The sequence below is a fragment of the Podarcis erhardii genome (genome assembly GCF_964252035.2).
Source record: "Podarcis erhardii genome assembly, chromosome: 9".
NCBI lineage: Eukaryota > Metazoa > Chordata > Lepidosauria > Squamata > Lacertidae > Podarcis > Podarcis erhardii.
In genome coordinates, this window is record NC_138512.1 from 40767950 (window position 1) to 40840038 (window position 72089).

The 72089-nt window shown below is 42.0% G+C and overlaps 1 long non-coding RNA gene across 2 annotated transcripts; it reads left to right on the forward strand.

The window, feature by feature from the left end:
- The first annotated feature begins 29725 nt into the window (after positions 1-29725).
- Positions 29726-37246, forward strand: LOC309349512. Of its 2 annotated transcripts, none has more exons than XR_014159990.1 (3): positions 29726-29814; positions 32650-32814; positions 36330-37246. It is a non-coding gene; the product is annotated as an uncharacterized lncRNA (long non-coding RNA). The 2 variants fall into 2 exon arrangements; XR_014159991.1 differs by lacking the exon at positions 36330-37246 and adding an exon at positions 33642-33745.
- The last annotated feature ends 34843 nt before the right edge of the window (positions 37247-72089 follow it).

Sequence of the window (72089 nt, forward strand, 5' to 3'; positions counted from 1 at the left end):
CTTCAGCGGAGCCCATGCTATGCAGACAGCAGATACAAGAGCTGATCCCTGCTGTCCATTTTTCCCATGGATCTTTCATAGCAGGACTAGGAAAGACCACAGCCCAAGATTCTTGTGAGCTGCTGCCTGTTGCTAGTATTAACAGGCAGCCTGTTAGTAGGCAGACTGAGTCATTGTGTGTTTCTACCAATATAAGGCAGCTTAGTATGCAGTTATACACAGTCCTGGCTTCACTTTAACAAAATATTTTTAAGATGATGCCTCCTGCTCACCCAGCCATTACTTTCAAATACTGCTTTATGTATTCATACTTTTTCCAATTTTCCTGTGGCATGTATACGTTCTTCTAAACCTTAAGTGAGCTACATACCACCATCGAATATGAAGGTGCCATACAACCAGTGGCTATTTAATAGCTATTGTTTAGATAAGGATTGGGGAAGGGGAAGGAAGTCAGAGTTGCATGACATCTGGAGGTTCTCAAGTTCCCCATCCCTGGACACTAGATGCAAGAAGCACTATAAATATTTGCTCAACTAGAAGACCACCCAGCCTTTCCCCTGTCTTCCAAAAGAATACAGGTATCAGTATTCTTTAACAGAAAGCACGTTTCCCAGAATGTTTCCCAGTGTGTCTAGCTGTTGCATGAGTTCTGATTTTATTGCTGTGGGTGAGGTGGAGGTTGTTTTCCCATACTTATGTTTCCATGGAAGCCACCCCATGGTGTAAAATACAACAGAACCTCTAATACAGATCCTGCTTCTGCAAGGCTTGTTTAAAAGACTTTTAGCTTAGCTTCATTGCCACCCTGGCTAGGGCATGTATAGAAAATGATCTCCCACTGACTAAGCATGGCATCTATGCAGTCAAAATGCCTACTTCTGCAGAAAGAAGCTAGACTTCTTCAAGATAATTTCAATTATGCTTTGACTTTCTTTCCAGCAAATTTCTTTTTCAACAGGTCACTGGAATGTAATGTGCCTCTTTTATCTCTGACGTGGGTGTCTACATTCATACTGACATTTTGTCATTTGTTGGCTGGTATTTCAGCAACCATAGTACTTGTATGGAATATGTTGACAGTTTGAAGGAGGCAAAACAGCTGGAATGTAGCAGTAGCTCCAAAATAGGGCTCTTATCAGTTTGTTCATCTGGGATATTCATTTCAGTGGTGTGCAGAGATACAGCTTTCATATTTATAAGTAACCACTGAGATGTCTGGATGATTTTATCATGAGCCCTAAAGCCTGTTGTTCCTTCACACACACCCTGTTCCCCAAATACATTTTACAAACCTATTAAGCCACATATTATCCGTTAAGTTTCATTGTTGGAAAATGCACTTTAATGGACTGCTAGCTATATAATATATAAAATATGCCTCGGAGTGATGATCCATGACATGTTCTTGCTATTCTGCCTACTTTAAACTTGCAAGAGTTGCTCTTTTCTCTCAAAAGCAAAGCACAGCTGTCTACGGTCCCATTACCAAAGCATTTTGTCGCATATATTATGCATGATTGAGTGGTTTTCGGGGCTATGATGTAGCTATATTTCATTCATGGATTGTCATTCTGATCAAGAGTAGCATTGCGGACCCCTATTCAAGTTCCAGCAGAGTAATGTGATGCCAAAGCTTGGGAAGGGAGAAACAAGAGCTACAGCCTACAGTGAAATACTAAATGTGTTTGAACTAAAAGACCTTATTATTCTGGCATATACAATGTACGTATGCCTCTCATTTTTCTTTATTTCCATTTGTTCTCTGTAGCACTTCTTCCTTCACCTATAGTCTTGTTTTCCAGTTCATCACCTCCCCTCTGCCATTCCCATTTCCCCCCACTATTCATTCTTAATAGAAAAAGTGGTCATAAATAGGGTTGCCTGTATGGCGTGATTCCTCAGGAGCCCAGAATAGCTGCACAATAAATTATTGGCTTTATGTCATCCAGTTTCCTAAGAATATTCACTTTCATTTGGCCCACACCTCTGTGGCCTGAGAAGGTCCTAGTGCTGTTCTTTGGCTCCGACAGCTCCAGTCCTGAAATCCCAGCTGACATATGCTTGCTATCAGATGCATTCCCTGTTAACTCGGTCAAAACTTTAACCAAAGCAGCTTTGGTCACTGAGGGTGCTTAGTTCTGTAGTTCTGTTTAAGTCTAGTGTTGTTGCTTGTTGAAGCCTTCTCTGGTGCTTCAACTTTAACCTCATTCGGAGCTATCCAGGGTGCTACCTGCTTTACTGGACTTGCCAGAATCTGACCTCTGCATTGTCCGACCATTCTCTCAGAACCTGACCTTTGTTCCCCTGCATTTGCCATACATTTGCTTAGATGGGCGGAGTGACTCAGTGGGTTGGTTCTTTTCAGATCAGATTTTGTCTCCTTAATATATGAATGGTTTATAAGCTAGTTACCACAGATTTTTGATAATTGTCTTGTCACCATTTTCCCATCAATGATACCACATCATGAGTGAATTTATTAATAATCATTGTGAACTTGGTTTCTAATATTATTATTTTCATAGAAATGTAGAGCTGGAATGCAGGAATCTCTTGTCCAATATGGGGCTCAAACCAGCAATCTTGAGAGTCTCATGGTCTACTGACTGACCTATAATTCTGTTACTTTCATTTAACATACATTGGATTAAGGTTGTGAAAGAGAAATGACTGCAATGTTACCTGTGCACAATATTTAAAAGGTCCTATCAAAAAGGAAATTTGGTATACAGTAAGAGGAAATAATCAACCAGGGAGAGGTATCTTGAAACAGGGATTGGCTCGGGGGGCGGGGAAGGGCAGTTGCAACATATGGAATTGTCCTCCCTTATGTCATATGTCAACTTATGTTCACTCCTGGAAGTTCATTCAAAACCATTTTTATAGCTTCTCGGAACAAGAAATGCAGAATTCTAGCAGTAACCTCCCTGGTAACTCGATGGCAGAGAAGAATGCAGCAACGACCAGCAACTGTGGCTTTGAGTTCTGGACTATACTGATGCAACCTTGACAAAGCCAAGCCTAACTAACATATGGAGAAATGGGTCATAGTTCAGTGATGCAGAGCACATGCTTTGTGTGGAAAGCTCCAGGATCAATTTTTCATGTCTTCAGTTTAAAAGATCTCAGGTAACAAATGGGGCAGGAAGTCAGCCTGATTGATAGATTGCTGTCTGTCAAATACCGGGCCAGATGGGGCACAATGATAGATTCATATTAATGGTAGCATTGCAGCATGACAATGATGGTTCTTGCATATATTCTAATCAATTTCTTTTTATCTACTGGAATACTTCTTTGCATGCCTGCACTTCCCCTACTTAATGGAGTAGTTGATTTTAGTGTTGATTAAATTATAGGTCACCTTCAACAACAGTTTCCAATGCAGTTTTCACACACATAGTCAAAAATACAATAGTTTGGATCACAATATATGTTTCCAGTCCCCTGCTTCATCTCACTGTGATGCTCAAAAACCTTTCCAGTGGGTCCCTCCTTCAATGTGGGATGAGGAAGAGGAACCACCCCAAATCACTGGAATCATAAGGTAAAATTCAGTGAAGACAAGTTTTCTAGGCCCTCCTTCCCTGCTGCACACACCATGCCCCAACCAATGCTGTTTGGGAGGCTTTTCACAAGAAAGGGGGGGGAGGGGCTGAAGAGAGGATGCACTTATGATATTGATAGTCAATCAAAAACAATGATACAGAAAATTCAAGAATCAAAAGGACTTTTCCTGGTGCCAAAAGAATGGCAATGTGAAGATTTCCTGGAGTGGGAATTCAAAGAAGAGGTACCACAACTGAGAAGCCACTCTGGCCATCACCTATCTTGCATCAGCTGATGGGATACTTGGAGGACAGTCATAGAATCATAGAATCATAGAGTTGGAAGAGACCACAAGGACCATCGAGTCCAACCCCCTGCCAAGCAGGAAACACCATCAGAGCACTCCTGACTCTGAAGATGATCTCATTGTAAAGACAGGTTGGTACTAATTCTTTAAGGTACTCTAGTCCCAAGTGTAGAGCTTTAAAGGTTAGCACCTGCACTTAAGAAGCTTTTTAAGGCGCTGGTGTAGTTTTGATCTTTCCCGTGTTTTGATGTGGCAAGCTATTTGACTGGGTCCAAGAAAGTAAGCAGAGGAAAAGTGTGGTTGTAAAATAGTAACAAGTAGTGTTTCGGTCTGGTAAGCTAGGAATATGGGCAGATAAAATGTAAAACTGTTGCTTATGACCAAAAACTCTGCTGGGTAATGTAATTGAGCAAACGATGGGGAACTATGAGAGATGTTCTAGGCCTAGGCTTAGGTAGGTGTTATAGATCTCTGCAGCATGCAGGTCACAGAGTTATCAGGACCAAGAGATATATGCAGTCCCTTCCAGCCTGCTTAACACCATACAACTTATATTGACCTCTGACAATCAGAGAGGAATGAGGACATTACTGCAGCTTCCCTTTGCCAAAACAGTCTTGTTTCGCTCTGTTAGAACACATCAGGTGCTGATGGAAAGTAAGTTAATTGGGGGTGGGGGATTCTCTTCAAGTATCTGTTGCCATTAGTTCTAACTGGCGCTGCTACAGATGCCAACATGTGAAGCTTGGGTAACAGGCTTCTATAGGAACCAGTGCAAACAAAAAAAGAGGGACCCAAAATACTAGGAAAAGGAGCAAAAGGTATGGAATGAGATATGTGCTTTTTCTTGCTTTCCCTATCTGAACCACCCCTAACTTAAGTGATAAGTTTTATAGTACTGCAGTATCATATTCCCTGATAAAGACATAATTAGCTGGCTCATTGTTGCAGCTGGACTGTGAGATGAACATGATAAAGAAAAGACCTGATTCCAAAGGCCAGCCATTTACTGACTTCCATTTTCTAGGAAAAGCAGCAAATCATAAGAGGTACAGTGGTACCTCGGGTTAAGTACTTAATTCGTTCCGGAGGTCTGTTCTTAACCTGAAAGTTAACCTGAGGTACCACTTTAGCTAATGGGGCCTCCCGCTGTCGCCGCGCCACTGGAGCACGATTTCTGTTCTCATCCTGAAGCAAAGTTCTTAACCCGAGGTACTATTTCTGGGTTAGAGGAGTCTGTAACCTAATGTGTATGTAACCTGAAGCGTATGTAACCCGAGGTACCACTGTATATTTATTTGTCTGTCACATGGACATGATCTGGTTCCCCCTCCATTTTTGTCCTTAGTACTGATGCCTCATTCATACTCCATTTCTGGCTAAATTACCGTATTTTTCGCTCTATAAGACGCACCAGACCACAAGACGCACCTAGTTTTTGGAGGAGGAAAACAAGAAAAAAAAAACATTCTGAATCTCAGAAGCCAGAACAGCAAGAAGGATCGCTGCTCAGTGAAAGCAGCAATCCCTCTTACTGTTCTGGCTTCTGGGATAGCTGCGCAGCCTGCATTCGCTCCATAAGATGCACACACATTTCCCCTTACTTTTTAGGAGGGAAAAAGTGAGCAAAAAATACGGTAGTTCTTATAGAGCAAAAAATACGGTAGTTCTTCCTGAAACCACTCATTTATATGAGAAAATTTTCCTACAATGGGACTTCCCTAGCTGGATTTCTGAAAGTATCTATGCATGTAAGCTGTTGTTTACCATAGTAAAGGTAGAAACGTTCTCAGAGCTGTTTGAAAAACATAAAACAGTAAAATAAATTTTAAAAATAGAATTAACTAAAATGAAAGCATTAAAATAACATTCTAAATAAAAACAAAAATCTCAGTAATAGTGGTTAAAATCACAACTCTAAAACAGAAAGGCAACCTAACCTATAGTATCTGTGTGTTGAATGCCAAGTTTCCTGATTTTTTTTTTTTTTTAATTATCAGTTCATTATTTTCCTCTGAAATGAAATCTATTGCTTTCATGTTCTGTTGGCCCATGTGCTGGCTGAAGTTATTTTTATTTACACCACTTCTGTATCGCTTAATATAGAAATATACATCTAAGCTGTGTTCTGTGAACTGAAACAACCAAAATACACAGTAAGTAAACCCATTAATACAAGTTACTAATAATTACTGATATAAGTTATTTCTCCTGACACACTTCCCCACTTAACGCATCTTAGCCTACTGGCTCTCGGGGCCCCAACAAACTCAAAGGTCAACACAAGGAAGAGAGTTCCTGGAACCTGCTGATATCACCCAAGTCAGTCACTCTAGGCTTGCTTTTATGGGCAGACATTGAGGTGGGTGGAGCTTCCTTAGGCTGGTGACAGCTGTCAAGTAGTCCAAAGTACCTGGACAAAACCAGCTTGCTGAAGGCTCTTCTGCCTACTACTGTAAGCAGACATTTGGGTTTTGTAGGAAAAACTTTGGGTTTCCCCCAAATGCCTAGAGCAATAAAAGGATAGCAGTAAGGTCACTGAGGTAATAGCAGCTGATTCACACAATTTTTATTAACCTTAGAAGATATTTAGTATACAAGGTTAGGATGATTATTAGTTTTTTAAAACTACTTGACTATAGATCACCAAAATCTCAGCAGTGTGGCTGAAGCCCTATGCAGTTTTCTCTCGTTTTTGGAATATTTCCCAGGCATACTCTACTTTCTTTTTATATCCTGCAAAAGTAAAAAGTCCTCTTCCCAAGGCTATGCAGAAGCCAGCAAAGGCAAAAGGCTGAGCAAGATATTTGTTCTGGATATGTAAAACTCCCCTCTCCTACTCCAGGAAGGTATAAATATTCATCTTTTTCATAGCACTGAACAAACAATAACGCTGAGATAAATAAATGCTATTAAAGCTTGAGGGTGTGACTGGGCCAAGGTCACACAATGTAAACATCTCAAAGGTAAATACAGTGGTACCTTGGGTTACAGACGCTTCAGGTTACAGACGCTTCAGGTTGCAGACTCCGCTAATCCAGAAATAGTACCTTGGGTTAAGAACTTTGCTTCAGGATGAGAACAGAAATTGCGTGGTGGTGGCACGGCAGCAGCTGGAGGCCCCATTAGCTAAAGTGGTACCTCAGGTTAAGAACAGTTTCAGGTTAAGAACGGACCTCCAGAATGAATTAAGTTCTTAACCTGAGGTACCACTGTATGTGACTTGGAAGTCACTTCCCTTGAAACATTGTGTCCAGAAATGTGAATTTAAACCTGGTCAGGAAATCAAGTGGGTAGTTCTTATTCCTCAGCAACATTATTTGACATTTACTGTAGTTTGGTGTTTCTCCCACATCCATTGATGCAATAAAAGTAGAGTTACTCATCAATTAAAAGTCCTTGAGAGACTGTAGCTCTGTGGAGGCTGGTCTATTACGGCAAATGTGGCACTGCTTCATCAACCTTAGTTTGCCTTCAGCTGATCCCTCCTGCCTGCCTTCTTGCTTAAACCCAGTCCAGAAAGTGCAACTCACTGGCTGTCAGGTTACTCCTCTTTAGATCCAGTATTGCCATTATAAAATTCAATATTGAGGATGGGGGCAAAACTAGAATAGCGATCCTTGGGTATTTTAGAAGTTAGAATGCAAAGCTGCATTAGAATGGTTAATGGCAGAAACTATGAACTTGGTTTGAATCTCAGCTCTTCCATGGGTGGCTTTGGGAAACAACACTGCTTCAATTGCTCAACAACATAATAATATAAGGATAATAATACTGGCCCATCCTACAGGGTATTTGTCAGAGATAGAGCATGTAAGGAAAAGCACCAAACATTTTAATTATTATTAAATTTGTAGTAGGCTCATGACACAGCAAGCAAAATGCATTGCAATTAAAGCAGTGCAATTTCCCATTACATGTTGCAAATTCCTTTGTTTTTACTTCTTCACTCATCTTTCTTCCCATTTAAAAATGTTTGTTTTACGATAGAAAGCTAAAACTACTGTGCGCACTGAGCTCAAAGGGAAGATGAAAGTGGGTGGGATGTCACAAAGTAAAAGACAGGATAAAAAACAAATTTTCTCAAATACATCTAGGGTTAAACTTCTAGGGAAAGGGTGTGACTGTTAGAGCAGCTCATCAACAACATGCTGCCTGGAGCGACTGTGGAGCTTTCACTAAACATTTCTAAAAAAACAACATTTAGAGTAGGAGGTTGAATCCTTTCCAAACATATGATTCAGTAAACACTCAAAAAATCTCCAGGTAGCAGCCCTCTTCCATGAATCAAGTTAGCCATCTGCAGTTCAAATATTAGTTTCCATCATAAATGCAGGACACAAATGTACGGTTTGGCTTCATGTGACTTTAAAGGAACAATGTCTCTAATAAAACAGTCCAGCTACTTAAGGGGCTGCATGCAGCACCTCCACAACCCTGTTCATCCACTTGTACAAGTTCCATTGTACTCAAGGAAAAGGGAAGAGCTTTGGCCCCATAGTGACAGTGACAGCTGCCTGATCAGTGCTAGGATTAGGTAGGGCTTCTGTGACAATGCGGAGGGACAAACTGTCTCCTTGTGCCAGTACTGACACGTGCGCCTACCTGTCGAGAAAATCCTGCGCTCTACATAAGGTGGAATGAATGCAAACTCAGAACGCACCAGCCACTTATACAGATTGCTATGTTGCTGGTAAATCACCCAGAATGGTTGGCTGATGGGAGCTCAGGGTTAAGAGATAATTGGAGAGATCTCTTCTGAAGGAGGCCTAGTTAGGTCTGTGCATGTGTGTTTAGTGGAGAGATGGCTGAAAGGGAACACCTGCATCTCCCTAACACTTCAGATGAGACCTGCTCTTTATGAGGTTAGACTCCCTATGAAGGTGTGGGTACGCAACTTGGGGGTAAACCTATTGCTGTCACTCAGGTGTCCTCGGAGGGATGGAGTGCCTTCCATCAGCTTCAGCTGATGGCCCAGTGATGCCCCTATCCAGACAGGGATAGCCTAACTTCTGTTGCTTATCCTCTGGTAACCTCCAGGTTAGATTACTGCAATGTGTGGACTGTCTCTGAAGGCACTTTGGAAACTTCCGCTGATACAGAATTCAGCAGCCAGGTTGCTCATTGGGCCAAGATGGTTTGAACATATAATACCAATCCTGGCCCAACTGCCCTGGCTGCCATGTGCCCAATTCAAATTGCTGGTTTTTACCTATAAAGCCTTAAAAGACTCAGGATCGCAATAACTCAAGGACTGCCTTTCCCCATATGAACCAACCCAGACCCTGAGATGATCATCTGAGGCCCTTCTTCATGTACCTCCTCTGCAAGAAGTCTGGAGAGTGGTAACACGAGACCGGGCCTTTTCTGTGGTGGTTCTCCATTTGTGGAATGCTCTCGCCAGAGAAACTCGCCTGGTGGCTTCACTACACATCTTTAGGTGCCAGGTGAAAACACTCGTCTTCTCCCAGTCTTTTGGTTAATTAAACTCTCTATGGCCTATTGAACTTGTGGGGGGGATTGTTTTGTTTGTCATTATGTTAATGTATTTTTGTTTATCATCCTGTATACCCTGTGATCCTTGGATGAAGGGTAGTATATAAATTTTTAATAATAATAATACCTTATCCCCTTTCCCAAAGGCAATGTTCCTCCCTCACAATAGTGTGGGGATAGAAGGATAACAATTGGGTCCTGAAAAGTGCTATTTCAGATTCATAATCATCCTTAATACTTTTTAAGCTTTTGAATGAAATGGCCAAAGAGCCCAGCTGATTCTTAGGATGAGCCACAGACTCACCCACCCCTACTTCCTACATTCTAGAAATCCTACATGGTGGTTATAGTCTCCTGACCCAAACACTCTGTAGCGACTCTGTGGTTAAATTACCTACTTCCATGTTTAGTGTCACGTATATGCAAAACTCACTTGGTCAAGTCTGAATGAAATCAATAACACACAGTTGTGGCTCTGTGATCTGTTAATTACAAATGTTTCCACTGACTTAACTGATAAAGGATCAGGCACGGTATTACAAATATAACAAAAGCAGTTTGCCGTGGTTTCCAGGATTACTGACATATAGTGCAGCTGGGATAGCACTGAGCTGTCAGTGTGCATTAGAAATAATATTTAAAAACCTGTCTAAGACAATCCAGTGCACACTGTTTATCAATGCTTAATACACAGCGACAGTTTATGCAGTAATAGTTCCTCACCCAATATATGCTACATATATATTACCCTAAAGTCAGATATATTTTAGCTGCTCTACTGACGTTGTACAGCCAATCCAACGAAGACTTGCATGAACATGCAAAGCCATGAATCGATTTACATATAATGCTATTAAAATAGTGTAATGGGATTCAAATAGACAGCAAATTAATGTTTAGAGCGCCACAAACTGACAAAAGAACAAAATGGCGAATTAGGCACAAAACCCCAGCTGAAGAGAGGAAGGACGGAACAGAAAATATAAAACATTGCCATTTTAACAATATTTGTTCCATTCCTAATTCCATTTTAGCAAATGGTAAACAATTATAGTTGCTTTTATAATTATTATAGATCTAGGTATCTTGGTTTGATGTTTTGTAAACTCTTTTACCTGCATACATTTTAGTCAGATATTGTGGGGTGTAATGGTGAAGCTTTCATAAACATTAGAATGGGTTTGCTTAACATTTTGTTCTGTTGCTCATTATTATGATCTCTACTTCTGCAAAGGCCAATTTTTATGAGGATAAATTAGCAGGGAGAAATGGTAAATATACTAGTCCATTCTCCTGGTTTGAACAGGTGTGGCAGCAGATCTGGCTTGCCATTTCTCCTTCATAAAGTCTGTTTGGTGGTTGGGGAATTGATTAGAATTAAATGGAATGCAAATTCAGGATCCAATAAACATGTGGCACATGCTCTGAGCTACTGTCTGCTTGTATCCATAGCACCCAAGATGTAAAAAAAATTCCCAAAGGCAGAACCTATCCTTCAGGTTCATGGTTCTGTTCACAGAAACAACTTAAGACAAAACTATCTGGGAGGTTCTCTGCCGCATTCTCTGCACTGCTCATTTCATGTGTGCAAAACTATCCTCTGATTCATATTACACAATATGCTTTATTGTTACATAGCACAATGCAGATGAGATGCATGGAGTTTCTTTCATCTTTGCCCCTTCTAAATATTCTGCTCTCTAATTCGCGCCCGAGTCCCTTCATTTATGCCCTTCAATCCAATATACATTTTCTGCATCAGTGAAGCACCTTCATTTAATGAGTTTTGGTGCGACTAGGAATAATAGTTATGCCTTTTCACTATGCTTGCTAGCTTTGTTCGGTGAGGAAGAAACAGACCTACTTAACCATAAAAACATGTCCACCCCAAATTGTTTTTGACATATTCGGAGGGAAATTCGAGCCTTAAATTAGCACTCAGTATAGACATTGTTGTGGGCAGATGCTGTTGGTCCTGCTGTTCAATTTGTGCCCCCATGCATTGCATGTGAGGTTTTTTGTTTTGTTTTAAAGGACACTTATGTATTTCAATTGCTAATAGGGGTCTGCAACATGTGTCTGTTGAAATCATATTGTGTAGATCTTCTCTATATGGAAGAAAAAACAGGATGCTGTAAATGGGAGCACACAGAAACCCAGTGGTAATACCAGACTAAATAAGTCCAGTATATTTAAATATTACAGCCGGTGGTGGCTGGTACCCATTGGGATTGGTTGGGTGGGAGGTAGGGAGACCAACAGTAGGTGGAGCTAATGACAAGCAGAGCTATCCCTTGACTGGCTGTAAGTAACACAGAAGGCAGGTGGGGGTTGGCTGAGGGCAGAGTGTGGTTGGTGGGGAAGTGCCCCATTTGCCTCAATGAACCAGCCTCCATTGGTCCCTTGGTTACTTTGGCCATAGAGTTGCTATCTTGAAATGAACAGCCCATATAGTCTGTTCCGGCTTGGCTGATACAAGCCACCGACACTAGCACAACTTGCAAGTAATGTCAGGCATGCTACTGGAGGATGTGTGGGTGAAAGAGTGCTTGATAACAAGGCTCCATCTAGTAACAGCACTGCAGTGTAGATGGTGGTTTGTTGCAAGGATTTCCACTGAAGACTATTCTGTTTCTGCAAACTTATTAACATAGCAGATCATGCTTTTAAATCTGCACCATGTATGGTTATGCTTTGCAGGCTAAGAGCTGATGCACTTTAGCATGGTATGTTAGAATACAGAGTGTCTTTTGAGATTAGTGAGAGCAATTGACTGCCTAAAGTACTTTGTCCCACAGTCCCTTAGATATTTTCTGGCATCCAGCTGACATGCATTGAAGAATGAACACTTGGAATCTAAATATGTGATCTGGAAAAATCGCTAATTAATCAACAGGAGACCATCTAGTTGCGGCTTATACTTCACGATGCTTAAAGACCCAATTTGTCCTTGGAGTTTAGATCTGATGCTAAAGGACTTCATGGCCCTTTATTCAAGTTTCTAATTCTCCTGTTTATTGCAAATGGTTTACGATCCAATGAAGTAAAAGCTAAAAGCAAAGAGTGCATTAAACACTTAATTTTCCTTTTGGGACTCCCTCTAGTTTATATTTCTAAAAGGACAACACCAATAAACATTCGTCTCTTGTTCTACCAACACAATTCCCCACTTGCCATTTTTTTCTGATGGGAGAAGAACCATCAAATTTGCTGAGCAAAGCCACATTGCATTTTGTATTCTGTGAAACAGATTTTGGAGGGAATGTTGCATATTTTATTGAAAAATCAGCTTCTAGGAAAGTGTTATATAAAACACAAAATTGAGCAAAAGCTTAGGAAATTCAGTGGTCAGGCACACTAAATGTAAGAGGGCCTGGCCAGATCCGGCCAAAGGTCTATCTGTGTTCTTGTTCTCATAATGGCTGACCAGATATCCTTGGGAGACCACAAGCAGGACATGAGTGCAATAACACTCTCCCACTGGTGATTTCCAGAAATTGGTATTCAGAGGCATAGTGGACTGTGCATGAGGGGGGTTTGTCCATAGTGAAATGGAAAGTGGTATAAAATCCACAGTGGTCCTGGATAGGAAGCACAGCATGTTGCACTCGTCTATTAAGGCCATCCAAAATAGGGGAAGATGAGCTTACTACACAGGGTTATTTTACCATTCAAAGCCCCTCTTCAGTATGAAAGTTTTAACTAGGAAAATAATATTTGAACTCTGAAAGCCAGGTGTTCCTTAAACCTCATACTAATCGGTATAAAGCCATTGCTCTCTAGGAAGATTTTATTTCAAAGCAGTTCTTCAATGCAGAGAAACGTGGTCAAAACGTGTGTGTGTGTAAGATGGTTGATGTAGGAGCAAGGCAGGATACAAACAAGGCAGGCATTTGATGGAACACTCGGTAACATTTTGCATCACATTCTGAATATGGCTGTTTGTACTGCAGGTACCTTGGTTGTTTCCTGCTGATGTGTATATGGAGACCCTTCCTGCCTTCGTTGGAGCTACCCCCTTTCCTTCATTAGTAGCTAGCGTAGGTCTATCTGCATCAAAGGATGTGCTTGTAGTACTGCCCCCTACACTCGTGTAAATACAGCAAACTGCTTGGTATGAGTTTTGTGTGTGTGGATTCAGGGCATTTACTCTCTGTTATGTTAGTCACATACTCACTAAATTTCCACATATTGAGAGCATCAACCCCTATGAATTATAAAGAAAGTCTTTCTCTGGACCTCCCACCTCCATTATATGGTTATGCATATTACTTTACTTGCTTCAAACTGTAGCAACCAAACTATGCTGTCTTTGGAAGCTCTTCTGTTCATTCTGCTTAGTGGGTCCCTTAACAAAATCCTGCCCTGATAGCACAGCTGCATTTAACATACAATCCTCACCAGAGATGGCTAAACCTTTGCTTTTCAGGTGTTGTTTGTCCAGCTCCCATCACCAACAGAGATAGAATTTTAGGAGTTGTTGTTGTTGTTGTTGTTGTTGTTGTTGTTGTTAATTGAATTTATATACCACCCTCAGGGAGGTTCCGGGGGTCTTAGGGCAGTTTAGGAGAGACCACCAGGGTCATCCAGTCCAACCCCCTGCCATGCAGGAATCTTTTGCCCAATGTGCAGCTTGAACCCACAACCCTGAGGTTAAGAGCCTCATGATCTACTGACTGATCTGTCCCAGCTGTAAATTGTAGTCCAAGAACTTTCCAAAGGGTCACAGACCAGCCCCATTAGCTAAAGTGGTACCTCAGGTTAAGAACAGTTTCAGGTTAAGAACGGACCTCCGGAACGAATTAAGTTCGTAACCAGAGGTGCCACTGTATAGCTAAGATTCCAAGGCCCTCGGCGCTACCAGGCTCCTTTTTCAGAGGAGCACCAATAAGCACCTACTTAGCTCTCAGGCGCCGCTCTGTGCCTCCCAACTATGCTGGCATTCAGGAACTTTCCAAGGAGCTGTTCTTCACAACAAGCCTAATAGGTGTGCACAGTGGGACCAAATGGCTTTCTGTACCACTCTCTCCAGAGCTGCGCTAGCTCAATAAATCAATAGAGGAGAGATGCTAAGGGAATACCTGTAGTTTAAAAAAAACAGGGAAGTGGGTTTAACCCCCTTAACGCAAAGGAAACGACGGTGCCACAGTTGGAATCATCTTAAGTATGCATTGACAATGCAGCCTGCTATGAGATACCAGGCACGCCACAATGGGTGCACTGCTGTGCTTGGTTCAGTAATGCGACGAAACAGGCCAGTAAGAAAATGGCTATGAATGATGGAGAGAAATGTTCAGTGACTGCAGAGTAGGTTGCTTCCAAAGTGCAGGAAAAAGAAAAAAAAGCTTTCCTTCTTACTCCCACGTTTTGAAAAGGTTACAAATCAGCAGTGTATAAAAGGAGTACAAGGTACCAGAAGTCCTTCCCCATAGGGAATCAAGTAGATCCTATGCAGCACAGGAAGACAGCAAGCTGCACAACACTTGGGGATGTCAGAGAGTTCCGATAAAAGCAGAAAGAGGAGTGGAAATTACCAGTGTTTGTTTATTATTCCCATGTCCCATGTCCAGAATTCACCAAATCCAGTCAGCATTCATTGTTGTTGTTGGTTTCTGTCTGCAAACAATACGCAATTGATTATGCCCCCCACCTCATTTGCATTGCATTTCCTTTGCACTGAAATGAACAAGGTGGGACAAAGTAAGGGCGACATAACTTACATACTTTACACAAATTACGTTAAGTTATATAATTTTGTCACAGCAGACAGTGAGACACATAGACACATAATGTAGTTCTTGGTGGAAGAAAAACTGCAGTGGAATGGCAACAATACTGTATGCAAAGGATGCAAAACAGGAAACAGTGCCTTCTTACATCTCTAGTGACACTGTAAGAAAACTGATACTAACTAGCATTAGTTATCATGGGGGGGGGGGAGCAGGCTTTCCTAGGTGAATAGCAGAGAGAACTGGTAAAGGTAAAGGGAACCCTGACCATTAGGGCCAGTCGCAGATGACTCTGGGGTTGCGGCACTCATCTCGCTTTATTGGCCGAGGGAGCCAGCGTACAGCTTCCGGGTCATGTGGCCAGCATGACTAAGCCGCTTCTGGCAAACCAGAGCAGCACATGGAAACACCATTTACCTTCCTGCCGGAGCGGAACCTATTTATCTACTTGCACTTTGACGTGCTTTCAAACTGCTTGGTTGGCAGGAGCAGGGACAGAGCAACGCGAGCTCACCCAGTCACGGGGATTCGAACCGCCGACCTTCTGATCGGCAAGTCCTGGCTCGGTGGTTTAACCCACAGCGCCACCCGGGTCCCACCCAAGAGAACTGGATGTTACTATAAAAATCTGTTAGTGAGTGAATTAGATAGCTAAATAGCTAGCTAGTTTCATTCATTCATTTACAGTGGTGCCTCGCAAGACGAAAAGAATCCGTTCCGCGATTCTCTTCGTCTAGCGGTTTTTTCGTCTTGCGAAGCAAGCCCATTAGCGTCTTAGCGGATTAGCGCTATTAGCGGCTTTTAGCGGCTTATCGGCTTAGCGGATAAGCGGCTTAGAAAAAGGGGGGGAGGGAAAAAACCCCGCAGGAACTCACAAGACATTTTCATCTTGCGAAGCAAGCCCATAGGAAATTTGTTTTGCGAAGCACCTCCAAAACGGAAAACCCTTTCGTCTAGCGGGTTTTCCGTCTTGCGAAGCATTCGTCTTGCGGAGCACCACTGTATATTCCACCTCTTTCTCCAATGAGATCAAGATGGTTGTCCTCCTCCTCACTTAATCCGCCCCCCCCCCCCATGTATGGACTATTATCCATGCAAGCCAAGAGCGGATAGATGCTGCTCTGATGCAGGTTTGGTCACTTCAGCTTTTTGGCCAAAGCATGAACTATCATCCAAATGTGCCAATATCTGGAAGAATATTCAGATAATTTTCCAGTGAAATGATGCCCTGCCTACAGTGACTTCTATGCCTTGAAAGAGAAAGTGGCCTGCACAAAATTCTCTTTCAAATGCAAACATCTACTACAGCATGATAGAGCCCAGGTCAAAGTGTGATAGATTATCAGGGAGCTAAACTAGTGTATGACACATTGACGGAATATATTTGCATAGGCATTCAGGCAAAGGAAATCACTGGCAGGAGCCATTCTGTGTCTGGAAAATAAATGGATGATTAGCCTTAGAGATTATGATGGGAAGGAAATTAGTGACCAATTTACAAAGAGCTGTTGTAAATCTAGCTTGCTTTACTAGAGGCACCATGTCTACAGGGATGCGTGATGAAAGACAGCTTTGTTTACACTTGGTAAATGTGAAACAGAACGGACACATTGACTGCAAATCCAGGTTGAAAGAGCTGTAAATAAAGAAGGTGGTCTTAAAATAATTGCTGACTATGAAAAATGTTGCTTACCATGGATAAGTATATTGGTATGCAAGAAAAATTAAGAACAGACAAATGCTTCGATAGACTTTTAAACTGTGAAGTACAGATCTGAAGGAAGAGTGAAATGGAAACAAAGCTATACCTGCTTTGTTCTTGCAAGAAACGTTGATCATGTAGACTCAAAACTTTTATTTGGACTGGGACTTCTGGGAGGAAAGATGGCTGACCAGCCATCGACAGAGATAATTATGTAGTGATTAATGATAGCCAATCTTGGTTTCCAAGCTCTCTCTTTGAAGATAGGGAGATGAAGGGATCAATCTCAAATGTTCAGAAGATAGCTATTTTTCACACTGGAGATGGGATGTTTCAGGATGCAGGGAGCATCTTGGATTGAGGAACCACCATTGTGCCCAGAAACCACATAACAGCCCTGAAGGTTAGCGTTCAGGGCATCAGGTTAGTTAAACCTCCCTTCTTTTAATTACTTTTGAGATTGGGATGAATTATGACTGTGGTGATCTCTCTGCCAATTAAACTTTCACCTGGAATGCAAACTGACTGCTGGTGTAAGAAGAGGCAGTTTCTGCAGGATTAGCAACTGTTTTCCCCTGTTTCTAATACATTTACTACAGAGTTCATTTTCTGAAACCAGGGGTACTGTTTCTCAACTTCTGGAGGAATTAGATTTCTGTGAATTATGATGCAAACAGACATGATCAGCACCTCCTGGATTATTGTGAAGATTGGAACATTTTTATCCTTTGGGGTTTCAAATTTTGCAGCCCGTTCTCAGTTCTAAAACATACCAGAAAGCACAAAAATAGTATTTTAAAAATATTTTTAAATTAAATATATACCTTAAGATAAAATATGTGTTTTAATATGTGTTTTGTGATTAAATATGTATCTAAAGGTAAAGGTAAAGGTAAAGGTAAAGGGACCCCAATTGTTAGGTCCAGTCGCAGACAACTCTAGGGTTGCAGTGTTCATCACACTTCACTGGCTGAGGGAATGGGCGTACAGCTTCCAGGTCATGATTAAACCGCTTCTGGCAAACCAGAGCAGCACATGGAAATGCCGTTTACCTTCCCACTGAAGCGGTACCTATTTATCTACTTGCACTCTGACGTGCTTTCAAACTGCTAGGTTGGCAGGAGCAGGAACCGAGCAACAGGAGCTCACCCCGTCATGGGGATTCGAACCGCCGACCTTCTGATCAGCAAGCCCTAGGCTCTGTGGTTTAGACCACAACGTCACCTGTATCTAAAGACATACTTAAATACATACTAATTGACAGACAAATTGTGGGAATGGGCTGAAACAGCCTTATGAACGAGCACATGTAAAAGTGGCATGGACTGATCTGTCTAGCTTCACGTAAAGTGTCACCCTCTGATCAGAAGTTGGCTCCCCAGTCTTCAATGTTTATTCTGTTTATCAGTTTACAAGTAATTTTCACTGTTGTCGGAAGGTGTTGAAAATGGCAGAATCTGCTCTGGAACAGTGGGAAGAAAATGGGCTGAATTGGCAAAGAAGCATAAATAACCCCAGTCTGTGAAGAAATCAAGCTACAAGCAATGTGAGATAACTACCTCAGAGCTTTTAATGACTGAACTCTAAGGATGTGAAACCCACCAGGAAGAAAATCTGAATGATACTATTTCTGTGGGCACTTTTCTTTGGGAAGAAAAGTAACACAATCTCGTTCCAAAAAATAATACTGATGAATATGACAAATACTAGATGAGAACAGAGAATTCTTCACAGTATTAGTTGGCAGAAGCAAATAGCAAAGTAGCTAAGTGAGAAGAATAAAAATGAAGAAAGTTTATTTATTACCGGTGTGTTCTCCTAAAATTTCACACCTACTGAGCTTCTTTAAAGAGGGAGAAAATAGTCTTACAGAAAACTGTCAGTTACAAGAATTTTCAATGGAAGACAACAAGCATGAATGCAGTAGAAAGTGATGTATCTGAATGTTGCTATACACATTTCCTTCATTTATACAAATTTTGGGGCTTATGAAGCTGTAAAACAACCTGACCAACAAAAACAAACAACAGCAACATAACTCAAATATTTAGTGCAATTTATAAACCTAATAAAACGTCCACACCTTTAACTGAATGGGAAGGTATTTCTAGCCTGTCAACAATAAAAGCCAATCATACATATATAAACTAGGTTGGAAATTTCAGGAAGGCCAAAATAAAACTTCAAGCGCTGAAAAGTATTAAGGCTAGCTACCAATCAGACAGATCAAATTAAATCAGCTGCAAAGCCAGAAGACACACTGCAATAAAGAATCCATTATATGCATCATATTATGTTGAAGCAAACAGAAAATGTAAAGACATTTGCATTAACATCTATGCTAACAGAAATAATTGTGCTATCAGAGAAGTAAACACACACCTGAGTCCATCCCCCAAAACAACTGTAAACCTGAGCCAGACGTTTGTCAAGCTGCTCCTTATCCACAGATCCTTTGCTGAATATTAAAAGAGCAAATACCCATTTCCCCCCTAATATAATCTGAATAATTACAGGCAAAATGTTTTTTTTTATTTTATAAACTGCATTTCAAGTGACAAAGCAGTCTTTAATTATTTTCTGTTATTATTTCCCCTGTCCATTGGAACCAATGCTAAAACTACTTAGCAGTTGCGTTTTGCAAGCACAACAAAAATGCAATCTAATCAAAATAGATATCAAATATATATGTGTGTATATAAATACCCTTGAGTCAAAGGTTCTTATGCAGCACATTTTGTATATTAATATGAAAGTAGGACAACGGGATCAGCTTTTATCCACCATCATGAGGTCCAGAGTGACCACGTTGATTGCTTTTCAGTTTGTAGAGAGAGGAAGTATAGCCCATTTTATAAATGCAAAGTTCATCAAAACTATGTGATGCTGATGCAAAGATTTTAACTGAATGTACCAAATGTATCTCAAAACCAAATCTTAATATCGCAAACTGGGGTTGAAGGTACACTGGGACTCTCATAAGAACACAAGAGGCCTGCTTGCACAGTCCAGCATCCTGTTCTCGTATTGGTCAACCAGATGCCTATAACAAATTCACAAGCTGGACATGAGCACTCTCCCTGCTGGTATTCAGAGACATACTGGTCAGTCATGTGGGGCTTTTAAAGAAAGCTTTTCAAAAGTCTAATCACACATTGCAGACTGGCTCACCCCACCCCATGTTTATTGACACTCTCAAAGAACGCAGAAAGGTTAGTTAGACAGGGCTTACTCTTGCAGAAGCCGTGCTGGTTCTTGCAGAAGCCGTGCTGCTGGCTGGTGTACCGGCCACCTAGCGCACCAGCAGCCACCCTGTCAGGCCTGCTGGAGGCGGTGGCCGGCTGGGCCTTGGAGTTCCCTAACCTATTGGTATTGGGAGACTTCAACTTCCATGCTGATGCCGCTCCCTCCTCACAGGCTCTGGACCTGGTGTCTTCCATGGCGACACTAGGGCTCTCCCAGTTTGTTTCGGGCCCCACACATCAAGCAGGCCACACGCTGGATTTGATCTTTGGTGCCGGTATAGATGTGATCATGTCTCCTTCGATGAAGGTGCCATGGTCTGATCACTACGCTCTGAAAGCCAGGATTGACTTTCCACCCCCACCCTGCTTAGGTGGCGAGCCGATTTGGGCTCGCCCGCAGAGGCTGATGGACCCTGATAGATTCCGTCAAGCCTTGCGGGACCTTGCTCTCCCTGGCGACTCATTGACTGAGCTTGTTGAGGGCTGGAATACCCAGCTCCTGGCAGCCATCGATGAGATCGCACCTAAGCGCCCTCTGCGACCCCGCAGAAACCGGGCTCCCTGGTTTACCGAGGAGCTTCGGAAAATGAAGTGGGACCTCAGACGGCTAGAGCGAGTATGGCGGGGTGCCCGTGACGGAGCCTCAAGAACATCTTATAGGGTTTTTATGAAAACCTATGAGATGGCTGTGAAGGCCGCTAAGAAGTCTTACTTCTCGGCCTCCATTGCATCCGCTAGCTCTCGCCCGGCGCAATTATTTAGTATAATTTGGTCTTTAACGTCCCTTGATGAACAGCCAAATTTAAATAACAATCTGACACACAGCTGTGAGGCATTTGCGAGCTTTTTTGCGGAGGTCCTGTTGCTCCGCCATGACCTCCCTGCCAATTTGGATACAATAAAGGAACTGGAGGCCCCTCGACTGTCCTCGGGTCCAGTATTGGACCATTTTGACCGGATATCTCCAGCCGATGTGGACAGACTCCTCCAAGCTGGAAAGCCCACCACCTGTCCTCTTGACCCGTGCCCGTCATGGCTGATTAGAGCGTGTCCAGACGAGGTGCGGGCCCCCCTGGGGGATATCATCAATTTGTCCCTTGGCACCGGGATATTCCCAGGGGAACTGAAGGAGGCAGTGGTGCGTCCGCTCTTAAAGAAAACATCATTAGATCCCTTAGATCTATCCAATTACCGCCCGGTCTCGAATCTTCCATTCCTGGGTAAGGTGATTGAGAGAGCGGTTGCTGAACAGCTTGGTAGGTTTCTGGATGAAACATCTGCTCTGGATCCATTCCAGTCCGGCTTCCGTGCTGGTCATGGGACCGAGACGGCTCTGGTCGCCCTAACAGATGATCTCCGTAGGCAGCTGGATCGAGGCGGGTCGGGGCTGCTGATTCTTCTAGATCTGTCAGCAGCCTTCGACATGGTCGATCACGAACTCCTGGACCACCGCCTTGCCGACGTGGGAATCCAGGGCACAGTCCTTCAATGGCTGCGCTCGTTTCTCTCTGGTCGGGGACAGAGGGTGGCGCTCGGGGGGGAATTGTCATCGCGCCACTCCTTGGTGTGTGGAGTGCCTCAGGGTGCGATTCTCTCCCCGATGCTTTTTAACATCTTTATGCGCCCCCTCGCCCAGCTTGTCCGGAGTTTTGGGCTGGGTTGCCATCAGTATGCCGATGACACCCAACTCTATCTGTTGATGGATGGCCATCCTGACTCGGCCCCCGATACACTGGCGAGATGCCTGGAAGCTGTGGCTGGATGGTTACGTGGGAGCCGGTTGAAGTTAAATCCTTCGAAGACAGAGGTCCTCTGGCTGGGGCGGGATGATATGGGATTGAGGGGGCAACTCCCATCTCTTGCGGGGGTGCAATTAGTGCCAGCACCGTCCGTTAAGAGTTTGGGTGTAATCTTCGATACCTCCCTCTCTATGGAGGCGCAGATTACAGCTATAACAAAGGCGGCATTTTTTCATCTCCGCCAAGCTAAGCAGTTGGCCCCTTATCTCTCTCGCCCTGACCTAGCCACTGTGATCCATGCGACGGTCACCTCCAGACTGGATTATTGTAACTCGCTCTACGTGGGGCTGCCCTTAAGACTGACCCAGAAACTCCAGCGGGTGCAGAATGCCGCGGCGAGACTCCTTATGGGGTCTTCGCTGCGAGATCACATTCAACCGGTACTATACCAGCTGCACTGGCTCCCGGTGGAGTACAGGATCAGGTTTAAGGTGCTGGTTTTAACCTTTAAAGCCCTATACGGCCTAGGACCCTCGTACCTACAGGACCGCCTCTCCTGGTATGCCCCACAGAGAAACCTACGGTCTGCAAATAATAACATCCTCAAGGTCCCAGGCCTCAGAGAGGTTAGGCTGGCCTCAACTAGAGCCAGGGCCTTCTCGGCTGCGGCTCCAATCTGGTGGAACGCTCTGTCACAAGAGACTAGGGCCCTGCGGGACCTGACATCCTTCCGCAGGGCCTGCAAGACAGAGTTGTTCCACCAGGCCTTTGGTCAGGGCGCAGCCTGACTCCCTCCTCTGGCAACCTGCTTAGAATCTTGCTTAATTAGTTGCCATTAATTTGATTTTAATTGATTTTTATAATGTAATATTTTTAGAATGTGTGAATATCTGATGGTTTGATTGTTGATTGTTGTTAGCCGCCCTGAGCCCGGCTTCGGCTGGGGAGGGCGGGATATAAATAAAATTTATTATTATTATTATTATTATTATTTCAGCAAGACTTGTTTTTCCATATGCTTGGTAATTCTAATGTTAATCATGCTTTCCACTATTTTCCCCTGAACAGATGTTAAACTAATTGACACCTGTAATTTCCCGTATCCCTCCTGGATCTTGATCTCGCTCTCTTTTAAGGTGTTCTGTTGGCTTTTTTCCAGTTCTCAGGTATGAAGGCTGCTGTTAGGACAAAGTTGCACATTTTTGTTAAAAGATCAACAATTTTCCTTTTCAGTTTTTTTTAAGAACTCTTGAGTTGGTGGCAACTGGACCTGGTGATTTGTTCCTTTTTGTTCCTATGTCAACAAGGCCTAGAACTGAAAGCTGACACTTGAGTTGTTCTTATCTTAGTCACATTCATTTTTAAATGAAAGCTGAAAATTTTAGCTTGGATTAAAGTCTACACTTGCGCAGAAAGTTAAGTTTACATCTTTTAATTTTAAGCTGATTTTCACACTTTGAACTGTGTGAAATTAGGTGCTTGGTTTTTTTTATTGTTTTAATATTCACTTGTAACGTGAGACTAAATCTAGGCTTCTACTTGTAATTTTCTCTGCCCCCCCCCCAAGGCTGCCCTGTGGGCTTATCACTCCTACGATTCAGCTCCTGGATTTACCTCACTGGGATTTAGCTCCTGATACACAATGCCTTTTGCTGTGCTCTTGTTACATTTGTAGCTGCTGCTCTAATAAAACAAATAAATACATATTTATTTACCCTATAAACACAGATGCTTATCTCATTTGTTATTTTGATGCCTGGTCACTGGGGCTTGCCCTCTTGCTCATAAAATAGAAGCAGCCGTAGGTCTTCATTTCTTACATCCAAAATAGTAGCAGCCAGGGGTACCATCGGCGGGGGGGGGGGGAGAGGCCGTGGGACCCCCAAATTTCAAGGAAGGGGACGGGTCCCCTCAATATTCCATGCTGGCAATCTCCCCCAGAGACGGGGTAGGGCGAACCTGGCGTGTCCCTTTGAAGACTGAAAGAGCACCTTCAAGGAAGGCACGCTGGCAATCTCTGTCAGAGATGCCATGTGATGTCACACACATGTGATGGGCCCCATCTAATGCTGAGCACAACTTGGTGCCCCTGGAAGCAGCCCAGAAATGACCACTTGCACAAACAGGTCCTTTGTAAATGAGGTCCCTGTGACCAACCCACAAAGCCATCAGTTGCGTACAATATGTCACTTTCTTAAGCAACTCGCTTTTGTGGTGAGAACTTGCTGCCTGTGAGTACAAGGGCCTGGGTAGTGGTCTATGTCTAGTGCTGAGACCGCTGAAGAACAGAAGGCCATTTACTTCAGATTTCATACTTTTGCCTCCTACTTTTGTTACAGGTATGGTGTGCAGCCAATGCTTTCTAAACAGGAGAAGCTGGTGAAGAACTATGGCTGCAAAAACAGTGGGGAAGAGAAAGTGTAATTTTTCTCTTAGGATATTTAAAAATGGACAGCACATTTTTATGTTTGCTAAGCTGATTCTGTCTGGGCCTGACATAGTAACGATTGCACCTATGCTGAGGAACGTATACCCTCAAACCCCTCAAGGCCTCATTGCTCAGCACTGTTAAGGTTTTGACAGTTGAAGGAGGCTGTCTCAGGAAAGCCTTATTAATTTTTTAGGTGAAATACCAGAGATTGACACTTGTGGTTATTTCGTACAATAAGATTGTTCAAATGGTGCTCAAGGATAAGCAGAACAGAAATGGGGGTTGACCTTTCAGGTACGTCATGATACATCACAGGGAATTGCTGTGTGTTCACGCATCTGGGATCATTTAGGGCTTTGCAGGTCTCTAGAGGTGTGTGTGAATAATTTACAGTAATTTATAGTGATATGAATGAGAGAGAAAAACTAGATGCATACTCTGAATAGAGTGAACTACGATTCTGATGGTAATGTAATTTTTTCGCTTACTGTATTTTTCACTCTATAAGACGTACCAGACCACAAGACGCACCTAGTTTTTGGAGGAGGAAAGCAAGAAAAAAATATTCTGAATCTCAGAAGCCAAAACAGCAAGAGGGATCGCTGCGTAGTGAAATCAGCAATCCCTCTTGCTGTTCTGGCTTCTGGGATAGCTGCGCAGCCTGCATTCGCTCCATAAGACACACACACATTTCCCCATACTTTTTAGGAGGGAAAAAGTGAGTCTTATAGAGCAAAAAAATACGGTATCTTGCTTTGTCTCTGCTGTTTTGGAGGTTCTAAAGACTCATCCAACATCTGTAAGTTTTATGAACTGAGCCTGCATTCACATGTGAGGTTTATTACATTAGTTTTACTGATAATAATGCTAGCGCTTCTGTCCCAATTTTAAATGTTCCCCTTACATGGCAGTACTTTTAAAAATCAATATACTGCCATGTCACACTAAATTATAAACAGCGAGAAAGGCCTGTATGCCAAGCTACCATAAAAAATTTCATCACATGACCAGTGGTGGAATGATCATGAAAACCACAGGGGAAATTACAATGCAAAACACCCACTATTTTCTGAGTTAACAGGATTGCAAACATATTTTTTTATGGAAACAATTAACACACGAACAAATGCTAAATGTCTGCTGGATTCCACTAGACTTCCAGAATTGGCATTTACTATGTGTCAGAAATCACATAAAATGTGAAAATTAACATGTAAAGAAACATTGGGAAGATGGAATAAAGTGGAATCTGAATGCAGCCCGAGAATGATCAGAGTCCTAGTCTAAAGTGGGGGAAAGTGTGACTTAAGCAGCCAACTTAAAAGGCAACTCAGATTTTGTGGCCTCGTTTGACTCTGAAACATTAATCGATTGGGAAGTGAATGGCGGCCACAGATTGAATCCTTATAAGACAGAAGTTCTGTTTCTGGGGGACGGGGGCGGGCAGGTGTGAGGGATTTCCTGGTCCTGAATGGGGTAACCATGCCCCTAAAGGATCTGGTGCACAACTGAGGAGTCATTTTGGACTCACAGCTGTCCATGGAGGCACAGGTCAGTTCTGTGTCCAAGTCAGCTGTCTACCAGTTCCACCTGATACACTGGCACAGAGACCCTACCTGTCCGCAGATTGTCTCACCAGAGTGGTGCATGCACTAGTTATCTCCCACTTGGAAATTGCACATTCAATCCCTGTATGGGACAGCTGCATATTCCTGCATTGCAGGAAGCTAGACTAGATGATCCTCAGGGTCCCTTCCAGCTCTACAATTCTGTGGTCACAGCTGCACCGCCCAGTAATAATGTTTTCAGCATAGAAATGACTTGAAAATAAAAATAAATAAAATGTACAACCCTTCATGCAGATAACATGATGGGGACTGTCATTGACCATGGTACTACTGTTTAGGTTGTCAAACAACCCATAAACAATAACAAAGAGAAATGGTAAGTATCAAGGGAAAGCTTACCAACTGATTAACTGGCCTATATGAGCATGGGATGGGTGTGCTTTTGTGGGGGTAAGAGAAGTCTACAATAGATTGCCTGTGATAGTCTTTTTATGCAGTTGAGATAACTGCACCTATTTTTCCACAGAGCTGGTATGGAATAAATCTGTTGCTAATACTGAATATTTTACCTATTATTGCTTCCTATGCTGGCACTGTTATTAGTTGGGAATTGAATTTCACTACTTCGGTAATGTGAACTGAATTTTGGAATTATGGAAATTTTAATATTTTGACAATGAAAGGTTATTCGACAGAAAAAATATACATATTTATGACATGTAAATTTTAAACATGCTTTCTGAGCCATAGGGGAAAATACATTTTTTAAAATAAAAAAACAGTATTTCAACAGTTATTGGTGAGCCATGCCATGGGACCCCATCGAAGTTGATCAGATGTTTGGCTTGTTCTCCAACTTATTAAGAAGTCTATATGTGCATAATATAAAATGTCTACCTATTTTCATATGGAAGCTATGTGCCACATGATGCAGTTCCCATTATTAGACATGATTGCATAGATTGTTCCATTACTTCCAGGCAAGCACTTATCTTTGTTCTTGGAGTAAAGCACTATGCTGTACTCTGAATACATCTAAAATTCAGTGACTTTTTAAAGTGGCAGGTTCTATCAGACAACAATACTAAAAGCGGAAGAATTTAAGGTAACAAAAAATGTCCGTCCTACAGTCCCCTTAGTATCTTCAATCAAGCAGTCACAATTTCAGAGACACTGTTAGCCCACAAATCATAACAATGTAATGTAAGCAGTCACAGTTAACAGAGACACTGTTAGCCCACAAATCATAACAATGTAATATGAAAAGTCCTGACATGGTGGGAAGGCAATAGCATGTCCTCTATGTATGAGCAGTTTAGGTCTCCTCATAAAAGTTCTAACCTGGGTTTGTTTCAGTTATACATTTCGGGTTAAGGACAAAGTGGGCAGCAGATATGAAACTCTCTGTTGTTGTTCCTCCTCTATCTCACACCTGAGAAACTTCTCCTAGGCCACCAAAACACTCTGTGGTAGCAGCAATGCTAACACTGTAGCTCCATCTCCACATGCCCCTTGTAAGGGGAGCATTTGATGGCTGCCAGAGGGATGAGAAAAGAGGGCCTACAAATGCTGTGATTCATAGAATGGTTTTTTATTATTATTTCAGTTTTCACTCCAAGGAGACTACCACACAGTTCATCTTAAAAAAATAGGAGCACTTGTGTGAGGCAGTAGAAATTGAAAATCTATCTGGGGACATCATCTACAAAAAAAGAGTCAACATCTTTAGCTACAGGCAACGGAATGGTAGTTCTGAGGAGGACAGGTGAAGGGCAAGTTGGGGACAGAAAGAAGCAATCCAATTTGGTTGCACCAGCTAGGGTGAAATTTACAACTGTCATCAATCCTCAGGCTTTAAAGCTGATACTGATCACCAGCTGGGTTTAAGAAAAAAAATGTCTCCCTCTGGTACAGTATCCCACAACTGGCTGAGTGTATTTCTTCCTCTGATCATCATGCCTAGGCCACTGTCAGAAGCAGGATATGAAACTGGATGGATCATTGCCTTGTTCCGGTGCATCAATCTCTATGTTCTTAATTTTCTTCACAGTCTGCACAGATTGGGATCACGTTATTTATACCAGCGAAGAATTTTTCACAGCATATTGTAATAGTTCCAGCCATTCTGCTGTTATCTCAGACAGTAACTTAAATGATTCCAACACCTCATCCAGAGCAGTATAGTTCCTTTTTATAGGGTTTTCGTGATTTACTAGTTTTATTCTTGGTTGGGAAAAATGTCAGATGTTCTCGGCTTAATTAGATCCATTTTGAATCAAACATCAGCTACCGCATATTACCAAAGCAAACATTCAATATAACAATAGCAATAACATGAAGAAACAGCACTAGTGATCTCTAAAGATGTGATTTAGAATTTAGCTTTGGATTTATATTAAAGGGAAGATGTAAGCATTGCCTTCATAGCTGAAAGATTTATTAGCACTCTGCCTTTCCATTATCCAAGCATCTCACTTGGCCCAAAGCACATCTGTGCCACAAAGACAATGAGAGAGAGTGTGGATTTTCTATATTCATAAATTACAGATGTTGCTCTGAGCAATACATCTATCAAGACAATTCTCTGGAAGACTGAGGCCTACCTGTAAAGTAGCTGTTCTAAACATGCAGCAAAGGATATTGGAAAAAATGTTAGTATGTGAACACAGGCTGCCATCCCAATTTGTTTTATGAGGGATATTTTCATTTCTGACCCAAAGCTCTTTAATAGTATTGAGGGTAGCAAATCAAAGACAAAATAAGACCTTTGAGGAGCAAAGCAAAGCTTTGCTTTAATATCTCCCTTGATGCAAAAGCACTCACTCCAGTAAAAACATATTTCAGTTCATGACAGCACAGCAAACTCAGTGAATAATAGATGGGTCTGTTTTATGACTAATTTGTATTCGCTTTTTTAACTTGCACATTGAACTGTCCAAGCTAAATCACATGTTCAAACAGTTAACATTATTTATTTCCCACCCCCTGAATTTATAGCAACTGTGTTGTGTCTTGTCTCAGGGCAGTATCTTTATACTTCTTTTCTGTGAACATAGGCTATTTTTAATACACACTCAGAGAGACGGATAATTTGCAACAGCATAAACACAAACTATTCTAAAGTGTACAGAATACTATAGCAGAGTTTCCCTCCCAAAAGATTTGCTTATTCCTTCAAATTATTTTGAAAACTTACTTTTTGAATTTTATTTAGAGGAGTGAGCGAATGAAATGGGCGCGGAGTGAGCCTGAGGAAGAAGCAGCTGCTCTCTGATGGAGCTGGGTTTCTCTTCCCCTTCCCCCGTTTTCTCCTCAGACACTCTGGTGGGTGCCTGGTTTACTTTGTTCTCTCCCCACCCCCCACCCCCTGGCTGCCATTTGCTTCACAGTTCTGGCAGAGTTGCTCCCCGGGGAGATAAGAGGAAGACTACAGCATGGTCATCTCCTCTCGTCCCCTTGTGATATGGTTCGAGCTGCAGTTGCCTTTGTCTCTCAATTTTAGTGGGTGGAAGCAGAATCAGGGGGGTCTCAAGCTGCTGTCCACAGCCCTAGCGGCAGGCGTGAGGGAGCAGCTCTGAGGTGAAGATGCATGTCTGCTGGGGCTTCTGCTGCCTTCCTCCCTGGGAAATCGGCTGCCCTCCCTCAGCATGAGGGAAATGGACTGTAGCACTGGGGAAGGAGGGGGTGAGCAAAGGAGGGAGATGGCGGTGCACCTTGTGTCCTGCCCCTCTCCATTTTTTTTTCTTTTTTGGGTGGGGGAGAAGGTGCTGGTACTGTGTACCATTGAGTACCACCAGAAAAAGCACTGCTCCCAAGACAGATGGATGCCCACAACAAGAAGTTACATTTGGAATTTTGAGAAACTGCAGTGGGCACCAGTCACAAAATGGCTGCTGTGGGCGTGTGGCATAAAACAAAATGGCTGCCAAATATAAAATGGCAGAAAAAGGGACAGAATGGTTTAGGTATGCCCTATCTCAGAGCTTTCCAAACTTTGTGCTGCGACGCATTAGTGTGTCGTGTCGGCTGCCTGGGGCTGTAAAAGGTTAGTTTAACCTTCAGTCTGCTAGTAAAACTGAATTACTGTGTCACGAAATGATGCATGCCTCCCAAATGTGCCACCAACTTGAAAAGTTTGGAATGCTCTGCCCTACCTCCTCAATGGGGAAAAGGCACCTCTTTCAGTTGCTGTTGCGCTCTCTCATAGAGAGAAGTTCTTTGCCCCTCTCATTTGCTTAAAATGGAAGAGTGAGTGTCTGATCCTGGCATCCAAAAGGTAGACATCACAGTCAGGCAGGTTGATATGGAGAATGGGTGGTCCTTCAGGTACCCTGCTCCTAAACGACTTCAGATTTAGGAGTCAAAACCATCACTCTTATTTTTAAATACTCAAAATGGTTGTAACACATTTGATATCTCTGGTCTTGAAACAGACACATGACACAGCAATTATCTTTTTTAAAACATAGAATTAATTGTGTTATCCTTAATAGCCTCTCCCATTCATCAGTGAAACAAATTAATGCACTGGAATTTCACATAAGCTGTGTGCAAGAGATGGTGGTCCTTTAGAACAGGATAAGTGCTGTTACCTATTAAACAGAAGCAAACACTTATAATAAAAAAGTCTAATGCCATTTCTGGATGCACAAATCCACAGGTGCCTTTATCTTTCCTAGTGGCCTACAGCTTCAACTTAAGCAAGCTGATGGAAGCGGGACTCAAAAAGCAATGAGAAAAATTAGTTTAAGAAAGAAACTGACACACTAGGCTAAGAAAGAAGTGGCATATCCTTCAGGACAGTGATTGCAGCCAGTACTCAGAACACAGAGGTAGCATCACAATAGAGTCATGCAAAAACTCTTCCCCCAGTTTGTATCCCTGAGCCAAGCAAATTGTGGTTAAGTTTTTGTAAGTGGATTTTCTTCTTTTTCCTCTTTAATCTCTTTTTTTGCTGAACTCAGCCACTGAAACTGGAACTCTCTTGTCAGAATTAATTCTGAACATCTCAGTGTGTGTCCATGGAAGAGTCTTTCCTGGGAGACATCTCAATCCCTCTCTGTACAAGAAAGAGCACAACAATCCTATTATGGCTGATCCTAACAGAACAGCAAATGGAATGAGCCAACACTCTATCCTGTGGGGACTTCAGTACCTTATTTTCTTTGGATGAAAGAAAAGAAGAACCAAATACGCCAGACTTGTGGGGAGGGGGAATACTGTGGGCGATAAAAGAGGTTACACCATTGGTAATTGTAATGTCAGCTTTCTGTCCCTAATTCATTTCATGACATGCATGACCTTAACATCTTTGACGGAAATAGATTAACTTATTCATAAATAAGCCAGAAATGGTCAAAGAACACTGATCCTTGTGAAGATGTTATTATTTATCTCAGCCTATTAGGAAATACATACATTTATTCTATAGCAGCCATGGCTGATGTTTCATCAGGAATTTTTGGAATTGGTTGAATCCAGGTACATAAATGCAGTGTTTTGTCCCATTATGCACACTTCCCCATGAAATATGCTAGATCCTCCTCACCATGGTACATTTAATATCATTACCCTTAATCAGTGCTTTCCCCCCTAGAAAAATAGGTGCCAGTACAGTGGTTCGGGTTAAGAACTTGTTTCGTTCTGGAGGTCCATTCTTGACTCGAAACTGTTCTTAACCTGAGGTACCACTTTAGCTAATGGGGCCTCCTACTGCCGCCGTGCAATTTCTGTTCTCATCCTGAAGCAAAGTTCTTAACCTGAGGTACTATTTCTGGGTTTGCAGAGTCTGTAAGCTAAAACGTCTGTAACCTGAAGCCTCTGTAACCCGAGGTACCACTGTACTCATCATGAAGTTGTAACAGTAATTGCCACACTTTTTTACAACAGAAAAAAGAGGTGCCAGTACTGCATACCCTTGTGTACCCCCTGAAAAAATAGCACTGCCCTTTATAATATGTTCTGTGATTGTACATGGGGTAAATGTTGGGTTGATAATTATGCAAATTGCATCATTATACAGTTTAGTCACTGAGTGGTATTGGACTTAATTGTATCTGGGTGAAGTCAAGCATTTCCGTCTTGCTTCTTGTCAAGCTTTGTGACTGGTATGCCTTCAAAGGCTTCCATTACAATCATTGTAGATACCAGATCTCTCTGTCTGCCCCTTAGGACTTTGCTCAGGCTGCTCTCCCTCCTCAGGCACACCACCTTCCCAAACACACACCAGGCCAGCCCTTATTTGCATGCTCCTTGAATGTTCTTGCCTGGCTAGAAAGTGTCTTCAACTCTTATAATGCTTCTTGCATGCCTGGATGGAGGACAGAGAGGGGTTCATAGTGCGAATTTGTGTAGAAACTAGCCCATGGTCCCTAGAAGGGAATGTGGATGTAGCTCTCAGCCTGGAAATGCTTCCCCATCCCTGATATATACTAATAGAGAACTCCATTCTCCAAGTGCTGGTCTGTATGCTCTATACACACGGAAGGCATCAGTGGGGTTGGGGAAACCAACAGTTATACAGAAGTACAAAAAAGAAGCGTTAATCAAAAAGCCTGCCCTCTAGTCTAAAGGCCAATGAATTCTGAACATTCTCATGGGGAAGGAATACTAACTGAGTGTTGGATGAATAATGGAATGGCATATCCTTGAAGAGGACACAACTGGTTGGCTGAAATTGAACTGGAGAAACTTATACTGTGTCATTTTGTTGTAGGCCCCTCTTGTAGATCTAAGGTTTTCAGAATCTACCTTACCCTACCCTACAGTTTACCTATGAACTAATAATGCTCTTAATGGAGGTTTTATTTATTTATTTATTTATTTATTTATTTATTTATTTTGCTAATTATTCTGCTGTTTTCACATTTCATTTTTTTAGGAATCTGTATTCACTGGCGCAATCCTTTGTGCACACACGATGGCCCTTTCATTGCTTATGAGGATGCTTTCTCATAGATGTGTTTGAAGATACATGATACAATAGTCCTGGTGAGGATGAGCAGGCTGCTCACTGCCTGGATGGGTAACCACCTGAGAAAGCCAGGTACGCTGCCTTGAATACCTTAATGGAAGAAAGGTGGGGTATATTATATGTTATATATAGAAGCTCTATGTTCACAGTTGTTCACTGGGAAATCTGGGGTTTGGGTGCAGTGCTAAAATGGAGCATGCAAAGGCAGTAAATCAGTTACTCTAAATGCAAGGAAACAGTCAGCAACTACTTTGATCTCATCATCAGTGGAATCTGATAATTTATTTTACATAACCCCGGGAAACTGAAATACAATTAAGAGCTGGTTTTTGGCTTTTGATCCTCCTAATAATTTTCCCTCCTTCACAGAGGCATGCACACATAGTAATAAAAGAGTCAAGATTTCAGGTCGCGGTTGCCAACGGCACTATTTTCTGTAACTGTTCCCTCCTACCGTGCTAGGAAGAGCCTACAGCTTGTGTCTATCATCACTGCATATTATTCCCTAACGCAATCACTGACACCCACCAATCAAAAATGTGGTTGACCTGGCAACAGGATGCGCATTTCCTAATTTAACTGCCCTCTCTTCAGGCAATATTTGTTTGCTAAGTGGAAAACAGAGCTTACAGGAGAAACTTCACATTAACCCATTTGCGCTAAATGTGAGGAAAACATTGCAGCCAACCCACACCCAAACGCCTACATGCTAGTCTAGTACCTGTAACAAGAGAGAGACAGCTACACATCTTAGATATTTTCCACTGAGATTAACAGCTTGATCACACACACCCCTTGCCCACTTTCAGTGTCTTACTAGTTAAGTGTTTGGTGGTAGCTGATGACGTTTAGACTTGGCAGGACTGCAATTTTTCATCTCACTGTTTTTCTCATAATAGGACTTAAAGGTAAAGGTAAAGATACCCCTGACTGTTAGGTCCAGTTGCGGACGACTCTGGGGTTGCACGCTCATCTCGCTCTATAGGCTGAAGGAGCCGGCGTCCAGTGAAAAGCGTGAACCTTTGTTTTGTTGAGTTTTAGGTTTCGAAAGGTTCTCGCCCTTGCAGATAATACTGCTTTTAGCCACACAAAACTATTTTGTCATCCTTCCTTCTTCCTTCAGTCAGGCTATTTAGAAAGGAATAGCAGGAGCTTTGTCCTCCTTCCAGCATTCAAGATGTTCTGAACTTAATGTGGGAAGGGAAGGGGCTTGTTGGAAGTCAATCTCTATATCTACAACCACATACATACACAAACACCTTTTCTGCACATAAATGCAAATACCCTGAAAAATACAATGTGGTAGGCACTCAAACCTAGTGATTCAGGATGCCACTGTGGGGCTTTTGCCAGGCCCTGGCAGGGAGGGTCTTCAGAAAGGCTCATTGCAGATCACTCCACCCTTCGTTCATTACCCCAAGACACCAATCTTTCTGCTATGATTGCACATGCACTTGTGTTGGACACACCCTTGCAGCAGATCTTTGAAGGTTTCTGGAGGAATGTGAAGCAGCTGCAGTGTGCATGTGAAGAAATTCAGATGCCTGCATCCACACCCACAGCCACCAGTAACAGTGAGTGTGTGTGCCTGCCTGTGTCATCAGAAGTTGCATCTTATCTATGGTGGTAACTGAACTCCTCTAGAACAGGATGTCCCTGTTGTGTTTGTTAAAAGCCAGAAGCTACCCTATTCCCTTCCTCCTTCTAGCAAGTTGTGACCAAATTCCTCCCAGAGGCAAATTTAGGGCAGCAGCACCAGTTCCACCACAATGGGGGTGCCAATTTTCGGGCTTGCACAGGGCACTTTTGAAATATGAAAGACCAAAGTCCAGCCCTGCTCATTTACTGGAGAAGAGGTCAGAGGATAGGCATGCCACATTGTGTTCGTGACAAGCTAGCTAGGCAACAGCTAGCCATGGTTTTCATTTTTGGCTCTCCCACAGCTCTCTAGATCTCTTGCTGCTTTGGGCTGGGTACAAAGACTTCATCAAACAGAAAATCAACCAAATAGTTGCTGCACATTTACAGTACAGTGAACAGCCTTAGAGTGCAAATAGGATTTCAGAAGTAGCTCCCATTGCATTTAGTCCCATTGTTTTCGCTTCCAGGAAAGTGTGCATAAGATTGAGATCTTAATAGTGTACAAATAACAAAAAGCAAATAATTCAGTTGTGAATGTGGAATCTGCCAGGTATCGGTGGTTAAGAAGACTGATGGAAGGCAATGAGGGATGGAGGGACATTTTCTTTGACAATATGGGGCGGGAAATAGTGTTTGCTTTTAAATTTTCGCTCCAAGGTTTGTGTTGGAGACATCCTTGTGCTAGTAGTAACAAAATGTCCTGGGTCGGGGGGGGGGGCAAAGTGGAGTATCCATTTCATCTCTCAAAACTTCCATACAAGCAAAAAGGAACAACTTCCCTGCAGCTGGAGGAAGCCTGATTCACTAATCAACAGGCTGGCCATACTGCCTGCCTGACAGGGAAATGACACTTCTCAGGAGTATCATTTCCTGTGAAGATCAAGAGAATTGCTTAAAACTTCTGAAGTTATTCTTTATCTAACCTAATTATAGACCACCCCTCAACCCAAAGGTTCCCAGGGAACAACAATTCATAAAATACAGTCAATACCATGATCATAAAACCAACAGAATAAATGGAATTAAAGCTAAAAAACAAAGTAATAAAGAATCCAGTAGCAATGTAGGTTTTATGTCAGCTATTTCCATAGAACTGAAGAAAAAAATGTGTCTTAATCTGATACCTAAAGACAGCTAATGAAGGGGACAGCTGTAGCTTCATGAGGAGGCAATTTCACATCCAGGGTGTCACCACTGAAGAGGCCCTGGTACTGCAGCTATAGACCAAACTATGAACAGGTCCTTCTCTACATAAATTAAGACATGGGCTGGTTGATAATAAAGGAAATGATCATTTAAGTACCGGTACTTGGGGCCCAAGTTGTATAGAGCTGTATAGACCAAAGTCAGTTCTTTAAATTGGCAGCTGTGTTCTGGATAAGCTACAGTTTCTGGACCATGCTCAAGGGCGATCCAGTGTTGGACAGCAGGCTAGCCTATTAGCTGAGCTTTCTCATGTTGCTGGTTGCCCCACTCACCAGTAAGGACTCTTCTGCCGCCCCCTTGCTTGTTGTGTAGGGGGTTCCTGGCAGGGATCAGATATGCAATTTATTTATTTTATTGAGGTAAATAATATTTTGAGCCCTCCCACTCCCAGTCCAACTATTAGATCCACCCCTAATAATTAAATAAGCTTAGTTTCTATTTCATAGCATTCTAGTGCAATGTGTGAAACACCATTTCCATATTTCCAAATAAATACACCTTCTGTGAAGAGAAGGGCACCTTTGGATCCCCATTCCTGTGAATCTGCATAAGGCAAAGGGCCATAGCTCAGTGGTAGAGCACAAGCTTTGCACACCCAAACTCCCAAGTTAAATCCACAGCATCTCAGGATGAGGCTAGAAAAAACTGCTGTGCAAAACTCTGGAGAATCACTACCGGTCAGTGTTGACAATACAGAGCTAGATGAAGCAGTGATCTGACACTATCTATATCCTAGATAGGTCTGCAAACATGATATGAAGGCTGGCAACATCAACCTCACCATGTGGGAATCCCTTGCAGACGACTGTAGTGCTTGGAGACGGACAGTCCAGTCGTGTATCCATAGCAGGGACCAGAGGAGGAATGACTGCTGGAAGAAGCGCAGAGAGAAGAAATGCCATGGTGCATCTGCAGAAGCACAACTGGACACCTTCATCTGCCCCAGCTGCAACAAAACACGTTCCTCTCATATTGGTCTCTACAGCCACAGCAGGCACTGTAATTGTCCAACAGCTTGACCTCACTCCCAAAGGCGCACTCCTCCACTGTCTCCCAAGACAGACAGTTGTCAACAAAAGTATATCCTGTGTAACTATGGACAAATTTCCACCCTCTTGAATATCCAGAATGAAATCCTATAGAAGATAGTGATTCCAAATTATTTTTCTATTAGCTGATGCAAATATCTTATACACACATGCACTGTGATCCAAAGACTCTCAATATTCCTCCTGGAAGCAGCAACCTATGCAGTGGAGCCAATCTGCCTACACATCGAATGGCTCATAGCATTCAACCGTGGCAGCTGCTAGTTTTTTGTGCGAGAGATCTGTAAGTCCAAGAACGGTTGTATCTTGACTTTTGAATGTATTACTAACCGGGCTGAGGGACTCATCTTTGAAATCTCTGTCCTTTATTCACTGCTTCCTTCTAAAGACATTATCTCCTATATGATTTTCGAAGGAGGAAGTGAGTCACATCGTGCTCCTGTGGGGAAAAGATCTAGGTTTCCAACGGTTACTGTGTTACGACCGAATGTAATTTTGAAATTCTATCTGAATCAGTACATTTATATCCCACGCTAATAGACTTTGCCAAGAACTTCTCTCATTATATAGGGAAGCTGCATTACACAAATTTGATTTAAGGATGAGAAAGTCTTCTGGAAGGATGCTTTTTAGGAAGCGTCTAAAATCATTTGTAGTTCTGCAGCCAGGGGATGCATTTATGAAAGTCCGTATATAATTAAAGATCTTTCAGATGAATGGATCTTTGCATACCTTTCAGAGCACAATGGCTCGTTGCAGTAGATCTCAGGAAACTAATAGGTAATATGAATTTTGCCTCTTTGCCCATGAGTTGGTGCAGTGCTTACAGAAACACCCTGTCTAAAAGAACATTCTTGCACTCATCCTGTGATTAGTGCTCTTTCCATTGATGTCTTGTGGTCTAAAGAGCCACAACCTACATACACACTACCCAAGCTTGTGCCATGAGGAAGTCACTTCATTGCTGCTCACACAGCAGTTTGACTTCACCCCTAGAGACATACTCCATCATTGTTTGGTGTCTAGAGCAGTGTTTCCCAAACTTGAGTCTTCAGCTATTTTCGGACTACAGTTCCCATCATCCCTGACCACTGGTCATGCTAGCTAGGGATAATGGGAGTTGTAGTCCAAAAAGAGCTGGAGATCCAAGTTTGGGAAACACTGGGCTACAGCATTCAAATCAACCTTCCGTGCAAGAACAAAAGGAAAAAGTACACACACTTTTCTGTTGTTCTTTAAAAGGATTGCCATTGCATACTCAGATATGCCACTACAACATCTTCCTAAAACGAGGTGCACCTACAGGAATTTTTTGCTTTATTTTCACCTAGGCCTGTGCAGTAGGCAATCCACAAGTATTCAGAGGCATGCATGGGTCCCTTGTGCCCTCGGTAAGGAGCTGTATTGGAGCCCTTGGCAGGGAACTGCATTGGCATCCCTCCACAAAAAAATCTGAGAAGCAGGCAAGATGGCCTGGACAGGAGGGCTGCTCCTCCTGCTGAGGTTGCTCTCTTCCTGGAAAGCACTCTGGTGACACCTTTCTGCCTCCTCCCTGCAATTTTTTGCTGCTGGAAATCACTGTGGATTCCTTCTTTGGGCAAAGCAGGTGCTGGAGTGCTGAGCTGGGGTGTGTGCTCCAGGTGTTGTGGGAGCACTCCAACGCCTAATAGGTTTGGTTTTGAGAACATGGATCACTGCTATAGAGCATGCTGGCTTTCCTAGAATCATAGAATTGTAGGGTTGGAATGGACCCCTGCAATGCAGGAATCCCAGCTACATAATCCCTGAGTGCTGGCCGTCCAACCTCTGTTTAAAAACCTCCAATGACGGTCCACTGCCTTCTGTAGTAGTCTGTTCCACTGTCAAACAGCTCTTACCATAGAAAAAGCTGTAGAAAAGCAGCAAGGGGGAAGAGGTTCCAGATTCTTCCCCTGTCCACTGTTTTCTTTTAGTCCTTTCTTCTTCCTAGTAGCTCCCCCTACCCCCCAGTTTCCAAAGTGTTTTCCCTTATAACAGGAGGTTGCTAGGAGGAAATGGCAGATGGGGAAGGATTGAGCATTCCTCTCACCTACCATTTCCCCACGGCAAACCTCCCCCACATGTTTCTAGTGACCGGGGATCTCGTACCCAGCAGGGCAGATGAGCCAATGGTTATGACCCAGTACAGTGGTACCTCAGGTTAAGTACTTAATTCGTTCTGGAGGTCCGTTCTTAACCTGAAACTGTTCTTTTTTAAAAATAATCATATTTATTACTTTTAAACCTTACAAACAAGAAGAAAAAGAAAAGGAGAAAAAAGAAGAAAAAACAAAAGAAAGAAAAAACAATACAATACAATATATAAACAATACACCACACAACATTAACGCATTAAACTAAACTAAACAGAACAAAAACAATTTAAAAACATACATCATACCATTTCAATGCCTTATCTTTCATTCCCTTGTTTCATCGACTTCCTCTCACCTCCCTTTTTGTATTCCACTTCTATTAATTGTTTCAGCAAATCCTTTCCATCTTTCACTATTTTCTGTCATATAAATATCTTAACTTATTTTAACTGTAATGGTTATAAGGGGTTGCTCGTGCATACGTTACCGCCACTCCTGGCTAGGTAGCCTGGTTAAACCTGTCCTGGCTGGACAGCCCTTCACTCCGTGGCTGTTCAGTCGCTAGCAGAATCCATCAGTGGGCGTTTCTTGAACTTCTTCCAGCAAAGAAGTTCTTTGACGCCAAGTCTACGCCTACTTTCCCTGCGCGTTAGTCTTCTGCGCAGGGTGGGTGTGGGTAGTGGAGGACCCGTGCTCTCCCCGCTGGTCTCCAGCGAAGAGTCTTGGAGCCCCCTCGCCGATTCTCCCATCTGCCCTCCTCTATCCCTGGTGTTACGCTGATTTCCTTCCCCAGCCGATGAGCTCCCTCTCTCCCTGCTGGGCCCCTCTCCAGCATCGCTTGAGAGCCTTGCCTCCACCTCTGGCTCCGATGTCAGTTCCCTGACATTAACCTTATTTTCCATTAATACTATAATATTTATGCTTAACTCCTTATAACACTTCTACTAAGGCCATATAATTTCATTCCAACATTTTCCTAACACTCATTAATTTTACCCTATTTCTATAAATAAACTTTAAACTTTTTCCAATCTTCTTCCACCGTCTCTTCTCCCTGGTCTCGGATTTTGCCAGTCATTTCCGTCAATTCCATATAGTCCATCAACCTGGTGATCTTCTGTCTGAGGCTCTTAACTCTTTTCCAGGTCCCTTCTGCAAGTCTTCTTCGTATTTATACATACACTTTACTTTGTGTTCTGCTGATCTTGTTCTTAATTTCCTTTCTTTGATGCTGAAGAGTAGGTCTCGGGGGAGCTCCAACTTAACAATGTTTTTATTCCTTCTTGACATGTCATCCGCATCTCCGTGGTTAAAACTAAAATCCAAAAGATATTTCAGGACGTGTTTCAAAGTCCCTCCAAATCTGCAGGTCCCCACAACTCCAATTTCCTCCTGACCCAGGTCCAGATCCCAAAGGTCAGTAGATCCCTGCATGAGGTGATCTATCCAACTTTCCTTCTCCAGTCCAATTCAATCATAGAGGGCAACAACATGTAATCATCAAATTGCCTCTGTAAGGCTGGGGCTCTCTCCCTCTCCACTTGTATTACTTTAGGTTCAACAACCACAACTTTCTCCCTCGCTTTCTCGACCATTTGGCATGTCAAAGTAGATTCCTGTATCGGTTCCTGAATAGTTTCTGTGTAGATGTTCACTTTTTGTCCCAAATTTGTCACTTTTTGTCCCAAAATATCAATTTTAATATTGATCACATCCATCTTCTTGTGGAGCTGTTCCAATGAATCACTTATCTCGCATAGTGCAATCACTAAGGCTTCTTCTGTCGACATTCTCAAGCAATCCAAGGTCAATCTCACGGTTTTCTCTTGCAGCTGGAGATTCCACCAGCCCAACTCTTGTAACAATTTCAAAGGCTCCCTCTAGAGGGAAACAATTTCTGTTTGTATCAATCCTTTTAAGCACAGTTCAAGCAGTAAAATTAGTTTCAATTTTCAGCTACTTTTACTCCTTTTTAAACGCAGGAGACAATGAAAACAATGTATTTCTCTTATTTAACTAACTGTCACAGTCAATGAACTTTCCCAAAAACGTCAGTCTTACTAGCAGTCCATTTCCAGGTTCAGAGCGGTGGTGATCCAACTTTCTTCACTCTCTCCTGCAGGCTTACGCGATCCAAAATTTCCCCCCTCTTCTCCTGCCTCCAAGGGGGGTTTAATGATTTTAACCGATGGAAGTTTAATCCTTTACATAGGACTTTCCAAAACTTTAGCTTGCAAATTCTTTGCTTCAATCTATTTACAAAAGGGGAAGGCGGACTTCCTGTTTGAAACCTCCCCATTTCGGTGCCAAATTAAGACGTTTAAAAATCCAATTTTCCATTCTACTCACGGGTAGTTGTTTAGAATCAAATTGCCCACAGGAAAAAGTCAGCGCTGTCCGGCAACAGCAATGCGGCTTCACTCTGTGAAAGAAGCAGTCAATTCGAAGCACCGCGCCGCTCACCCCACATCGCTCCGGATCCCCGAAACTGGGTCTCCCCGCGAGTAGGGGAGGCGCAAAAGGTGCCAGCCGAATCCCACGTTCACAGGCTTCTCCCGCCTGCAATTTTTAGTGGGTCTCTGCCTTCGCCGTGGCGGCCAGACCCTGAATTCCACGGAGCAAGTTCCTCCCGATCAGAGGAATTCCACCATTGCTGGAGGCGCTAACCCGGAAGTCAACCTGGAACTGTTCTTAACCTGAAGCACCACTTTAGCTAATGGGGCCTCCTGCTGCTGCTGCGCCACTGGAGCCCGATTTCTGTTCTTATCCTGAAGCAAAGTTCTTAACCTGAAGCACTATTTCTGGGTTAGCGGAGTGTGTAACCTGAAGCGTATGTAACCTGAAGCGTATGTAACCTGAGGTACCACTGTATAAGGCAAGTTCCTATGTTCCTTTAAAAAAAAAAATGTAAATGAGAACAAGGGACACAATTAAAAATAGGCAAAACAGACTAGATGGCAATTAAAAAAATTTAAATGCTAGAGTATGCTGGCCACATGACCCGGAAGCTGTACGCCGGCTCCCTCGGCCAATAAAGCAAGATGAGCGCTGCAACCCCAGAGTCGGTCACGACTGGACCTAATGGTCAGGGGTCCCTTTACCTTTATGCTCTAAAATTCTATGATTCTATATAGATTTTTAGACCTGGTGCCGGAATGACTGCAGTGTTGGTGTCAGTCATACCCCTATTGGGGAAGGGAGCAGCCTTTCACATTATCTCCTAAGGGAACAATGATCATACTGTTGAGGAAACTGTTTCTAAATAATTCAGATAAACAAGACCACCCCCACCCCCAAAATGGTTTTCTGCAAGGGAAATCATCCATCCATCTGCTTTCCTAGAAAATGACTCTGCATCCGCTGTAAGCTATTTCATTTTGGGGGTGGAATAACTCCATTCATTTCCCGCCACCCTAAAGTAAAGATAAGAAAGGGAGTGAGAGCCAGACTGCGGCAGTCTCCACCAGGTGGTGCCACATGCTGGCAGCGTTTGTCTGCTACCATTTTGATGCCCTCCCAAGCCTAGGTGCAGCTTGTTCCCCACTGGGTGGTTAAAAAAAAGAGAAAATGTTCAACAATCAGCTTTTTCCCCCCTCCCAAGGAACAAAACAAAAGCAGGTGGAGGAAAATGCGAGCGAATGTCTAGTTGCGCTGTTTTCATCGCAATCCCTGCCTGATCGTTCTCAGGGCAGTGAAGCATGTGGAGAAAGCTGTCCCATTTGTATGTCTTTGCTGGAGGTAAGATGCCTTTGCTGGGGAAGCACTGAGGAAGAGGAAAATAATAAGAGGAGAGATGAATAACAAAAAATAATGGAGCAGTTGCTGCCAGGGGGGAACTCTGCCTATTCTGGGTATTCAGCTAACAGCAAGAGAGCAGCTCTCTCTCTTTCTCCCAAACAATCCTCTTAGAGAGCTGTCTAATTACAGATTCTGGCCTTGGCCTTGGGAGGTTGGGCCTGAGTCTCTCTGTGCAAAGTTTCAGTCAGCTACCAGGATGGGGCTAAGCAAAACTGAATAGAAGCAAACTCTAACTGGGATGCAAATATTTGTATACGTTATATTAAGCTCAATTTGCCTGTCTTCAACAGCAGCACCTTCCCCTTTGAAATGAGCCAAACAAAACATAAGAGGGAATAAAATGTTATATAATGATAGGGTTGAGAAACTCTTCGCTTCAGCAAAAATTCATCCACCAGTGAACAACAGCCTAAGAGGAAATCTACACATGCTAAATAAATACATATTCCCGGAAGAACAGGAAAGCTTTTATGGGCTAGTTCTCTAGGGCCTTGTTTAACCTGAAATGCCTCAGATATATATATATTTGTAACAAACAAGGAGAAAACTCAAGCTCTTTTCTTGGTTCTGCAGTCACCTTGGAATAACTGACCGTAGGAAGAATGGGAAGCTGCCTTATTATTTAGTTATTTCCCACCTTCTTCCCTGGCAGGGACTCAAGGCGGCTTACAGCTGAGATAAAAGGTAAAGGGACCCCTGACCATTAGGTCCAATCAGGACCGACTCTGGGGTTGCGGCACTCATCTTGCTTTATTGGCCGAGGGAGCCAGGGTACAGCTTCCGGGTCATGTGGCCAGCATGACTAAGCCGCTTCTGGCGAATCAGAGCAGCACATGGAAACGCCGTTTACCTTCCTGCCAGTGCAGTACCTATTTATCTACTTGCACTCTGACATGCTTTTGAACTGCTAGGTTGGCAGGAGCAGGGACCGAGCAACAGGAGCTCACCCCATCGCGGGGATTTGAACCGCCAACCTTCTGATCGGCAAGCCCTAAGCTCTGTAGTTTAGACCACAAAAATAATAATTTAAAAACAATTAAACACCCAGAGGAGGAATGACCACTGGAAAGGAGCACAGAGAGAAGAAATGCCATGGTGCATCTGCTGCAGCACAAACTGATGCTTTCATCTGCCTCAGCTTCAGCAAAACATGTCTCTCCCATATTGGTCTCTACAGCCACAACAGGTGTTATAACCTTCCAAATTGTGTGTGGCTGGCAAACCATTTTGGGGGGCATTTTTTTAATTGAAGTTTTTATCTCTACAAAATAACAGAAAGAAAGAAAGGTTTGCACATATGTACATGTTTGTGGCTGGCAAACTAGTTTCAACTGTGCAAATGCACTCCTGGCCACTGCAGAGACCTGGGCATCCATGGTCCAGTATTTCAAATGACTTTGTTCTTAGAACCACAGGTCCAGTCTTAGGTTGATGCTACTGAGTTCCTCTTCTAGACAGCTTTTATAACTATAAGATCATTCCAAATTAGAAAACGGAGGGTTGGTGCTTTGCTATCTCACACTCAATGACAACTAGAGGTCTGTTTGGGGTCTCTGAAAATCTATGGATCAGTTTAGGAAGGGAGAATGGGAGAGTCAGAATTTGCTTGTTACAGCTTTCTTGCTGTATCTCCCCACCCAAAGTGCATATCACAGTATGAACTGTCTGTCCCATATCTTTTCTGCTTCACCCTGGTAACCAACACTGACAAATCTATTGCTTACAGAAAAGCAAAATCCTAGGTGCATGGAAGGCTTGATAAGTCTATGCCTGGCACTTTCCTTCCAGAATTCAACGGGCACTGAATTTATGGGAAACAGCATAGTTAGTTTGACACAACATTTTCATTTAGTTTACATGAGGGTAGATGATGAATTGATGGGTAAATGATGTGTTGAAGCAATATTTGCAACCCACATCACACTTTTTGCAGCCTTAAGGTGCCTAGACACTCACTGCTTTGCAGGAGGGATTCAAGTGCCTACCAGAAATTAAAGTGGATTAAAGCGCTCTTCTACCCTATTATAACAAATACACTTTAAGAAAACAACAACAGACTTTTTGTGCTTAGGAAAGTGATAGGGAAATGCACAGAAAATTGTGGGGTGGAGGAATGATTAACAAGAAGATGCATCAGCACCCCACAAGCAAATGTTGATAGATATAGTCTAACTTCTGCACAAGCTTTGTGCAAGCAAAACTGTTCAATAAGCAGGTCATTTGGAGGAGCTCTTAGACTCTAACATGTTATAGAAACAAATTATTTATTTCCAGTCAAAATATTGCAGTTGTTAATACTTGAGCATTGACAATTAATGTCTTCACAAATAAAGCTTTGCTAGCCTCAGTCATAGTAGTGATGGCAGCTTCCTTTAAATAGAAGTAATAAACTAATCAAATATTTTTACCTGCCACCACTGTTTCAGAAAAGCTGGGGGAGCGAACACATCTAACCAGAAAACGCTTTTTTGTCCCTTTCTTTTTCTCCTTAGAAAAAAGAGAGAGTCATCCTGAACTGCCATTTTGTACCTGGTCCTCTAGCCCCATGTCATGATTGCTGTTATTAACAGTCATTTCAGCTGACTCTCTGTCAAACCTGCTGTGAAAGGCAAGCCGAGCTGCCACATGCCTGGCTCTTGCTAGTCACTCCAAAGAACAATATATAGACCATTTTAGAGGCTCTCAGACCTGGCCTATATTTTCACCCACTCACCCCACCTCCCTCCTTCAGCAATGTCAGCATATATGTGGAAAGTCATGACTCAATGCTGGGAGTAAATTGGGGACTTATACCAGGGTAGGCAAGATGTTCCGAAATTGTTCTTTTCGATCGATACATCTATCAGGAAAGGGTCTCTTGAAGCATCGGTTAATTTCTTTTGTTGTAAGGGATTTTTTGCAAGCTTAAGTGCTTTAAAAACTAAACTGAAGAGAAAGAAAGCAATGAGTCATCACATTGTCTTTCCAAGGAGATTCCCTGTTACAAGGCAATGCTGATTGTTTCAACAACCTCTGTGGTTCTTTCAAGGTTGAACTATTGGAAGGAAAAAAGAAGCAGTCAGATGGCTTCTTCTGTGTCTTTTCCCATTACTGAACACTGTGAATAATGTGCTGGAAGCAGGTTTTTCATAGGCATGACTGGGCGTCATGGGGGGTAGTGCTGTTAATGGGATCATTAGAAGTTTGATACCACACTGGATTTCCCCCCTAATAATATTGCTGTGTGCACGCTAGTCTCCAAACCATGAGAGACTTAAGGGATTCCAGAGCTTACCCAGGGTTTGGGTTCTTTTTGAAAAGAAGGTCATTAGAGACAGTGGTATATTTAGGATATATGGTTGTATTCACACATATATACAACCTAAGCATAAGTTGGTAGAAATCATTGTATTAGTACTCAAACAAATCTTGTTCCAGGGTGGGTCGTCAAAGTCATAGCTTTTGCCTCAGCACAGAGAGCAAGTTCAGCTTCTGTGTCTAACTTCTAACTCTAGGCAGGACTAAAAAGGGGGGAGGAACTTAATTCCTGAGGTACTGTCTTCGTATCTACAAGATTTCTTGGCCTCCAACCAGGAAAGGTGAGGTGTGGGAAGCCTACCAACTCCTGAAAGAGCACCACCATCCAGTTGTTCCCATGGCAACATTGCTAACTCTTTAGTCATGCAGGCAGGAGGCTTAAGTGACTTGACTGAGCCCATTATCTCAACAAAGAGACCAATTTGACCAGTGCAGTGGCTCCTTCTGCTACAAATTCCAGCCATACAGATACAGAATCATAGGCCTGAAGGGGACCCACAGACATCATGCAAACCAACCCCTCCAGTCCTATAATGATATATACCGATAGGGATCTCAATTCTTCAAGTGCTTGCACCAAAACAGTAGAGAAACTGGTACCAGCCATGCACAAGAGGGCATATGGGGAAGACAAATGTTTGGAGAAACACAAACAAGAACGAAAGAAAAAACCTTTGGGAGAGGAACCCCCCCCCCATCCAATAAGTGGGCATAAAATGGTGGGTGAATGTTGGTGGCTTAAAAGGAAAACTGGGGAGTGGAATGACATAGTCTATGAATTCTTCACTGCAATATTTTGTTGCAGTCTCTACTTCTGCCTTTTGCATTCTTTGTTGCCCTTTAAATACACAGTAACCTGTTCTAAACTTTGTTGGAGAGAGAGGTTTGGAAGAGATACTCTCCTGGCAGAGTCACACAATGGCTGACTGCACCAAACACATTTCAAACGTGGTTAGAGTTGACACCTGCCCTCATTCAGTTTTTTAAAAAAGTTTCCCACAAAAATACTAAGGCTAGAATAAATGAACAGTCAACTTGTTTTGCAGATAAGTGAAGATTTTGCTTATAGGCTGTGTAAATGTCCCAGATATGCAGTTTATCCACAGGTGGTTTTGTTTATTTGGGAGCTCAATGTGGCTACTGGCTTGATCCAAGAAGGTGTGTGTTTTTGTGTGTGTGTGTGTGTGTGTGTGTGTGTAACCACAAACCTTTGGTACATCAAGATTAAGTGTAAATAACTAAGGCATCTGTGCAATAAAGAAATTCAGTGAAATCACCTAGATCTTTTAAGGCTACCATGGGAATGTTATACTACCTGGTTATTTCTATATTGTCTCCATCAGTAAATACAGATTTAGCATTTAGTTTTCTTAAAACTACTTTAATGAAACAATCATGAGATCCAGCTATGATCTAAGCAAGCTATATGTGTGCATGGTTGACTTAAGAGCATGTGCTGCCACAACTTTATTTGAAAGCCTATTTCAGCCACAGCTCTGACAGCCAAAGAGGCAAGGCTTTGAAAAAACCGAACAATGGCTTGCTTCTTTAGTAGCAACAGGAGATGCTGCAGCGGTGATAACTTTGTAGAAAGCTGTGTTTGCATATGCAATTTCCCCCTGTGCATTCATAAAATTTATTGGTGTTTCAGCTCCTGTCAGCTACATCTATAGAACACATTCTTGGCATACCACTGGGACAGATGCCACCACCACCACCACCACCCACCCACCCACAGCAAATTGGGAGCAAGTGCTAAATGCACCGTAAGGCCCAATCTATGAGACATGACATCGACACTGCAGCTTCTAAAGTCAGCTCAGCACACCAGTATATAAATACCACAAAATGCTATGTATGGTACAATGGCCCTTTATGTGGCATCCCATAGATTGCACTCGCTCACTGTTAGGAAAGTGGACTGATGGAAGCAAGAGATGAAGATCTCTAGTTTGAAAGGCAAGTTAAGCTTTATGCCTGGCAAGTTTAGCTTCCTTATCAGAAGCAGCAATATGCATGGGCAGCCAGCTCTGAATTTTTATTTTCAGCAGCAACTATGATGTGAGCCTTTTTTCCGGGCATTACAAATTGCTTTCCATATTTTTGCAACAGGTTAGCAGATGCATGTACTGCTGCAGGATTGGACAAACCCTTAATAATTACTGGCAACTAACATATGAAAAGGCATACAGAAAGTAATTTATTTTATGATTGCTCAGTTTTTGTTATTTACAGGGAAATATTCATAACATCAGCCCTCACCACAGGACCCTTCTAGTCTGACTTTGCTGAACTGCCCTTATAATGGGGAAGATGAAATGTAAAGATTATACTGCTCAGTATTCGGTATCAGCCATATGGTTCTGAAGAGTAATTTATAAGGCAAATAGGAAAGAGATAGGCAAGCCATCATACATATAGAAAAGGGTTCTTCTACACTTCACTGGTTCTGCCCTACTTTTAGAGTCGGTAGTGTATCTGTAATGTTATTCTCTCCCCAACCTTCAACAGATGGCACCGTTTTCTTCAGTCTTTGTAGCATGGCTAATATGTTCTGGGTTTGAACAGCTCAGACCTCAGGCTATCAGTATGTTGGAATCAATTATGCAAAGCCAATTCATTTCAATACAAAGTAGAGAACTGCCTCTTTCGTGGCATTGCATAAAAAAAATAAAATCATTACAGTTTTATCACCCGTGCCCAAAGTTGCCCTTCTTCTGTTAAATACATTGTCCTCCATTCTAGGATGTATTGCTTCTCTTTGCAGCTTTATCAAATACATGTTGCAGTTGCGGCATTGATAAATGGAGTGCACTTATAGTATGAAGGTAAGATGCAACGTGACCAGGGGTTAAATTCTATTCTATGCACTAACAAATTTGGCCAAGAGCGAATAGTTATATAAAGGGAAGGGAGAAACATTTGCTGCAGGAAAGAATCAGGATAGGTTGACAAGGAGCAGGAAAGGTTGCCAGGAGAAAAAAATGCAGGATTTAGAAGTGCAAATGTACACATACTAAGACACATTATTGGTTTTAGTGGGATCACATGGTTTGCTTTGTAACTGTTGTCAACAAGCGTGTGGATTTTGTTCATTATTATTTTTTCTTCTTCTTATTTTTTTTTTTTTGAAGGGGCAATCTAAGGCATTTGTTAGATCCATTTGACTATAGAATATGTCAAGGTATTCAGAAATACGCATAACCATATTTATTTTCTTCTATTTATATCCCATCTTTCTTCCATCAAGGAACCCATGGCAGCATACATGTGGTTCCCAGGTGGTCTCCCATCCAAACACTGGCCAGACCCAAACCTGCTTAGCTTTAACAAACATGATGGTCTCATATGCCTTCAGATCATAGCCTAGGATTTATATATCAAATGCACCCGAGCTGTAGCCAGAATACTCCATAGCGAGTTTCCTGGAAACAGTGGTGCTTTTAGGGTTCCTGTGTTTCCTAAGAGCTCATAAGAAGTAGTGGTCATGAACTCCACCCACCCACTCATGAACCATTAATATAGGAATGGGGAACCTGTCAGACTCCAAAACTCATCCAACCCAGTCAACCTGGCCAATGGTTAGGGGTGATGGGGCCACAGCTTCTCCATTCTTACCCTAGTAAATTATTGGAGATGGTTATGCGTGTCTAAGAGTTCCAGCCTATGGAACCTTTACCCAGAGTGGATCTTCTTGCCCACCCCCAATACAACAATCTGACTTTTCTTGGAAAACATTATTTCACTATGATTTAATGTTTATTCCCTCGCTTATGCCTGAAATGTGGGATTTAAACATTTTTAATGAATAAATAAATGGTTGTTAAAACATATCCTGCCCAAAGCAATATACACAGACGGAAGCCTACTGCATTAACCTTATGAACTTAAGTTTTGGCTGAACTGTACCTAGGTTCTAGGATCAGGCAGTAGTCTCCTTATCAGCAAGACAGCAGAACTGAGTCCCATTGTAGAGGAAGGATCCTGGGAGTTTTCAGTGACACATTTGAACCAACTCGCAGCACATTTTGAAGGTGAAGTCACTTGACTTCGGAGTGACTTTAGCTCCACGGTTGTTGCAGCTCCAGTTGATGCATCTAGTGTCACAGTCTGTGATGTGTTGTGTGATCCGTTTCAGTTTGTGTATCCTGAGAATGAGGACAAGGTACCATATTTTTCGCCCTATAGGACACACCGTCCCATAAGGCGCACCTAGTTTTTTGGGAGGAAATAAAGGGGGGGAAATTATTTTTTCCCCAGGCGCGGGGCTGGGGTGGGGGAAGCCCGAGCTTTCCCCGACCCCAGCCCCCAGAACAGGCAACTCTCCGCAAGCCGTGGGAGCCCGGCGCTGGGCTCCTGTGCCTTGCGGAGAGCTGCGCGAAGTCTGGGCGTGCTGAGCTCAGTGCGCCCAGCCTTTGGCATGCAGGCAACTCTCTGCAAGCCGTGGGAGCCCGCGCTTGCGGAGATCTGCACGAAGCCTGGTGCGCACCGACCCCTCTCGCTTTCCAGGCTTCAGCAAAAGCCTGCATTCGCCCCATAGGACGCACACACATTTCCCCTTCATTTTTGGAGGGGAAAAAGTGCATCCTATAGGGCGAAAAATACGGTACTTGTGCCTATACACCCGATGATGTGCCCTCCTGATTCATATCCTTTTGGGTTATTAAGCCTAGCAGAGGGGTCTTGACTGGTCAGATGCAGAGGCTTCATTTCATAAGGGGTTGGTCTCTGTCGCTCAATTCACATATAACACTAAGCTATACTGTACTAAAGAAGATTTATTTAAAACATGGTTTAACATTATGTGTGAAGCAGAACTATGGTCTGCAGTAGCTATCATGAGGGACATAGCATAAGTCTGTCTGGAGTTACTAAACACACACAACAAATGTTGAGTTATGTATATATTTATACATTTGTAGCCTTGCATCATTAGCATTTATGAGGGTTTTTGAAGGTGGTTTGAAAGGATAGTGCTTAACTGAAATATGCAACTTATGAGACTTAAATTTTTGCTGTTCAGCTATCAGTTTAGACTTGTAACTTGGGAGCATCACTTATTGCCGAACCTTGACAAGGCCTCAGAGGTTTTTGTTTGAACCTGTTAAAATATGACATAATGAATCAAATGCTTCCTTGAGCCTGGAATGCTGCAAATTCATAATATTCGTTTCTTAACAGTATGTTCAGAAAGAAGGAAAGTGCACAAGCCTTTCATATCATCTCTTCTTGTCCTTGACACAGTGAGGAAAATGTCTGATAACCCATCAGAATCCTAATCATACAAAATGAATAATGCCAGTTTTCAAGGAAGAAAGGAAGCATAAAATTCCTAAGTCCCATAAGCATTATTTATCAATGTAGTTCAATGACCAGAAGCACTGAATGAAAATATTGGTTTGTTGGTAGAAAAAAGGGACAGGCAATGGTCTCTGAATGTACTCAGTATCCTCTGAGATGTCTAGAGGGGCAAGGTTCCCAGAGAAATGCCTTCCCCAACATGGTGCTCTCTTCAGGTGTTTTGGACTACAACTCCCATTATTGGTCCTGCTGGCCAGGGCTGAAGTGAGCTGCAGTTCATAATTGCCTAGAGGGCACTAGGTTGGAGAAGACTGATTCTTCCACATCTCACACCAAGCCAGATAGCGCCTTAGAGCACCACCTTTGTACTTTTCCCTTAAAGAAAGTAGTGCAGGCTTTGGGGAGTTTAAAGAGGCTGTGGTAATTACCACTGGTTCTAACTTGCAGAGCCCTTTTGTTTTTCTGGGAGATTGCAAAAAATTCCCCAAGGTTTCTAAATAGGGCGTAAACCAATGACAAGCCACCACCCACCCTTATGGAGGCTCCAAGATATGCACAGGCAAGCCTCAAATTTGTACACACCTTGACTGCCTCTATTAGTATTCCACTTTATCCATGGGCACAGAGATGCACTTCCAGAGGTTAGCAAGGGCAAGAACCACACATTTTATGGTGACCTGGACCTTGTGAGTTGCCAGACCTTTCTTTAAAAGACAGTGTCATGTTGTTCTGTACAAAAAAGGGAGTAAATTCTGAGAGACAAAGTGGGTCTGAAAACTCTCCCCTGTTCCAACCTTTCTAACAGCTCTGAGCCTGTTGAGCTGTAGTGCGAGGACGCAAAAACCCTTTGCCCACTTTCATTTTCTGCCTTTGCTGCTGAGGCATTAGTTTTCAGCACTTTCCGAACTTGTTCCTTCCTCATCTCCCAGGCCTCCCCCTTTCTTTCAATTCAATCTCAAACTGCAACGATCATTAAAAACAATGAGTATGTCTGGCGCAAGTAAACGTGCCCAGACTGTCAACTATTCATTAAGTACCTGGCACTGGATCCATAATATGGGATTCTGACACAGGAATAAAAGCTTTAGTGCTCATTGAAAAGAACAAGCTTTTCATGCATAGGCGTTCAAAGATGCACCTTTGTCTGAGGGTGGTGGTGGGGGGGAGTGTTTTGAAGTGGTATTGATAGTCTCATAATTTGTATTAGCTAATTCTTCCTATTTAGGAGCCCACCTATTTGAAACCACAGATTAATTAACTCAACTTTAAGCTAATATGGTAATGATTTGTAGTGAGTGGCAGAAATTCCTCTGTAATTATGCATGAATTGATGTGTGATTTCCTAATGAGCTTAACTGAAGAAATCATCCTTTTGTGATAAATGCTTTATTTCTTAAAATGCTAGTAACACGTTTCTAATAAATTTAATCAAGATGCTCTCACTTGTGTAACATTTGCAGTTATTAGCATGCAAGCTTCTATATTGCCTTTTTGCCTTAGCTGATTGCAGGATACAAAAAGTGTAGTATTTCTAGACAAGGCCATAATAACTCTTTATGTTATTTTCCCTCCAAACCATGAATTATTTCATTTTGCACTTCATTCAGTTCTGGGAAGATTTCATGCCTCATCAGATGCTGGTGCTACTGCTGTTTATATATTAAATTATGCACTGTTGAGCCAGGTTTTTCATTACCTTTCAGCATGTAACCTTGTCCACTTTGAACATCAAGTGTGTTGGACCATATCTTGTGTCACCTTTAAATAATGCTTCCATCCCTCTCATGAATGATTTCTTCAACTGCCCCAACACTCCTGACAACAAGCCCCAAACTGAAGAAGCCCCCACCCTTCCTAAACGTAAACCTCATTAGCAGAAACATCTATTGTACCAACATTCTGAACAATGTGGAAAGGACAGCCATTCCTGTGGATTGCAGTTTCTGACCAGAGTATGAGAATAAAAGTATGAGAAGTGGATTTGAATAACTCCATAAAGCAATGCCATATAGGCATTTTTACATATTGCACAGCAAGTCTGGTAATAATTTTAAAGCAGATACAGCAGTTCTTAAATAATGTGGCAGCGAGAGATAGGAAGGTGTCCTTTCTGGAATGCACAAGCCCACCCTGATTCCTTCCAGTTTTAGCCAGATCATACCCTCCCCAACACTTTATCCTGTTACCCGGGAGACTCATAAAACTTAAGGACACACACACACACACACACACACACACCGAGTCCTCCTGAGGGCCAGTGTGGTGTAGTGGTTAAGAGCGGTAGACTCGTAATCTGTTGAACCGGGTTCGCATCTCTGCTCCTCCACATGCAGCTGCTGGGTGACCTTGGGCCAGTCACACTTCTCTGAAGTCTCTCAGCCTCACTTGCCTCACAGAGTGTTTGTTGTGGGGGAGGAAGGGAAAGGAGAATGTTAGCTGCTTTGAGACTCCTTAAAGGGAGTGAAAGGCAGGATATCAAATCCAAACTCTTCTTCTTCTGTAATTTTACTTGCCTGAGACAGTAGACCTGTTCACAAATTACACTGAACTAAGGTAAAAAACGGACTCTACACATGTATGTTTGTGTGAAAGAGTACACACTATTTTGTACACAGATATACAGTCTGTACACTCATTAAATGTTACATGTGAATAACTGTACAAGTGTATGCTTGTTCAGTGCAATGTGTGAACACCCTTAGTAAGTCCACCAACAGGACATAGGAACATAACAGGAGCTCTGCTAGATCAGGCCAATGGCCCATCTAGTCCAGAATCCTGCTCTCACAGTGACTAACCAGATGCCTGTGAGCAGGACCTGAGCAGAAGAACACTCTCCCCTCCTATAAGGTGAAAAAGGATCAGGGGAAGAATGCTGGAATATGAAGTTGAAGAGAAAATACAAGCCAAAGAGAATCAAAAGCAGAGAAAGAAAGGTATATGACAGTGTCAAATCACACACACACAGGATAAATTCTGCATGCTTAAACATCGCTCTCTGGAACCGTGAATTATTTTCATTTTCTGAAACTCAGTCTTGCTGTCTAAAAATCTCCTGGGAGTTTTTATAAATAGTCCATCTTGTAGTAAGACTAATTTAGACACAGCAGACAGAATAAATGGGGAAGCAACCTCTCAACATTCAGTTGCAACATGGATGTCTTGCCCCTCTTTCAGGCAATCTTTTTGGAATGAATGTCTTCAAACAACACTCAGCTGCAATGAGGAAATCAGCACTAGCCAACTCCAAGCAAACTGGAGTGCGGTGGGTGGAGGGACACTAAATACTCCTAAACCTCACACAAAAGGCAACTATAATGACTGAGACTGGTTTTTAGCAATCTAGCAGGTAGCCAACTAAGCAGATGCTGATTTCATCCACAGACTGTGCTGATGTATGTTTCAGTGGTTGGGGATCATTGCATTTCTTCTTGTCTTTGTGCCAAGCGGACTGCACACTAATTGTCCTTTTAAGCTACAGTATGAGGAGGAACGGGTACACCAGCTGTTTCCAATCTTTCTTCTCCCTTGCCTCCTTTTTAGACTAAAAAATATCCTCCCAATGTGGTTTACAGACAATGTATCAAACTACAAAATTCTATATATCAGACTTTCTGTAGAAAGCCCGGCTAGCAAAATGATGAAGGCTATTTCAACTCTTTCACTCCCAGGAGAGCAACAAAGACAAGCCAGCAGAGGTGATGGTAAACAACCTGCAAAGCATAAAACTTATCACTTGTAAACTTGCCTTAATTGATGGGAACTCTGGCCACACAATAGGAACATGCTAACCAGGAACTATAGTTTTATGCAACCTACCGGTTACCGAATACTTGCAGTTTGTCATATGATGAACAGGTTCATATGATTTGCCTTGTGAATCCAGTGAAACAGAGCACAGATGGAGGCAAGTTATGTTTCTTAATGCTAATTGAGTATGAATACAAATAATCTCTCTCTCTCTCTCTCTCTCTCTCTCTCTCTCTCTCTCTCTCTCTTTCTTTCAGACACAGTGACTTTCTCACTATGTCTTTGTTTCCGATACCAGAATAATATATTAAAGGTTTGCAAAATAATTATTCCAAGCACTGTTGTAACCAGGAACATTGGTTCTTAAGGGCTCGGGGTACAGGCACATAACATAAATTTGCACATGCTACTTTATACATAAAGATGCATCTGAAAAAGATAGCGCTTGCAGAGCCTAACCAGCGCTGTGCATTGCAAGTGTGCTCAGCCACTCTATAAGCAAATTTAAAACTTTTCAATATTTTAAAGAAAGACATGGCCAAGAGATCCAGGCCTCAAGCACTCCATGTCACTTTCTAGCAATGCTCCTTGCTGCAACCCATATCAAATACTAATTGTTATACTTTTTACTACTTTTGTGGCCTTTAAGGCTCTTGGGAAACTGTAGCAGCAACAGTTTTCATTTAGGAAACAGGGTCCTAGGAAGCTGCCTTATATCTTTCCAATTTGCCCACCTGGCTCTGTATTTGTTGGCACTGATTGGCAGCCACTCTGCAGGTTTCTAGACAAGTTTCTTTCCCCATGCTACCTGTAGATGTTGTGGGCTGAACAGAGGACTTTTAAAATGCAAAGCATGTTCTCTGCACTGAGATATAGCACTGTCAATATAGGCAGCCAGAAAAAGCTTGCGCCTAAAGCAGGTGCAATTGCTTTCCAAATGAAGAGAGGTTGCAATTGAGACTTTGAGAGCAACCCATTTTAACATATCACCCAGGATACCAAATGTGTAACAGCTCAGCCCGGTTCACCGGACTCACACCACTGGACCACATAAGATCCCATTCTAACACAAGGCCATGACCTAGAGCAGGTATGGGGAACTAGTCACCCCCCAGACAATGCTGGACTACAAGTCCTATTATCCCTGATCATTGGCCATGCTGGCTGGGGCTGGTGGAAGTTGGAGTCTAGCAAACATCTGAAAGGCCACAGGTTCCTCATCACTGATCTAGAGAGCACCAGGGACTCTCATGTACATTGTTGGGCTTCTAACCTCCACCTTCCTCCATGATGCATCACAAACACAGTTTGGATTTCAAAAGTTCCTTTGTTAAGTGGCAAGTGATGCCATTGTATGGTTGGAAATTATTGCCCTACAAGTACAAATCATCACCATCTGGAAAAAGTTTAGAGAATACAATTGCTGCCCTTCCAGATGAATCAGGGTTCAGAGGGTTGCTAAAAGTCAGTATATAAGGTTAGTCCTAGATAAGAATGTTTTTCTTCCATCAACATGTGAGATCCATTTTGTGGCTTCTAGCTAGCTTGAAAAACATTTTGTTTATTTCTATAAATAGAGGCCATATTGTTGTTATTGTTGTTTTTTTAAAAAAAAAACCCCTCAAAGTTTTGGAGCTACAGAATTGTTGAACAAATGAGTGTTTCTCTATTAAAATTGTACTAAGAACATTTCTGGGTCTTCCACAGAAGTGTTTATAACTACATGAAAGAACTGGGCAGCGCAAACTGCAGCTTGCTTCTGGCAAAAATCTCAACGGTAAGTACCTTCAACAATAAACATTTCCTATTAAAAAAACTCTCCATCTTGACATTTTGTAATTACAGTTTCTTAGCAACAGGACTTTATTCCAGAAGAACTCTTGCTGTGTAAAGAGGCTGTATTGAGAATACTTTACTAATCCTTAATTCCCTGTATATATTTGAAGACTTAACTCTGCATGGGGCTGCCCTTGGTGACTGTTCAAAAGCTTCAGGTGGTGCAAAATGTGGTGCCCCCCACCTGACAAAGGTGTGTCCTGGAGAACACATTAAACCAGTGCTCCAGCCTATGTAGTGGCTCCCTATTATCTTCTGGCTAAATCCAAGGGCCTGGTTTTGACATATAAAAGCCTATAACAGCTTGGGTCCACTATGGCAAGAGAGTGCTTTGTTTTTCTGAGTTCCATTATGATTGTCAAGATCAGCAAAGAGCACCACTTGATGATGCCATATGTACACTAAGTATATACCATGAGGTAACCAAAGCAAATGCCTTGGTTCAGAATTATTTAGTTCTACAGAGAGGCCTATAATTTGGACAAAAAAATGGGCTTCCAGGTGGAAAAATCAAAATTGGAAACAGAACTGTTAGAACCTAAGACTAAGATACTATCAAGAATGTATAACTTGCTGTTAAAATGGAATACACGGGATGAAACGGTTAAATCAGCTATGATTAAATGGGCACAAGACATTGGTCATAACATTATGTTTGCTGACTGGGAATGGTTGTGGACCACCGGTATGAAATTTACGGCATGTAATGCCCTAAGAGAGAATATTATGAAAATGATTTATAGGTGGTACATGACCCCAGTCAAGCTTGCAAAAATTTATCACGTGCCTGATAATAAATGTTGGAAATGTAAAGAAACTGAGGGTACATTCTTTCACCTTTGGTGGACGTGCCCAAAGATTAAGGCTTTCTGGGAAATGATCTATAATGAACTGAAAAAGGTATTTAAATATACCTTTCTTAAGAAACCAGAGGCCTTTCTCCTGGGCATGGTCAGCCAATTGGTGCCAAAGAAAGACAGAACATTTTTTATGTATGCAACAACAGCAGCAAGAATACTTATCGCAAAGCATTGGAAGACACAAGATCTACCCACCTTGGAAGAATGGCAGATGCAAGTAATAGACTATATGGAGATGGCAGAAATGACTGGCAGAATCCGAGACCTGGGAGAAGAGTCGGTGGAAGAGGATTGGAAGAAGTTTAAAGACTACTTGCAGAAATATTGCAAAATTTATGAATGTTAAAATGATGTTGGATTTAAAAATAATATGGCATTAGTGACAAAGCTAGAAGGAATATGCAAAAATGAATTTAAAAAAGGGTGAAAGACTAGGGTTATATTATGTCAAATTTAAACAATATGGTATAAGTGTACAAGTCATAAGGAATAGGTAAGAACGAATTAAAAAGAGAAGAAAGATCGGAGACATAATAGGTGAACTATATAATTGACAAGGAGAGTTGAAAGAGGGTAAGGATTTGCTGAATCTGATTGGGCAAATGGGAACACAAAAAAGGGAGGTGTGAGGAAGTCAAGAAACAGGGTTAAATAAGTATAAAACTAAAAACTGGATTTTTTCTTTCTTATGTTTTTCATTATTTCTCTTGATGATTTTTTTTTCTTTTGTGTATTTCTTCTGCATTTTTGGCTATGTTTGGTGTTTTCTTTCTTTGTTGTATGTATGTATGTGTCTTTTTGTAAAACCTTAATAAATATCTTATAAAAAAAACCAGAATTATTTAGTTCTATGTATGTCTTTTGCACAAGGACCTAGCTGGCAAAAGAAATGGGGTTCTAGTATAAAAAAGAAAAGGCCTGAAGTCACATATGGAGAAGCTTGGATGATGGAAACTATGGAGAAAGGGCAGCTGACACATGCAGTTAGGTCTCAAAAACGAATATGGGAAGAGCAGACTGCTAACATCTCAGAAACCATCTCAGAAACCTTACAGGTGCCCTGTACATTGCTGTGCATGGATTGTCTCTGTCTGTATCTGACTTCTGTGGACGCATAGCTGACATACCACTCTGGAACTGTGGGGGGTTCTGGGGAAAGTTGTGGCATCCTCCATTAGGTTTGCTGTGGTTTCTAATCAACTTTTCTGCTGAGCATGTACAGGATCCTGACTAAGTTATTCAATGAATGTTTTCTCATGGCTTGCATCCAATGCAGTGCTAAGTAAGTGCAAGGACTTCTGCCTGCACAACAGGACTTCCTCACCTTTCTTCCCCCTGCATCCCACCAATCCATTCTGGGATTCCATGCAAGCCTCTGGAGCAGATTTGGGGAAAGCAGTGTGTGTGTGTGTGTGTGTGTGTGTGTGTGTGTGTGTGTGTGTGTTTGGGGGAAGGATAAGAAAAATTCTTCCACAGACAGGAGAGTTATTGAGTGCTACATTGGATACAAGCCTCTCTCTCCTTTTCCAGTACAGTGGTACCTTGGGTTAAGTACTTAATTTGTTCCGGAGGTCTGTTCTTAACCTGAAACTGTTCTTAACCTGAAGCACCACTTTAGCTAATGGGGCGTCCTGCTGCTGCTGTGCCGCCAGAGCATGATTTCTGTTCTCATCATGAAGCAAAGTTCTTAACCCGAGGTACTATTTCTGAGTTAGCGGAATCTGTAACCTGAAGCGTATGTAACCTGAAGCGTATGTAACCCAAGGTACCACTGTATACTATTGTAGCTTGCTTAAGAGTGCAAGTTCTAGTCCCCCAACCCTACACACAGCGTGGTAGTCAACTAAGTTTTACTCAGAGTAGACCTATTGAAATTAATGGGCCTAACTTAGTAATGTTCATTACTTGCAATGGGCCTGTTCTAAGTAAAACTTACATGAATACCACCCATATGTACCCCATTTTCCTGTTTCATTGTCAACAGTATTCCATATGATATATTCAACCGCGGCCATTCCTTCCTGAATTTTGAATCAGTTCACAAATAAATTCCATGAAAGGCTTTAGGGTTTAGACTCATTGCTAATTTTGAAAGGTTTCTTTTCCCATTTTTTGTTTTGCAAAGCACAGAAAACAGCCTTAGTTCCATTATCAGGTCTTGGGCTCATAATACACTGATAGTAATAATAATTAATAATTTAGCAAAAGCATCTTATGTTTTATGGATTTGGTACCAGCATTACAGCTGCCTCTGGGGTTATGAAAGTAATAAATAAAGCACATGTAAATTTCATTGCAAGTATTACCCAAATGCATACACCAAAGAGAAAAGCCTCACCCAAATATACTGTTGATATGAAGGTAAAACTAATGCATTTATTTAAAAAAGCTGTTTTGCATTTTCTTCCAGAAACATAATGATACATTTGGTATGTGTACTTCATGTCCTGACAAGATTCTTCATGTAAATTATTGCGAATGCCCTACCCAATAATATTCTGCAAGTTTGAGAATCCTGTTCTAAGCAGTTTCTTCTATGGCCCTCATTAATTAATATATTATCCAGTCACCTTCCAGCAGTGCATTAAACCATGTGAATAACATCTGTCATGCATTGTTCTTCTTTCTCATTCAGTGTTGTGGGGAAAGCAGAGTGCCTGCTAAAGGTTTTTAGTTAGTGGACAATTTGTCTTGCTATGTTAAATGTACCTGGGGGCAGTTGACTTATTGCTAGGTCTCTTCTAGCATCCTAAACAGACTGGTCACAATACAGCCAATGGACAGTTCTGAAGCAAGCTATAGCTCCCTTCAGTTGTTCTCTCATCATATGAATATAGTCACCTGAGAGGAGGGCTGTGCATGCTCATCCTGCCCCTTCTGTCACATCTTTACTCTCCCTTCCACCATCTATGTATTACAGTGCTCAAAAAAGTCTGGAGTAAGGGAGCCTGCTATAAACACATAGGTTCTCCACACATTCCAAGTTACATAAGGAGTCTACATGTGTGCAGCAAGTGCTCTGTTTCAAGCCTTCTGCTCCAATGACTGGACAGCAAGGCTGGCAAAAGTTGTGGTATTTATTCATGACAGTATGGATGCTGTAATCTTTGTTGTGATATATCTTCTTGGCCCGTCTGCTGTGGTGCCTCAAGATGGATGTATTTCTCAATGCCCTGCATGTGACAACTATAAAAGAACACCACTCTTTGATGTTACCTTAGCTTTTAGGGGGAGCTAGTGCAATGCTGGATAGAAGGATCCATGAAGCCTCAAGTTTCTGTTCTTTCCCCAATGGTACCCGTTACATTGCAGCAGCTCCCATACCACTAAGATAATGTTACAAGAAACTCTGGCGATGCATGTGCATGCAGAAGATTGCAACCTCAATTATGCATTATGACTGAAAGCAAAATAATGAATTTTGAGATCTACCCTACCAAAAAGTTCAAACCAGCCATAAAATGTGAGCAGTAAGAAAGTCCAGCAATGCACCTTGTGCCAGGTTTTGCTGATGGTGCTAAAATAAAAAAATAATGATACAGTTCAAATTAATTCAGTAATCTGTCATCCTGAGTTATCTCTGTCTGCAAGGTGCTGCAGTCCCTAACACCTAATGAGGGACAATTACTATCTGTAGTGAGTTAGCCGTTATTAGTGGCCGAACAGAGTTGGGCTGAAAAAAATCTGGAAGTGGCTAATTCACTAAAGAAAGAAAGTGTCAGACTAGATGAGATGGTGGATGCCCATGGTTGAATCTCTTGTTTTTAAATTTTGTGACAGGTCTGTGGATCCTAATGAGATGGTGGTGCTGAGAGGGTTGAACAAACCAGTCCCTCACCATGTTGAGTTTTTTGTGCTCTTCAGGAAAGCATACATGCACAATTTACTGTGAACATGAAAGTTTTCTCTACTGGAACAAAGAGGAGTGTTTGTGTGGTGTGGTGTGGGTGGGTGGGTGTTCAGTGAGTAAACAGTATGGGGGGGAATATTAGCCTCATCTCCCTGACCCACTACTGTGGTTCAAATCCAATCCCACCTGCTCCATGACTACTGGCTTCTGTTTGTTAAATTTGCCATTATATTAGTCAAGTCTTAATTGCCCACTTTCTTTCACACCAGCAGTGTGAAAACTGTTTCAATCCAAGGACTGCAAAACTATGTTTACCATAATAGGGTAAGAAAGATAAAAGGGGTGAGGTGAGGGAGGATAATGTACACAAACCTGAGTTCCTGAGTGATACAAAGCATGATACAAATAAATAATATTATTCAGAAGCAGGCTCCTTGCTTTAACTACATTTCATAGTTCTGATATTAATAACAACATGAAAATAAAATAAAAAGTTTCAAAACGCTGGTGAATAACCACAAACAAAAAACACCACAACTATGTGCCTTTTCAAAACTTTGCTGTCTAAACTACCGACTCTCAGCTTGGCCTACCTCACGGGGTTGTCATGGCAATAAAAGGGGAAAGGAGAAGGCAACTTATGCAGCCTTGATCATGGTGGGGAGTGGAGTCAGGATATAAATACACAACAACACACAACCAATATGCACACAACTCTTAGCAAAACCCATACACATAACATTTTGCCAATCTTGATAAACAAAAAACCCCCATTCTGTTAAAAATAAGTTAGAGGAATTCTAACTTGCTGCAGCTGTAAGGTGTTTGCCGATTCATTTTGTATTTTACATTTGTGTTTATGGTTACTGTAGCTTAATAAATAAGAAGCATCCCAGTAGTGGTTGGGTGGGGAAGATTGTAATAGCACATATTTTTTTTCCGGTAGAAAAGAAGTTGCTTTTGAGTAAAACATAGGGGAGCCAGCCAACTGGTTTTTTTTATTATTATTATTCTGTAAAGGCAGCATACCTGGGGAGTGAATGGAATAATGTAGACAGGGAGCAAAGTGCTTAAATAAACAAACCTCAGTATCCTCCTCCACTCAGTGCCAGGCCTGCAGCAACAAGCCTCTCCTGCTTTTTCTGCTGCTCTGGGAGGACCTCTTCCTGACTCCCAGGTAGGAGGGATCAGCATTTCTTCCTCTACTTGCTTAGCAACAGTGACTAAGTCCTTAGCAATGCTGCCGCCTGCTGAGAGCTGAAGCCTCAGGGCTGCCTCTGTGTTTTGCTTTCTAACTCTCTTCAGAAATATCCTATTGACTTGCTTTTTTATAATGAAAGCTAAGTGTCGGGGGCCCTGCTGGTTTAGGGCCTGGTACCTGCTGTCAGCAGCCCTAAAGGCTAATGAGGTCTTGGAGAGAGGGCATGGCATGGGGATTTATTTATTTTTTTAGACTGTAAGCATGCAGACACAAATTGTCCTGTTTTTGTTGTATGTAAGTCACTCTGGGAACCCTTTTGGGTGGACTACTACTACTGGTTCTGGAGGCCAGATAAAGAACCCATATATGGCCCCAAAGACTTGAAGTTCCCCACCTCTCATATGCACAATTCAGCCTGTACTGCCAATGCATCACAATTTGGGAGAGTATTTTTTCTAAACCCTTTTCCTGGACTGTAGGGAGACACAATTGTTGGATTGTTGGGCCTTATGGATTCACTTATGTAGTACCACCTTTTCTGCATCCGACTATAGCCATATAAGTTTTGTTGACTATGCTTCACCCCACTACACAATACATTTGTTAGTCTTGAAGGATTCTCGGTTGCTTTTGTAGTCCAGAATGAAGACAAATTTTCATTTAGTCACAGTGCTGTATTATTCATCTAGCAGTCAAGTTTAATCTCAGAATTCAGAAGTTCCAGGCGGATTAAGGGCCCTTTAGATGGAGCAATATCAAATTTTTTGAGAAAGGAGACAATAATCCACAGTTCCGGGGTATTACAATGACACAAAGAATCATAAAAGTAATTGAGATTTTCCAAACAGCATTATGCCAGTTAAGATAAGCAAAGGAAGCTTAGGGGGGGGGGGCAGATTTAATTCTGCTATTCACCTTTACAATATGACAGTATTACGCACCAGGGCCCTCACAGCTACACATTAGATTAAACTGCAACAATGGAAGTAATGGCCTGCATTGGAGCATGTAGCTAAACAGAGATCCAAATTCTGGCTGGGACTATAACCAGAGAGGGGATATATTATATTATATTATATTATATTATATTATATTATATTATATTATATTATATTATATTATATTATATTATATTATATTATATTATATTATATTATATTATATTATATTATATTATATTATATATTATTAAATATTTCTTTATTGAATTTATATACCGCCCTATATACGGAGGTTACAGGGTGGTTCACATAAAAAGATTACAGTATATAAAATTAAAATAAAAGCAATAACCCCATAATACCACTCACCCCCCAAAAAGAGTCACATTTTAAAAGGGTATATTGATCAAGTCAACCAAAGGCCTGGTTAAAAAGGAACATTTTTGCCTGGTGCCTAAAGGTGTATAATGAAGGCGCCAGGCGAACATCCTTTGTGGTACAGAAATACTTTGCATGCAGAAGGTCCCAGGTTCAAACTTGGGCGTTTCAGTGAAAAGCATGAGATGGAAAAGAGCACAACATAAATTGGTGTTTCCAGCAACTGATATTCAAAAGCATTGGTGCTTCAAACTGTGGACGTAGAGCTTAGCCACTGATAGCCTTTTCCTTTGTAGAATCCAAATGCTAATCTCTTCAGTGAAATTCATACGAGATGACTTTTTAAAAAACAATCAAGCAGTGTAGAAATTTTATGCTAATAAAATGATAATAAATAAAAAAATATTAAAAAGAATTAATAGTTGTTGACTTTGCACTAGCTTGATCGCCCATACTTACTTTCTTTCTTTCTTTCTTTCTTTCTTTCTTTCTTTCTTTCTTTCTTTCTTTCTTGTTTGTTTAATATACATAATAATATAATAGTTATTGGGTGGTGGCAGAACATCTCTCTCATGAGCATATTATCTTCACAAGCACCTTTTTCAAGCTACAAACAAGAACCATCTTCAAACTAGAGCTTGTCCTTGGCATTTGATCATTGATACATATTTTTGACTTATTCCTGCATTTGCACACATCGTTTCAACTTCATGCGATTATAAGAATTTCAAAATCAATTCAAAGACTATACAGGGAATAACTTCTCAGCGTTCTGCTGAACTTGAAAGAATACCAACTATGGGAACATTTTTTTTCTGGGTTGCATAAAGTCCCCAGAGACTTTCTTATTAATATTATAGAGGAATGCAGTCTTTTAAAAAAAACAGCCAGGAGTAAAGTTTCAAAATAAAAAGAAACTTATCTGCTGCCGAATTCTTCTGGGTATGACGTAGGTTGTTGCAGACTTTGAAATGCCAGAGGCTTTAGGGTTCTGAAATATAAAATATTCATGGTGTATAATTTTGCATAATTTGTTTAGCTACCTAAGCATAATTTAGTAATTTTGTACATGAATCCATTACAAAAATAAAACAACAATTCCACTCCCCAAAGCTAATTCATGCATCAGATGACATATATTATGACTGCTACATGTATGTATAGAAGAGAACAGGCATGTACAATTCATGGACATCTATTATCCAATGCTGTTACAATATTACTTTGTCTTCATTCTTAATTAGGATCTTATGAGAAGTTATTGCATAAAATCTGGCATATTCTTTCTATCCTCCAATGGATTCTCTTTAGCCTCAAGTTCTGATTTCATAAATACACTAGAGCTTACTGAAAACACTTAAGGGGGAAAACATCTAGCTAGACTCTAAATTTAAGTGAAAACAAACTAAAGGACAGCAAAAAAACTGTGGGCTGGTTGGATATGTACTTTGGCAAAACTCCCACTCCCATTCACGGCTCCTTCTACCTTGTACCGTATTTTTTGCTCTACAAGACTCACTTTTTCCCTCCTAAAAAGTAAGGTGAAATGTGTGTGCGTCTTATGGAGCGAATGCAGGCTGTGCAGCTATCCCAGAAGTCAGAACAGCAAGAGGGATTGCTGCTTTCACTGCACAGCGATCCCTCTTGCTGTTCTGGCTTCTGAGATTCAGAATATTTTTTTGCTGTTTTCCTCCTCCAAAAACTAGGTGCGTCTTGTGGTCTCGTGCGTCTTATAGAGCGAAAAATACGGTAATTTCCCTCTCTTGTAGTCCCTTGCATTGACCTCTGGTGGTTTACAGAAAAGGAAAATCTAAGGCTACATTCAGATGGCACTTTATTCCATCTTTCTGACAACTCCTTACCTGCTAATTTTCATTTTTCATATGATCCTTACATAACACTTCTGGAAATGTGGAATCTAGTTGTATCCCCCAACCATTGAGGACTTTGTGCAAATTTGGGGAATCAAAATATGTCAGGAGTGTGTGCAGGAGCCAGGCCCTGTGACCAGTAGGACTTTGCAGGACTGGGGCCTTCCTAAGTTTGTTCTGAAAAGGCAAGGCGCAGCTTCACAGGTGAGGCCGATTGGTAACTCACAGCACCTGGTGGCAAGAGCTGGGAAGGGATATAAGGTCAGCATTTCCCTTTGGCTCTTTGCCACAGCAACACGTTCCCTGCCTTGCTATGTTTGATTTTGTGATTCCTTGCTTCCTGATCCTCAGACCCTTGGCTTCTTTTCTCCTGGCTCTCTGACCCTCAGACTCTTGGCTTCCTGGCTTCTGGACTCCCGTTCCTGCTCCCACCCCGCCATCTTGCCCACGGTCCTGACGTCCCCAGACGATCGCCCGTGAACTGGACCGTGACAAAATATATATATAGATACACATGGCTAGCTCCATGCAGGAGTGTGTTGGAAATGGTTATAAGCACAGCTGGAAAAGAAAAGAAAGCATCAAGGAGGTTTGCAAACCTGAGTGGAGCAGGCTGGATCCTGATCTTCCCCAGTTCTGATAAATTATCCCTGTACTTTGTAAACCTGAATTTACAGGGGGAAATAATTGAGAATGGAGTTGTCTGAGGGTAACATCATGTGGACTACATAAATTAAATGGAAATGGAAACAGCTGCAAACACACTGTAAGCTCTAGTGTGGAAAAGTCTTCTGCAGTTGGCTTAATATTGCTGATGACACACTTATATTTTCAGAAATGAAGATTAGTCTTTGCTTCTTTGTCTCAAACCCTAGGTGTAACCTAAAACGTGCATAACAACTTGCACAGAGATTTAAATTCATTGTCTATTTTTAAATAACAATATTCTGCTTAATCAACAGAAACCCTACAAGCAGCTCACATAAAACTAATAAAACTAGTCCGGTTAATTCCAAATTCATATGAGGGAAACTAAAATGTCGCAAAATTGTGTGCAAGCTTTCAGGTTCTCCAGAACTCTTCATAGGGTTAGAAATCAAACAAAGCAATGATAGGTGTTAGGGAAGGGGAAAAGGTTGGCTTGAAAGTGCCTTGGAACTTGCATTTGGTCTCAGTCTCTTAAGATGGGGTGCAGAGAAGGAAGAGATAACAGATATTCAAACATGGCTCTTAGAAGACTACATGCACCTCCTCACTACATATTGAGATTGTGTAATAGTCAAGGACAGCAAACCAGTGGTGGTGGTGGTGGGGGGTGTTTCCCCTTCCTACCCCAACTTTTCTTAATCCAGTCTGATAAAAAAGTTATGGGGAACTCAAAAGCTTCTCTGCAATTTTGAGAAAGTACCATGCACCTCATTCACCACTTTACAAACAAAATGGGGAAAGAAAACCTATTTCTATCCATTAAAAATAAAATGGAATATTCCCCCATCAACCTCAATCATCATTTCAAAATAAAAGAACTGTCTGCATACCATAGATAATTAAGTTTTAAAACAGTTTTAAGCCCAGGCTTTCCCCCCACCGGCCCCACCACTTAAGCTTTGGATAATTTGCTCATTAGAATCATAATTGCTTGTATGTATGGCAGCCAACATAAAGCCATATAATTTCTGTACTGCCTGAAAGAAGGAATTTCATATATATTTTTGTGACTATCATAAAGTAAAGACCATTCAAGAGAACCAAAGGCTTTGTGAGCATCCCTCGTCCTCCGCAAAAAGCTTGTGAATTTTAGTACCATATACAAAATTGATGATGCTTTAGACTGGATCAAAAATTTGTTTTCCTGTTAGGAATCTTCTTTGTACTGTGAAATAGTCAAGTATCAGAGCAGTAGTCCAGTATCACATGAATTTTTTTTTTTGTCTTGATTTAATAATGAAATAGGATGAAAGAGGGCTACCTCCCATAAACCCTTGCCTGGTTATTAATGTAACCCATGAGAGACACCGGGTGGCCAATACAACCTCTTCTCTTTAGATATTGGTAAAGCAAAGTTGCCAAGTAAGGAATCAATAAATCTTGGAAGTCTCCTACAGAAATTGTTCACGAAGCCCTCTGGGCACGGGGATTTGTGTGCTTTTACATTCTTAATTGCCTGCTTAATCCCTTCCAGTGCTATCCTTGCATATAAGAACTAGTGAAGTTCTTCTGTTAAAGGTTCAGTTGTAATCTCATCAAGGCTCTGTCCCACTTGGGTGTTATAGATCGATGTAACTCAGCATAGTAGACTGAAAAGGCTCAGTTTATCAACATCCTTCCTGGTTAGTTAAGTGCAATATTATTCCTCACTCTTCTATTTTTCAAGGCAGATGCCCAAATTGTTTCATTTTGATATTTTGCACATACTTTTGCTTTATATAAACCAGCACTTTAATGTTTGAATTTACCTCTAAGCCATCTAATTATTTCCTTTTAGTCTCTGATTTTTTATATAGTGTTGATGTGCCAAATAGTTTGTATTTTTCCTCCAATAAATGCAGTTCCTATCATCTTTTGTTCTGTTGTTGGCATTTTATTTTTCTAATGCACATTCAGTTACTTTATGACTTCTTTCCAAGTTTCTGCTTTTATAGCAACCCAAGCTGTCCTGTCTGCAGGGTGCAATCTCATAGTTTTGTAAAAAAAAAGTGTTGAACTCCAATTGGATTGAACTGCCAACATAGGCTGTGATGCGTATATAAGATACTGAACAATTACTGGTGAGTGAGCTGATATTCTGTGGGAAATAATATTTCCTGTTGTTACAGAATTGGCCAGTGATACAGAGGAAAATACTGAGACGCGGGTGGCACTGTGGGTTAAACCACAGAGCCTAGGACTTGCTGATCAGAAGGTCGGCGGTTCGAATCCCCGCGACGGGGTGAGCTCCAGTTGCTCGGACCCTGCTCCTGCCAACCTAGCAGTTCGAAAGCACAAAAGTGCAAGTAGATAAATAGGTACCACTCCAGTGGGAAGGTAAATGGCGTTTCCGTGCACTGCTCTGGTTCGCCAGAAGCAGCTTGGTCATGCTGGCCACATGACCTGGAAGCTGTACGCCGGCTTCCTTGGCCAATAAAGCAAGATGAGCGCCGCAACCCCAGAGTCGTCCGTGACTGGACCTAATGGTCAGGGGTCCCTTTACCTTTACAGAGGAAAATATCTCTCTCTCACTGAGAGAGATGTATTACAATGAGAAAGAAAAGTAAAATCTGATCTCCCCAACCTCTTTGGTTCTCCACTCCAAAGTGCCTGCAAATTAAATCCTGCCATATGTCTGGAATTTCCTGGACATAGTCTGTCGGAAATTACATCTGGGTAGAAAAATATATGGGAAAACCTGGGTGCAAATTAATTTCCCAATATTAAAGAGATTTGCGCCCCCCCCGAAAGCTCAACAATTTTGTGTCCAGATTTTCACTTTTACTTTTTGAAATAGGGCAACCCTAACCTGTTTTCTTCCACTTTCTCCTATTCCGAGGGCTAGGTCTGATCAAATAAAGAGCATATAGACTGCTTTTTTGTAATACACAGCAGTATGCATGATGCAGAAGGCCCTGAGGCAGCTTCCCCATGGGTGTCTCACCCACCTCGCCACCTCAGCCTCCGATTTCTGGTGAAATCTCTCTAAAATCTTACAAGATCTTGCTGGAAATTAGCACTGAGGCTGGCACTGCTTCTCCAGCGCCAGTGGAGTCAGCAGTGCAAGTGGTGTGGCAGCATTTCCTGTTTTGCCTCAAGTGGCGACACAAGATGCACCAGCCCTGTTTATAGGCTTTGGGCCTATCCAAAGACTACACCTGTGGTAGAAAGACAGAGTCCCTATGTCTGGAATGTTCTGGGCCAGATGAACTTTAAAACAATATGTTAAAGCCTCTTCGTTTGCATTTTGCATGCATACATGCAAGCTTGATGACTTCTCTTGGCTCATTCAGTTCTAATCTCTTTGATTTGCCTAAGTGATTTGCTTATTTAGAAACCAGTCATGGAGCTACTTGCCATCATCAGATGGTGTCACAGCTTCAGATATTCAAATGAGTACCACGGGCTGGTTGACTATAATCTCACTTTGCAGTGGCTGCACCAACATCAAACATGGCTTACCTGTTTGCAGTGAAGCTAACTGCACTGTGACTTCATCACTCCAATGAAATGTGGAAGTCATGAGGGAATAGTAAGGTCAGTGCATAACTACACATGACTGCAGAACACTTGGATGTAGCCATTTCATGTGAAATTATAAACAACCCCACTAGATCTTCTGAAACCAGAGGATGCTAGTTGTTCAGCAACATTCAAACAATTTATTTTAAAAGAATGTTCATTCTGCAAACAGCTTTAAATCAAAGTGACAATTTATAGTTTTGTACAAGCACATCTTTCAATCCTTATCTAAGTTGTATATTTTCAGCGGAGTTTTACATGAATGAGAACTCCAAGGTTAATTAAACTATATATACACATTATTATAGAGTATAAAGAAGAGAGAAGCTGAAACACATACATATCATTACATATGACATTGTGGAACAATGATTCAGTCACAAAGTGCAAAATCTGTAATCCTGCCCACAGGCTGCTTAAATCCTGCTGAAGCCAACCATGTGGAGGATTGCAGACAAAAATAATAGGGATTAATGGATGGAGTATGTTTTAATAGCAGCCAATTAAAAATCTGTCATGTGTGGTAAAGACCACTGACTTTGAGAATTATGTTGATGGTTTGAGATAACAGTGTAAACAGCATTGATTTTCTTTAAAAGTGGCGCTTAGTTTTCCTAGTGCCATAAGTCACTTCTTCATAGTTGTGCTGCTGTTATCACATAGCTATCACACAGAATTCAAAACGAAGTCCTTTGATCCTAAACACGCTGTCTTGATCTAGTGAGGGGGACTTTGCATGTGGAAATAGGCTACTGGCTTCAATTCCCCCTACCAAATAAAAGTGTCCTTTCTCCTGCAAAGGTCTGCATAGTTAAAGCTATAGTTTTCCCAGTAGTGATGTATGGAAGTGAGAGCTGGACCATAAAGAAGGCTGATCGCCGAAGAATTGATGCTTTTGAATTATGGTGCTGGAGGAGACTCTTGAGAGTCCCATGGACTGCAAGAAGATCAAACCTCTCCATTCTTAAGGAAATCAGCCCTGAGTGCTCACTGGAAGGACAGATCCTGAAGCTGAGGCTCCAATACTTTGGCCACCTCATGAGAAGAGAAGACTCTCTGGAAAAGACCCTGATGCTGGGAAAGATTGAGCGCACAAGGAGAAGGGGACGACAGAGGATGAGATGGTTGGATAGTGTTCTCAAAGCTACAAACATGAGTTTGACCAAACTGCAGGAGACAGTGGAAGACAGGAGTGCCTGGCGTGCCCTGGTCCATGGGGTCATGAAGAGTCAGACACGACTAAACGACTAAGCAACAAAAGCTTGCAAAAAGTAGGTTTCATATGTTGCACTGGATATGCTCCATTGGATGAGGAAAGGAAAGTCTCATTTATTCCCATGGAGTCTATTAATATAAATCTTTAGTCAGGGCAGACACTCATTCCTAATGTGGAATGACTATTTGAGTGCAAAAGTCACCAGTTTGTGCTCAGTGCACAACAATTCTTCAGATAATGACCCAATTGTTCATGTGCACAGAGCAATCTAGACTGGGTGAAGATAATCTATATATAGAACAGTGTTTCCCAACCTTGGGCCTCCAGCTGTTTTTGGACTACAACTCCCATCTTCTCTAGCTAGCAAGACCAGTGGTCAGGGATGATGGGAATTGTAGTTCAAAAACAGCTGGAGGCCCAAGGTTGGGAAACACTGATATAGAAGAATCTATACAGGGAGATAAACTGTCCCCCAGGTCTAATCATATTGCTCTTCCAGCAACTGTGCTGATGTAGGAAGGAGCTGCTGGCTTTTATGCCTCACTGGTTGCCCAGGCAGGCGTGCAACCAATGTCCTTTCAGCCAGCGACGCATATGACCCCAGAGGAGCCCACTCATTGGTCAATTTGAAATACAACATCTAGTGGGAAATTGAGTCAGCTACCCAGGTGGTCAGGTGGAATTTCCCCAATGGCCACCTGGTCATGTGCATTCCATTCTAATTGCCCGGGGATGGTGACCGAGCGAGACTCCACAACAGCTGCCCACCCAGAGGAAGGGGTAAACACCCATTTTGTGCCAAAAATAAAAAGCAAAGAGCAAAGCATAC